Source organism: Spea bombifrons, chromosome 1 (assembly GCF_027358695.1).
Source record: "Spea bombifrons isolate aSpeBom1 chromosome 1, aSpeBom1.2.pri, whole genome shotgun sequence".
Lineage (NCBI taxonomy): Eukaryota > Metazoa > Chordata > Amphibia > Anura > Pelobatidae > Spea > Spea bombifrons.
In genome coordinates this window covers 119,849,842-119,900,675 of record NC_071087.1, presented here as the reverse complement: position 1 = coordinate 119,900,675, position 50,834 = coordinate 119,849,842, and the positions used below count along the sequence as shown (strand labels likewise).

At 39.1% G+C, this 50,834-nt stretch overlaps 1 protein-coding gene across 1 annotated transcript; it reads left to right on the top strand.

Moving 5' to 3' along the window:
- The first annotated feature begins 13,173 nt into the window (after positions 1-13,173).
- Positions 13,174-48,969, top strand: TXNRD2 (thioredoxin reductase 2). The gene is made up of 18 exons (XM_053471162.1): positions 13,174-13,366; positions 14,451-14,519; positions 15,035-15,091; positions 15,745-15,889; positions 16,264-16,338; positions 17,338-17,416; positions 18,595-18,657; positions 19,319-19,389; positions 29,903-29,922; positions 30,419-30,510; positions 30,653-30,827; positions 38,817-38,953; positions 39,673-39,768; positions 41,118-41,210; positions 43,689-43,760; positions 44,334-44,431; positions 46,008-46,152; positions 48,746-48,969. The coding sequence occupies exons 1-17, from the start codon at positions 13,297-13,299 to the stop codon at positions 46,129-46,131; spliced, it is 1,536 nt and encodes a 511-aa protein (XP_053327137.1). The 5' UTR covers positions 13,174-13,296; the 3' UTR covers positions 46,132-46,152; positions 48,746-48,969.
- Positions 48,970-50,834: the final 1,865 nt, after the last annotated feature.

The window sequence follows — 50,834 nt, the reverse complement described above, 5'->3', positions numbered from 1 at the left end:
ACATAGAACCAGTTTTGGTACTGGAGGCCATTCCCTCTAGACTGTAAGCTCGTTTGAGCAGGGCCCTCCTCACCTGTTGTCTCTGTTAGTCAATTTGTTATGTTACATACTACTTGTTATGTCCTGTCCACCCATTGTCCAGTGCTATGGAATTTGATGGCGCTATATAAAACAATAAATGATAATAATAATAAACAGTTCATCACAATAAAGCACACCCACCGTGGGCTTTAGGAAAAAGTAAAATTGTCCTAAAATGCCACACGGGAAGGCAATATTAAACAGATCAAAACATCCAATAAAAAAAAACATGTACCCATGAAAAATCTAATGTAGTGAATCTAAAATTCTTCTGGATATTTTCACATAGCATTTTTGAAAGAAAAGAAAATATACTGTATCAGCATTGACTGATACCATTCCTTTTTACGAGACAGAGCTGTCTTTCACTTAGATAAACACATGGTCGGATGTGAGGCCCCACATTTGTCCTGCATAAGCAGTCTCAACCGCTCACAAATTCCCACCCCTTCTGAAATACTTTCATACCTCATCTGCAAGGTTTCAGCACATAATAGAAGGAGATCTCAAGTTGTATCCTTTATTGAAACTAGAAGCCAGTAACAATTATTTGTCCCTGGATAAAGTTATGGAACCCATAGTATTTCTCCTAATTCTGCCATTTTTTCTATTCTAAAGACGGTTCTATGCCTACACAGGATCAAGAAGGGCAACTTTGCTGCCTCAAATGAGCTTACAATCTAGTTACAGATGGATACTATATTTCATGTTTCACAATTAAATAACAGATGTTTCTCATAAAATGAGATTCACTTTTCTTCAGAGATAAAAAAACATTTCCTGTGTGTTCTAGAGACACAAACTGCTGGAGACCACGTTTTTTTCCTTAGTTTTTGCTTTTCAACTTTGGTATGCTAATCTGTTTTGTCTATGGATGTTTGCTATGGTTAACATAATGATATCCTTTAGCACAGTAAGTTTGAAGATAAGTGTGATGGGAACGACCTGTACCCCGACTGGGTACACCCGCTGGACATTGCTTCCTCCGCCCCATGGCCGGGACACCAGAGATTAACCCCTTCACCGTCAGACAGAACCAGCTTTGCAGAGAGAAGGGTTGCCTTACCACTGTGCCTAGCCGAAGCTGAGCTACAACGTGGGGCTATTGTCCTCAAAAGATCAACAAGTGATCATAGCAGAGGACACAGCTCTTCAGGAACCTCGGCGGCACTGTAGTATACGGAAGTATAGCAATACAGCGCTCTACCGCCCTGATAAGGGCACCACCGAGGCTTACCTCAATAACAAGACAGGACTCGTAGTGAGGTAAAACAGGGACTGTTTATTTGGGAAACACACAGGCTTATATATAGGTTAGGTGAGAAACAAACCATAAATCATGTCCACATCTTCCCGCCCTGCCCAGACAGTCCGATGCCATACTCTGGCCTCCGAGTCCCACAATATCTGTACAACCTTAAATCGTAATTTACGGGGTGATTCTGAAGGAGTGGCGGCGATCTACCGATAGATAGCTCGCAGTCCTGAGGACTCCCTCCCGGATAACCCCACCACACGTGGGGTATCTCCATACAATAGTGCTGTGGTCTGGCCGATGGTGTCCGGGCTACGAGGGGTTAAAGTCCGTGGGCAGGACATGTGGCACATGGACAGGATAACACATGAGGGAAGAACAAAAGCATAACAATAATCACACATATATTGGGACATACCGAATTCAGACAATAACTACCACAGATGGCACCGATTTACCCGGGGTCGTCACAATAAGAATCTTGCTGACTCCTTTGGTTTCTGTTGTACAAAACTGTCCATATACTATCTCCAGTATATATTGCCCAACTGCAAGTAGAATGAGGCATAAAAAACACGTAAAATTCCCCATGACTAAGCACATCGACCAGGTTACTTTTCCCAGAATGTAAACAAGAACAGGTATTTCAACAACCCTATAGTAGCCTTTAGAATTCACGGCCCTTCTTCCAGTTAATAAAATCCAATAACACAGTAAAATCCACTATGTTTAATTTTGTAGGACTACAGTTCCAAGCAGAAACCCACTGTCTTCTTGTGATAAGAAAGAGCTATTATAGTTTTCTATTTCTATCTGCCATGCTTTACAAGGAGCAGGGTAAGCTAATCAGGACCCTCTTCTCCCCCACATTAACATGTGTTAATGTTATTGCAAGTTTTCAATATTTAAAATTTTAATGGGATTTGTTATTTTAAATGCCATAGCGATTTCTTTTACATTTATTGTTACTGATCAACTTTTGTTGGTCTGCAACACATGAAATGTACAGGTGTCTTGGCAAAAATGACTATTCTACATTATCAAGATATGCAACCTTGGCTTTTACCTGCTTTGAGTTAACTCTACTCTCGTGTCCCACGTCTCCCATCTTGCCCTGCTAACCTCTTTTAGAGGGATGCTGGAGCCATCATATGAGGTTTAATGTAGAGTATGTGACAGCTGTGATGACCATTTAAAATTACAGCGTGTCCATATTGCATGTTCATTTGCCCATTCGTATCTGCATATGCGAGTTTGGGGTGGTGGCTTGACATGGCTCATTACCATGCTATGGTTGACAATGTCTGCAAAGGTTTACAATAAACAGACCAGCCAGGTTCAGAAACATTATAAACAACATGTGGAGAATAAGTCAAGACTCCCTGTAAGAGGAAATCTTAACCAATTTGGAACGAATACAGAATGTAACTAGCACTTATGAGACAACAGCTTACTGAACATACATAAGAGAAAATTTATGCTGTTCACAACAGACCACATAAACTGGTACATCTGTGAAGTCCCTGGCATCTCCTTCAAAGAGTGAAGATCATGTTCTGGCAGCCAAGGAATGTTATACTTTCACGGAACATTGTCCCTTTTTGACAGGGCTCAGTAATTAATGCTGACCTCTGTTCTTGCCAATGGCATTCTAGACGGCTATTAAAATGGACAAAATATATTTTATACAAAAAATACATTTCTTAATGATTTGGTTTCAGAGTCTGCACACACTTACTGACAGTGCTACTTTAAATGCACTTGATTTGGTATCTACAGGAGGAGCCAGCTTTAGAATACAATGTTAGCAGTGTGTGGAGACTGTACCGTGACACACATTCTAGCATCTGCTTGGATGGAAGCCAGTATAAACACGGAGCGGACAAAAATAAATACCCGTAAAAACACATTTTCACATAGTAATTTTGGGGCACAGAAGGGGCTTGGTTTCAATGACCCACCAAGTGGTGAATTTACCTTCAGAGGTCCCCCAGCCATCCCCTCCAACATTGTGGTAGTAGATACTAAACTGTGGACACAAGCAGTGAGTGTGCCTGCATTTCTCTCCCAAAAGGTTTGCTAAGAAGACAAAGGTCTGTGCCTTGATTTGTTTTGTTTTTGCTGGCAGCGGATAAGCCACCCAACTATCGTCAGTGGAACCTGTTAGCGCAAAGATTTTCTTTTGTTTTCTTTATTTAAATTGTTTTATTTGCCAGACCTACTAATAAGTGATGAGATTTCATCAGAAATACGAACATGTGGTGTTTCAAACATAAGATTGTGTGGTTATATGGTCCCATGTCACAAAATGTACAACTCACAAACATTTTGGGTCTATCCACTAAATTGTCGAATGATCAGTCGAGATAACCGCTTTCTCGACAGACCAGACTGCTGTCCAAATACACCTCCTCACCCCTTCAGAGGGGCATCCTTGCCCCTACCTCATGCTGACCGGGGTGAGTGGGTTTAACCTGTAAAGAATTTGGAGAGGCATAGAACCCATCATCGTACATGCTTGCTAAACTTCTACAAGTTATCATTAGTTTTTGGGATTTTTCCCCTTAGAGTTGAATTACCCACTTAACTTTCATCAAGAATGGATCATGGAATTACTTCAAAAGAATACCTAGTAAGGTATCGCTTAATTGCTTTGCAAAAGTATAACAGAGCGACCAAAGAATATATGCAGATTAGAATGGATTGTCCTGCATGGTGCTTGGCCATACTCAGGCTTTCACATCAATATGAAGGTCCTAGATGTAATGAAAATTCTCGTGGCCTAAAGTCTCTAATTTCTTTTTTATTATTATTTATTTGATTTTCATATTACAATATATAATTTAAACACAATAAACAAATTTACAGATCATAGTCGTCCTGTTTATAACTTATAACACTATTTCAACGATCTGTAATAAGATAATTTCAATAACAATAAAATATAAAATACATCCATACTAACATTCTGGAAAAATATAACTTTTGAAACAAAAAAATTTTTTTTTTTTTAAATGATTCTATAGATAGGTGTGTAAATGGCTATAGCAATACTCTTTGCCACAAATTCATCTTTGTGAACACAAAAAACTGTGTAATGTATCACATGTTCCCATGGAATTATGCTGTCTTTCATTAATATATGTCAGATTACTTTTACCAGGTAATACTTAGATCCAGAACCATAACCCATCACCTTTTACCTGCATAAATTACAAACACTTCCCAGAAAAACTACCACATTACCTGACCAGAAGGCTCAGCCCATCTCCATGCCGCCTATAACCTTTGGTCAACATACAGAAATGTTCTTATGTGTAACAGTGTCAGAGGAAAACTACGTTATATGGATTTTCTTATCCATCTTGGAATAATATTCCAGGTTATTCCTGTAAAACACCTTCTAAATTAACTCAGTTTATTATTTCTACTTAATTTGATCTCATCCTTTTTCTGTGTTGGCCATATGATTTTGATATGACATGTTCTAAGTTTGCATTTAAAGTTTTTAAGCAAGCAAAGTTAGTTTGAAACATGCTATTTATTTATTGTCAGTGGATAAACAGCTAGAAAATGTATCAAGGAATATGGAACACAGGATATTTATCCTTATATCATGTAATGAAATTCTGTGTTCCCCAGGATATAGGGATGTGATAAAAGTGATATTGCTTTGATTTTATCTTTGCTGAATTCTGCTTATGCACTGCTGTCAGCTTTTAAACAGGAAAACGTGCAGAGACAGCCGACATGAAAAATGGTTTTAGGCTTAGCAAGTGAACTGTGAATTAATAATTTTGTAGATTCAATCCAAGGAAGGCCCTGAGCATTATGGTCTGCAAGGACTGCCAAAAGCTGGCGCTAGCAAGTCTTAGAGTTATTGGAAAAAAAACATACAGTACACTGATTTTGCTACATATTTAGAGTATGCTCTATTTGGAGAAAGGAAGATATTTCACCATGTAACTGATTCACATCAACAATGTCCCAACTTGTCCATCTAGAGCACACATTGCACCATGTTCGAGCAGTGATTCGTGATAACATTGGATCTGGGGAGTAGATGGCATAGCTTCATCTTGGAGGAATGTCAGCCTAAGTAGATACCTCAGCACAAGGGCAGAACTATAGTTGTGTGAGCAACCCAACACCTGGTATGAATCCCTCCCCTTTGTACTCTGACCTTCTTGAGCATCTGTATGGATTTTTGTCTTACAGACATGCCCCTTCTGCTTCTCTGAATGGAGCCGCAGCGTTTAAGTAAAAGTGCAAGGCTATCTAACAGAACAAATGGCATACTTCTGCCAGTGAAGGCATGAGAAGGCTTCTGATGAGTTTAGAAATGTTTTTTCCACGTTTAATTTTAGTGATCACAGAGAGTCTACCCAATAGTGCCACCATGTATTGGATAAGTGGTTGGATTCTGAGGTCTACTTTGCCAACCACCTCTTCATTTTTGACATTTGCCATTGGTTCTGCTGCTGACCCCATACAATATATTTACATGCACGCAGACATCTGCTTTCTAGGTTCCATGGGTTACTCAGTGATGGGTATCAATAGCGTAGAGTATGTAACTGAGGAGAATATCACAATAAAATGCTTCCATTTTCCAAGACATGTATAACTGGGTAAATGATTACATTCTGTGAGTTTTTACATACCACATATCCCAGGATATTACTTTATATGTGCTGGCCAGCACCACATGAAATCTATATTACGTCTGTCACGAACGCACCCTACTCCATGCGTACACGTCACTTGGTTCTGGTGGTAAAAGGGTTAAAATTCACTATCTGCCCTAGACCGAAAATAGTGATAAAATTAAAAATACCCACCCTTAATACCACCCACAATTAACTATAATGACATAACTAATATCATAACGCTGCCACCAGACAATTTATAAATGGGATGCCTTGGTCCCGCAAGTGAATTAGACTAAACCCCACACAATATACTTTAAACAATAATTATGTGATTTCAAATTACCAATAAATTGGTCTAATCAGGTAACGTGAGTCTCTACCAGACAAAGGCAGAACTAAAGGAATATTTATTACGAACAAAAAATAGTCACAGTGCATACAAAAAAACAGATTTACACCAAACAGATCAAAATAAAAAGGAGAAATTACAGAAAACCTAACTACTCACTTGAATGGTAAAGTAACAATTTTTACTTGCTCCGGCAAGGAAAGATGGCGACTTACTCAAAATTAGATCTTGGCCCCTAGTAAGCACCATGACCAATTTCCTCTCATTAACTTTATACCTTTTCCAGTTCATCTCGGGTTTCCAAGCCGGCCCAGAGGTGGTATAAGCGGAGGGAAGGTGTACCAAAAGTGACCTCCCCCTTGTGTTGTAGAAACATTTCAGTCAAAATAACTTAATTTATTTTAATTTCTTCCAAACAGCTTAAGTTGCACTAGCCATATTTGTATTCTTTTTGTAGGGTGCGCTTCCCCGTTGATGATTATGAATCTATGGGTTATCTATGGGTTATCTATGGGTTATTATTGATGTATGTGTTGGATATGACCTGGATTTGAAATGGTTTTCCTGACTGCTAATGGTCACTTAGCATATCAAAAAAAAATCATAATCTATGAGGGGATACAGGCATATGGTTGATTACTCGGTCCGTTTACACTTGAACCTAGACATAGCGGCACCTCCTCTGTAACATTTCACACCTTGCAGATGGCTCTGGTTGGAGTCCCAGCATCAAAAGACAAATTTATCTTATAAGACCTTTTGGCACCACATGCCTATACAATCGAATGAACCCCTCTCATGCTGAAATTGGCCATACCATCTCTACTGGGTAGGAAGTCCGTGTATACACTACACAAGTTGGCGTGACAATGTCCTGGACAAAAAGGTTGATGTGGCAACTCTTCCTGTGGGCAAGGGTCAGTTAATATTTTGTTAAAAAAAGTGGGTAGACAGTAAATTCACACCAAACAGATTTCTCCATGACCAAGGTTTATACAATTATACTATCCACGATGGTATATTAATTATGAATATAAGCATAGCACCTAAATATTTGACTAAGAAGCACTTTTATTTATGCCCAGCCTACAACCAGGATTTGTTTTACTAACTAGGCAGTCATCCAAATGTTTTAGTTGATTCAATGAGTCTATTGTTTCACAAGGTAAAAGGGAATCAATAGCAGTGTTATATTATAATTAATTAATGTATATATTTGCATTCAGGGAAAAACAAACAAGCATTTAACAGAATCTATGGATTAACCTTTTTTCTCAATCCCAAACTATTTGCCTTGCATGAGATGATTTCCATACATGCACATATGTGAGATACCAGTTGGCAGCAATGCTGGAGTTCCAGTAGCACTAAAGAGACCCCCAGCACGCATGTACAGAAAGCACTCCTATTTCTTTGGGAGTCCATTCCTGACAGTGACTGGCGGCTTCAAGTAGTCAAAACTGGCATCAAACACAGACCGTGGAGGGGATGGTATGCAGCAGTTGGTAAGTATTTTGGTTCTCCTCCCATGTTAAAGAATGCATACTAAAGAGCACACAATTTACTGCTATATGCCTCCATCGGCGGAAGGGCAATAAACTACTTTTAATAAAATTACCCATAGCTGTTTTTTATTCGTCAGTTTAGTTGTTTTTGGACAATATATATATATATATATATATATATATATATATATATACTACAGTATTACAAAGCACTTACAGATTACAAAACCACCCCACAGAAGTATGTTTCTGAAAGCAGATAACCTAAGCTATTTCGCAAGATTTATTCAACTACTTTTCAAACCTCCATCTCTCCACCAACCTCTTCTAAAATATGCGGCATGTTTTGGCAGAGATTTACATTTCTACATTATTTCTACAGGGATTGGTATGTGTTCACAATTTTTTTTGCTATTTCTTATACCCCATATACACATTCACATGGGAAGCAAAACTGTTAAGCCACCATGTCACGAACAGACGACTGTAAAGAGCCAGAGAGCCCAATGATGGAATTTTAGGAGTCACCGTGCAAGAGCGGAGACACAGGAACAGATGCAGGGCAACCAAGTATTGGGCCATCAGGATTGTGTGCCCACATACCAGGAGGCTGAAATAGCATTGGGAAGTATCCGGTACAGATAACAGGATATAGAGATATCTGTAGCCAAGGACAGAAAAGGCAGGACAGAGCCAAAGTAGAAACAGGTTGCAGAATCAGGAATACAGGTTACAGGGACAGGCTACACATAAGATCTGACATAAATAGGACAGGACACCCCTCTGCCGGGGCACAGGACAGGACGACAGTAGAGGGCTGACAAGACCAGGTTACACATGACAAGACTACACAGAAATAACAGGACTGAACAGGATAGACTAGACAAGGACATGAATAGAACCCCTTTCTAAGATAACAAGATTGGAGATTCCATCACATATTATGGCCATAGCATGCCTTAGCCCACAACTACGCCGAAGTACTCCAATATATCGGTGGGTCCTAACACTAAATCCATCCTCCCGAATTACTAATAAGCTGGAACTAAACAATGAATCTAAACACACAACCAATAAGGCAGACTGAGACAAACATAACAAATGGGTGGGGCACACCTTATAATAAACTATATTATAAGTTATATTATCATAAGCTGAAGCTAAGAGTGGGACAGGAATCAACGAATAAGAAGTTCAGGACAGAGCATAAGGGAATAGTGAAGAATATGAATTTATAATATGAATAATAAAAGATTACCGATTTTTACACAAATTGTGATTTTTAAGTTCCTCTGTAAAACCTGAATCAGTTTATGAATTTGGAAGGTCAATCAGTAGCATATTTCACAGTGCTATATGTGTATTGTATCATCCAGCCACATACTATAGCAGGAGTTGCCCAAGTAACCTCATAGTATCCATTCCTGAAATTGATCACCAGTAAAAATAAAAAATACACAGTTATTAAAGTTTAAGTGATGCCCATTAGCCCTCCTCATCCCTGCAAAATGTTTCTAGAGGAAACAAACTGAGCCTAAGCCCCATCTCCTTCCGCTTCATGATCCTTTATAGCGTCATGTTGCTGGATGGCCAGCAGTATTTTTGATTGGAGATTAACCACTGTTTTGGGAGACCACATCGGCCATGATTTCCCGGCATGTATACATTTCACCTGTCGCCAACAACCACAAATAGTGCTGCCATTTGGTATATGAGAGTAATTCCCATTTATACGTTTGGACATCCTACAGGGAACCACTTGTGCTGGCCAGCAATACACGGAAATCATATGTCCTGGAAAACATGGTAGTTCCAGAAGCAAGCAATGAGACCAAAACAAGCGTTATACTAATTCCCATCACTCCAATATGCAATAATCTGCTGGCATGTCAATGTTAAATAATAAATAAATTGGGTCGCCGACACCCAAAAACATCTTTTATTAAGGGACAGTACCATCAAAAATTACAGTTCATTATTTGTTTAATTTGTAATTATTTTGATGCATTCAGTCTAATCTGATAAAACACATCATATATTCATACCTGGGAACTTCTCGGCTCCGGCTACCCAGAGCCTTCCCTTGCGGGATGCGGCCAGATGGCCAGATGTTGGTGGGTGGACCCGCTGACATTGGCTGACGTCGAGGGAGTTCCCACTGATGGTAGCGGGAAACACCCCCATTTCAAGGAAAAAATGGGTGGGGAGCGGGGTGTGTCAAACCCGGAGAGTTCCCAGGTATGCATATATTCAGGGGGATAACTGCTCCCTAACATGACAACATTTCCAATGCATTGTGGGTGAGGGAATTACACAGATCTTGCAGGCCTGAAAATGCACAAAACTATTTCACAACCATTATTTTAGAATACAACGGGCATTCCAAACCCTACATCTGTTGATAAAAACTAGCCATATAAAGGTGCGCATCTTGTATATAAATATTGCAAAAAAACAAACAAAAAACACTTAACTGCCACATCTGAAATGGCAATATAGCATCAGCAATACCTATAAAGGTTTTTTTTTTAATACCATTTATAGATGTTATTTTTGGCACTGTCCCTTCCACTTGAGAAACTTTTTTGCAGCACCCCCAAGTTTATACAACAAGGCTCAACAGGTCTCTTGATTTTAATGAGTGAGTCAGAGAACTGGTAACTATGGGCAGCTGTTGCTATGGCCAAAACAGAAAGGAGAAGCGAAATAAGGGATTTCACATACACTATACAAAGAAAAATACTGCGACACTTGACCATTACATCAACAGGGACTTTGATGACATCATATTCTACATAACTACTATACATAACGACATAAGTGGGCGCCGGCCAACTCTTCGCGTTCGTCCTCGAGGGGGAAAAAATCTTTGTATTCCGCTAACATTTGCCCGTTCCTGTGTTCGGTTCGGGCAACTATTCGTGTACATTGTTTGTGTTTGTTTTTTTCTTTGTTTTTGAAGAAGGGGTTAATACGGGGTTAACGCGGTATGGACTACGCAGCAGCTTTGGCTCCAGGATTTTAAATGTACAAGCAACTCTATTGGTTGCCTGCAGGGGCCTCCTCTGCCATCAACCAATGAAGTACACCTCTACTTCATTGGTTGATGCCAGACGAGCCCCCTGCTGGCGACCAATAGAGTTGCTTGTACAGACTTTTAAAATCCTGGTGCAGCAACTTTGCCGGCAGAAACCACTGGTCTCCCTGCTCCAACAGTTAAATGTCCGTACCAGCGACTTTATTGGTCGTTCGTACAGACTTTTAACTGTTGGAGCAGGGAGACCAGTGGTCTCTGCCGGCCAAGTTGCACCGTAAGGAGTTAAAGGGCCGTGCGAGTGAGCCTATTGGTTGCTTGCACGGCCCTTTAACCCCTGACGGCTACGGATTTCCGCCGCCATGTTCGGTATTCGGGCTGAACAACGAAAACGCACACTTAGTGTTCGTTTTCATGTTCGCCCAAATCAAATGCACATGTCTAATAACTACATAAACAGTTATATGTAGCTGGCCCCCACTTTGCAGCTATATCAGCTTCCACTCTTCTGGAAATGCTTTCCTTCATGTGGTCTTCCAGTTCACGGCTGGGTTGCTGCTGTTCCTAAACACTTCCCCCATGGAATATCTAGCAAGGATGTAATTTCCCGAAATGACTTATTGCAAAGGTGGCATCCTATTACAGTACGAACTTGAATTCACCAAGCTCTTCAGAACAATCCATTATTTCCATAAATGTTTGTAGACTGCTTGATTTTATATACCTGTGGCTATGTGGCTGATTGAAACACCTGAATTCAATAATTAAGAGGTGTGTCCCAATACTTTTGCCCATATAGAGTATTAGAAAGTTAGCTACATACTACAAAAGTACCGGGGAACCAGCAGCCAAAGTCAGCATATAGCAAGATGCCAGACAAGGTGTGAGGTTGTCTTATCTCATCATCATACCTGGGAACTCTCCGGGTTTGTCCCAGACATTGCCGGGTGAAGCACCTCTTCTCTGGTTCTCCAGGTCAAGACCCTAATCCTGCGACCTACCACTGATATCACAGGACCGCCCCCTGACATCAGTGTGCAGTCCTGGCCACGTCCCGCAAGGGAAGGCTCTGGGTAGTTGGAGCCCAGAAGTTCCCAGGTATGCACATCATGCTATAGACTCTGCCCATATGATAATTTATGGCGCTATGGAATCTGCTGGTACTATATAAAAATGTAACAACCACAAGGGTAAAGGATATGGTGTTTTAAGACGATCATATCATAACATGATTACTAACAATGAAGTTAGTTCCTTGGTAATAATGGCTGACCATACCGGATTGGCAATAATAGCAGATCACATGTCCAATGGAAAACTACAAAAGTGCACCTTGTGGTCGGTATGGGGCATTTCCATAGCACCTCCCATATGACCAGGTGTTATCTGATTGGTTTAGACAGGTATACCCCATGAGTCTATAAAAAGATAGAAGTAACTATGGCTAAGGAGACTTCAGTCATGGGTTGACCATTGAAGCGGAATGAAAATGTGTCTCGAACTCTTGTAGATACCCAGGGCAAAGATGGCAGCAGAGTCAAGTATATGAAGAATATGAAAATTGTGAATGAGGTGTTTTGAGAATGAAAATATGCTATATAATTACACCGTGAGGTGTTTTGTGAACGATAAACATTTTGGGTTTATTTTTTTTATATATATATATTTAATTTTATATAATATATGTTGTGCTATAAGGATGCATAAGGATCTGTTGGTTCTTATATGTTTGTCCCCTAAAGTTTGGCCACCTGGTGAACCACATACTGAGAATATCTCCAAATCTGGTAAAATAAAAAAAGAAATAAATAACATTTTGGGTCTGCTCTATAAGTAGAAATAAGTGTAAATTTGTACTTTACATTTTCAGGGCTCCTTTCTACTCGCGTGAGGCAGGCAAATTATAAAGGAAAAAGACACACAACTTTTTATACCCAGTCTAGTAGGGATAGAAATCACACATCATGCGACGCTACAGCACCACACCTATGATGCTAACGAGACCCTCCCTTAAGAGATGATGCTTGTTATACTAGAGAAAAAAGGAACATGTGACATCACGATCACAGCCCCCCCATCCATATTGAACGTATATAATGCTGATATATACCGGTATATATTGTAAAAGCGTAATCGTACTCACTCCATAGCGACAGCTGGATGAGAGGCGTGGCTACAAGTGACACATGGGCGTTCTTGTAAATTATACATGGGCGTGGCTATGTGCGCCACAAAATAGTGCGTGTATCGTGTCACCCCTCGTATACAATATGTGTGTAGTCCGTGGGAAAGCATTGCAGTAAACAACGAGGGGGGTGTGCTGGGTCATGCGCTAGTAACAAAGACACTTTTACGGGGGTTGTGTAACTTGACTTTTTGTGACAGGCGTATTATGGGCAGCCCGCGGGGTCCTTGATCTCATGGCGGCCCGGTGTCTGTGTCCTGGCAGGAGTGCTGTCCCCCTGGTAAAGGGTACACGGGGACTGTCAGGTATGTGGGGGTTAGACAGAGGAGGGCAGACGTTAATTCGTGGGATACAGAGTATGTGCGATGCCTGCAATGTGTGCGGGTGGATGGAGAGATAGCGTTAATCTTACTGGTGTGCAGAGAAAGGGCAGACTGTGTCCCGCTTTTAGTTATGTAGGCACAGGACATATACACCTGACTCGTAAAGTTTAGAACAAGAGGTTAAAATCTTAAACTAGAGGGTCAGTGGTTAGATATAACGTAAGAAAGTTTTACTTTACTGAGAGGTGGTGAAGGCTAATACAGTGAGAGGATTTAAGCATACATTAGATAGAGCTTCACGCCTCCTGAACCAAGGGCTGTCAGACGCTATGATTCTCTTCCAGCTGTTGACCAGCCAGTCCTGCCTAGCAGTATGTAGGACGTATAGCTAAGTCATTATGTTCTGCCAGTTCATACTTGACACGCAAGATAATGTATACTGGACTGATAAAAATGGCTGACATGGTTGAGTCAGGATTGGAGAAGTGTTCTATTGTCAGGATACCAGAGCAATAAGTATGTTTGAGGTACATAGATTTCTCTGAACAGGCTCGGGTAACGTGAATTTGTATAAATAAAGAGAAGTCGCCTGCTTTGTAATGTAGGGTGTTTTATTGGTTAGTCAAGCCTATTTACCTAGGTAATTCATGTGGGAAAAGAATAATGTACTTTATTTAAGCTATTGAATTTTGAATATATTTCCAGGTTTTCTTTTTTGGGGGTATATTATTGTCCGTAAAGGCTTTAGAACAGGGGCGTCTAACCTGCGGCCCTCCAGCTGCTGCAGGACTACATCTCCCATCTTCCTAAGCCAGCACCTTAGCTGAAAGAGCATTATGGGAGATGTAGTCCTGCAGCAGCTGGAGGGCCGCAGGTTGGACGCCCCTGCTTTGGAATATGGTAGTTCTGAGATCACAGAAATATATTGTTTACAGAACATTGATATTTAGCCCCAACCAAGGGCTGTCCCTCCTAAACATATACAGTGGTATGCTATGTGGCATTATGGATGGACTTCGATACACCCCATCCCTCTTTTTACATAGTCTGTTGTTTCTGTTTACAGGTATTCGTTATGACTATGATTTGTTGGTCATTGGCGGTGGATCTGGAGGTCTGGCGTGTGCCAAAGAAGGTAGGACCAATTGCTTTGCAACATTAAAATAATGGAAAAGATATTTTGAAGATTATTTATTAGAAAACATGTCAGAAGTGTAAATGATCATTGAGACGGCGCTTGCTATAATTACATTAATATTAGTATATGTTTCACTATGTACTTTCGTGGTCTTGATTATGGTAGTTTACATGTGTATATATCCTTAAAATAGACAAATCGGGTGAAATGAAGATATACCGGTGGCTCTTGTATCCATTTGCAATAGGATTACTGGGGCTCATGTCGAGATGTAATTGTTGAATGCTCTAATGTGGTCTTGGTACACCAGCTGACCAATCTAAAGGCCCAATGCTGGCTTTACTGGATTCTATCACAAACCCAGCAGGTAGGGGGTAAAGGGTAAAGCACTGAGAGTATTTGATATTAATAGTATGTGGTAGTTTTATGTTCTCGAACAGTTTGCGCATGTGTGTTGACCCCCCCCCATAATGTCATTTTTTTTTTCATAATTTTTTGTTTTTTTAAAACAGCTTCACAATTTGGAAAGAAGGTTGCCGTCTTTGATTATGTTGATCCATCCCCAAGAGGTAATGGAGAAACCAGTTTTACCCACGGGTCACTAGTTATAAGAAACATCAATTACCCACCAATAAAGGGGATATCTCTCTGATGGTGGGTAATAGATTTTGTGTGGAGGTGTGGGTTAAAGCACTGTTTAATTTTTTTACTTGTTTTTATGGTTTATGCTAGTTGGTGCAGTATACATGCATTCCTTTGTTTTTATTTTACATTAATCATAAGGCCAGTCTTAATGGACAAGTGGATAGCTCATATATTCAAGTGATCTTTTATTGATAACACACACATGATGACCGGTCTCAACAATATTGTTTAATTACTTACATGAAAGTTATACCAAAGCCTGGACCAATTCATGTCTGAAAGCCATTGCTTATGAATATTTCCCTCTTGGAAGTATGCAATACAGAAATTTCTTTTTATTGAAAAGCAATACTAAATTATTAAGAAACGGTAAAAACTATTATGGAAGCGTTCATTTAAAGGGGCAGTCTGGAGTTCCACACAACCCAACCAATGAACGGTGCATATTAAAGTATTGAATACATCATGGCATGGTATTATGTCATGTGTTGTACGCCTCCATGAGGTTAAACTGCAGTTCTATATTCTTGTGACACTTCTTCAAATGTGTGTTGTTGTTGTTTTTTCTTTCTGCTAGGCACCAAATGGGGTATTGGAGGTACATGTGTCAACGTTGGCTGCATTCCCAAAAAGCTAATGCATCAAGCAGCACTCCTGGGCAGTGCCCTGAAAGATGCCCCTCACTACGGCTGGCATGTACAACAGCCAACATCACATGACTGGTAGGTAATGTGGCACACTTCAGTCTATATGCCTCTGATTGGGCGAGTGACACCCTTATGGGGCTGTCAGTGGAAAAGTTTAGCACCCCATAGCACATTTTTACCTACCTTGCTATGACATAAACATATTTCTTATGCAACCTTTTTAATGTGTAGCCTCAAACTTTCATGGGATTTTCCAATTTACGGAACTTAAAAAGGAACACGGGTGCTTTTGAGACAAATAAACCTGCCTATGTATAGTGTGGTGCAACAGCGCCCCCTTGTGTATTTTTCACAAGAACCCTATTTATACAATATTTGGGTCACCCTTCTGCATTTATAAAAAACCATTAAAACTTTAATTTTCAAAAACAAATCTCTTCATGCTCCAGGTCCAAAATGTCTCAAGCTGTCCAGAATTATGTGAAATCGTTGAATTGGGGACATCGAGTACAACTACAGGACAAGTAAATGCCATTCTTTTAAACGCTTATGGGTCTATTAACACTGTGTTTTATGAAGTTTCTTTTCAAGAAATAGGGGAACCGTAACAAAAGGGTATAGTACACATTTCTTTAAATGTTCCCAGTGTAAAAAAGTTTTATTATTAATATATAATTTATAATAATACTATTATTATTTTGTTATTGCTATTATTATTAACGATAGTGTTATTATTTAATTGCCACTGATTTTGGAGGAGTAACTTGTGAAATACGATTAGTGTGACATCTTGTGCAAATCATTTATGAATAGTTTCTGCACATTTTCTGACTGCAAAATAATAGTTAATAGCTGAAATGTTAGTTAAAAAAGAAACATATGCTTAAATGTGCTGCTTAGTAACGTGATCTTATTCCGTTAGTTTCTGTCGTTTTATCTTATATGTTTATCCAAAATGAAACCTAAAACACCCTTTTTTGTATATACTGTAGTAACTTTTATTAACCCGTTCAGTCCAGGGGGGTTTTCATAACCAAAGGACAAAATATTTTTGATGTTTTTGCCATATGTTTGTTATAATTGTGATTTCCCTTTTCTGTATTTGTTGAACCCACACAAATTATACACAATTTCATTCAGGAGAAATTGGGCCATCTTTTAAAACAGAAATACATACAACATAATTTATTATTAGTGATAATGTACTAAAATAGGAAAGAAATTATATTTCATATTTGGATTAAAAGTGTACAATTGTCACAAAAAACCCAATGGTTTAATTATCTAATCAAAGAATAAGTTCCGCAAGAGGAGTTTGAATGTTTTGACGAGTACCCCCAAAATTTTGGGTTTTAGCTATTTTAGGTTAAAATGTCAGTAAGTCATAACTATAATAACCTTGTTTTACTGCTTGAAATATGTGATATGTATAGGAACACTTGGTGTCAAACAAGAAAGGTTTTCTTTACTGTTAACTGTTCCATGACAACTTGTGGCATTTATTTGGTCTTTTGTTACAATAGGAAAGTGAAGTATTATAACATGAAGGCCAACTTCTTAGACGAGCACAGTGTTCGTGGACAAACAAAAGCCGGGAAAGAGGTGAGTGGCTGTACAAATGTATGGTGTTCTAAGTGAGCAGTGTCAATGCTAAGATCTATGGCACCCTGCATCTTAAAATATATACATGGACCCACTTGACCCTATCTCTACACTCCTCTTGTTCGTGTGGTCCATTTTCCACCCCAAAAAATAAAACAAAACAAGAATGTTCATAGCGTAAGCCCATGTTCATTGACACTGCTAGATAAGGCATAACAAATATAATGCTTACAAAGCATTGTACTTGACTTAAATTGGGGCACTGAATATTTCGGGGCATTTTAATATCTCTAATGTGCATCAAACAGTATCTGGTTTGGGCAATCGTTCCATTAAACCGTTAGCTGTTAAAAGGTCTGGGGTGTCAGGACTTTCACCTTTCATGCTAGGAAAGACCTAAGTAGAGGAGCAGTAATCCTGCTGGGACCTCTTATCACTCCAACTGGCTGGCTGATCATGTAATGTTGCACTCACAAACGAAGATCAGAGTAAGAAAAGGGACGGGGACGGGGGGGACCACAGTGATTTAATTATGACCTCAAAAAAATGTTTTTAAATAATAATGAAAGCACAAAAAGTCTAAATAAAAAAGCCTCCTGTACCCTAAACCTAAAAGTATATATATATTTTTAGTGTGTAAGGTAGCCAAACTTAAACACACATGACCTATAAGCTGCAGTCTGTTGCTGTAGTTGCCCTCCTTCTCTGTGGTCTGACATTTCTTGCCACTGATTGGCTGCTTAGGACTGGAAAATTTATTCTACTCGTGTTATCTGTGAATAGTTTAGCTTGTCATATATATAATCTGAGGTGGAAAACAGTTTACTAGTGATGATGTGAGGAGCACATGCTTACATGTCAAGAAAAGGGCCATATGATAGCTGGAGTGTCCCTTTAAAATCCATTGGCTCCATCTAGCAGTAGTAGCTTTAGTTGTGTAAGATTGGTCTGTTCTTTGTAAGCATACACATTTGACCTCTATGGTCTTGCAGGATCATTTATGTCGGTAGGAGTGATATTTGAATAACATGAAGTGCCAAAGTGAGGCAAATGCTGTTTTGGGACATCACCTATGGTTTGAACTTTTTTTTTATAATACAGTAAATGATATTACGGTTAATTTGTAAAATCCGTAACGTTTGCTGCAGTGGTCACTGATACTAATTATTATTTTACAGACCGTTGTCACCGCACAAAACATAGTAATAGCTACAGGAGGAAGGCCAAAGTATCCTACACATGTAAGTGACATTTTCGCTCCTAAACATTTCATTGCTGAACCCGTCTATAATTTCACAACCAGCAAGCTACTTTCTTGTGTATTATATAATATATATAGTGTAGGAAGATCTTTTTGTATATATGGAATAGTCGGTGACATTTCTTAAAAAAGTAAGGGATTTCAATATGTATAGCCTGGTGGAAAGAAGAGAGCGTAGACGTAATAGAAACCTTTAAACACATAAAGGCATTTAACAAAGTACATAAGGGAAATTTGTATTAAAGGAGGAGAAATGTTAGAACGAGGTGATAATTTAAAACTGTGCTTCGGAGGCTTAGACTTCTGTAAGGAGGTAGCGGCAGTCCCTGCAGGAAGGGCGGGACATACCGGTACGTCCATTGGGCATTCTTGGGATGCATTTTTTGGATGTACTGGTAGGTCCATAGGGGACTGAAGGGGTTAACTCCTAAACAATATTTGATCCGTGTGCTTTGTTACATTCAGAACATCCTTACACCTCTCTAGTGCAAGCTCAGGGAAGCTACAATAAAATGTAAACATTAAGTATTCATTTTTTTTTTTGCTTTTTGGAGAGAGTTTCTACAAATAATAATACAATTATGGAATTCCATGTGACAAAAGATTAGATTGGGTTAATCCTATATATTGCATGTTTTCAGATTCCTGGTGCAGTGGAACATGGTATTACGAGCGATGACCTCTTCTGGCTAAAAGAATCTCCTGGAAAAACGTAAATAATTTTGATTTAAGTAGTCTTTTCTCTACCTGACAGAGTAGTTATGTTTTTTATTGCATACACTATTTTACATTTTGATTTAATCCTATAAATGTTTGTGCAATGTTGGAAGAAGAGTGATTAGCACAAGGTCATGCTCAGGACTTTTTGGAGATAGGCATTCTCACTGAGCCTGGTCATCTATACAGTATGCATTTATTTATTTGTTTTCTCGCGCATTCTCTTGAAAAAATAATGCTTATTACTTTAATATGGGTTCTTTAAACCTGCAAATGCATCAGTAACTAAGCCACTTACCTTAAGAAGAAGCTGCAGTGAAGTGCCTCCATTCGTTGGCTGCTTGAAGCAGGTAGTCAGTGGCAGGAAATTGCTCCCATCGAAATAAGTGGGACCACTCTCTAAGCATGTACACAGAGGGTTACTTGATGGACCCCCTTCCCTTAGAAACGTTTGCCGAGCCAGCACTATAGCTGAGAATATCACTTATCAGGGTATATGTTTGGCCGAACAAATCTCCTGCACACCAAATAGCTGGGAAAGGAGCAAATGTAAAGGCGCAGCTAGCTAATGCTGTAAGGTATATAAAGAAATGGAGCAGCTACCCAGTTGTGCCACATTTTGTTGATGTTGAAGTAACCTAATGCTTTACACACACCATTTCACTTTTCATGTTCTCTGGTTTGCAAATGCATGGGGGTAATTAAGCACCAAAATAAATGAAAATACCAGGCATTTGAGGTGTTTCTAAAACAGGACAAATACCAATTGTCCCCATTCCCCTCTTTGCACTGACTTTCTTAATTCTTAACAGTCTTAACTTAATTAACAGTCTTCATATTAAATGATAGATATATAGATAGAAATAATCATAATCAATTGATTTCAAGAAAAAGCCCTACAGCTTCATATGCATTATGATGGCACTAGTGTCCATTTACATAAAACACAGACGGTGCTATTTATATGTAACACCAGCAGAGGGTAGCAGATACTGGGGTATATTTGTCTAGCTTAAGGCTGAAATTTTGGTATGTGCTTTTGTTCAACTGCTGGCAAACTAACGCAACCACAGGAACAATCTTAAGCACATATATAAATGTATGTGTGTATATATGTATGTTGTTAAAATGATTTTGAATGTATGTAGCGCTTACAATCTACAGGTGTGTATGTATGAACAGGTGCATAAGCTCAAGCACATAGGCAGCCATAGACAAACATTGAAGTACAATGGTTTGTACTGAAGAGCTGTGTGACTTTAAACATCACAATTCCACCTTTGTCACAAGTCAGTTTGTGAAATTTCTTCCTTGCTAGATCTGCTCACTTTAAGTGCTATTATTGTGAAGTGGAAGCTGCTAGGTTCTGAAGTGTGTAGTGCATAACAATTGCCTGTCCTCTGTAGCATCGCTTTAGCAACATTTATGAAAAGGGGTTCTATGGCCGAGCAACCTCACACAAGCCAAAGAGCATTGTGTGGGATGCCAAATGTCTGATGGAGTAGTGTAAAACATCACCACAACTGAACTATGGAGAAGTGGAAACATGCTCTTTGGAGTCATGAATAATTATGTGGAAGGCTGGCCAAATCTGGGTTTTTCAGATACCGGCAGAATGCTATATACTGGAATGCATAGTACCCACTGTAAAGTTTGGTGGAAGGATAATGTTCTGGGGCTGTTTTTCCGAGTTTGAGTTAGGCCCCTTACTACCAGTGAAGGGTAATTTTAATGCTACAGCATGCAAAGACATTTTAGACACTTGTATGCATCCAACTTTGCAGCAGCAGTTTGGAGAAGGCCATTTCCTGTTCCAGCTTGACTGCCCCTGTGCACAAAGCAAGGCCCCTAAAAAACATGATTTGATTAGCTTGGTGTGGAGGAACTCAAGTGGACTGCATGAATTGGAATGTTGATTGGAAGCCAGAGCTTCTCATCCAACATCAGTGTCTGACCTTTAGAAATGTTCTTTTGAATAGACACACTTCAAAATCTTGTGGCAAGAGGAATGGAGGCTGTTATAACCGGAAAGGGGGGGGTGCTAACTCCGTAATTCATGCCAATAGTTTTGGGATGTCAAACAAGGTCATATGGGTGTGTTGGTCAAGTATCCACATACTTTTGGTCATATGGTGCTTGTATATATGTGTATATGTGTATCGGAAGATGTCCAGCAGTCCCATCAGCTCAGCGTTGAAAACAATGGGGCCCTGGTACACCCATCTACTGTCAGGAGAGGTCTGGTCAGAAGTGGTCTTTATAGAAGACTTTTGGCTAAAAAGCCATACCGCCGATGGAAACAAGGCCACGCGACTCAACTATTCGCAAACATGGGTGCAGAAAAATGGCAGCAGGTTCTCTGCACTTAAATATTATTCGGCTGAAGCAGAAAGCAGTTTGTCCACTGAAGGGTTGGAGAGCGTTGCAAGAATGAGTGTTTGCAGGCAACAAGCATGGTGGAGGTTCATTGCAAGGTTGGGGCAGCTTTTCTGCAAATAGAGTTGAGGATTTGTTCAGAATTAATGTTCTCAATGCTGAGAAGTATGGGCAGATACTTAACCGTCAAGCAATACCATCAGGGAGGCATCTAATTGCCAAATTTATTATATGGCCTATGACATTGACCACAAACATACAGCAACATTCCTTAGGCGCTATCTTTAGCATAAATATCAACAAAGAGTCCTGGAAGTGATGGTTTGGCCCCCAAAGAGCCATGATCTCAACATCATTGATTTTGTCTGTGATTACATGAAGAGAGAGCAGCAACTGAGCCTGCCTAAATTCACAGAAGGACTTAGGTCGTTCCAAACATCTTGGTGAACTAACCAATCTGCCGAGTTCCCTATACTATGCGCTAGCATACCAAAAAGAATTGGTGCTGTTATGAAGTTAAGGGTGGTTACACCAATTATTGATTTAGTTTAGATTTTTCTTCTCGTCAATACTATGGAAAATTACTTTATACACTATTTAATACTGAAAATAATGCTAATATACAATAAATATAGCTCACATGGCACCCTTACCTTTGCTGCCTAGAGACTAAAATTGTGTATCATCTCTGAAACCCTCAAAAACATTTCTACAGATTTTCTGTGTATCTGAGAGATTTAAATGTTCTAAATCCAGGCCTTTGCACGTAAGCTGAGCCTTTGCCATTCGTTTTTTTTATTTATTTTTGTGTGCAAGAAGTATTGAGCTGATCCTGTATAATGCTTTTTTGCTTTGAGTTGAACTTTTTTGCAAACTGTCCCCACATTAAACATGCATTAATGTGAGCAGCTGCCGCCTCACATTCTCTATGTATAGCGTAGTGATTAGCTGTCCTATATCAGTCTATTTTCCCAAATGTTACTTTACATTTCAATGCACTAAATAAATATGTAATTATTTATAGACCCTTGTGTCTATACCATGAGTGCAGTCATCTTGACATCCTTATATCAGGATCAGGGTACTTTTTGCCCCACAGTCCAGCTTCCTATAACCCAGTGGTTCTCAACTCGTGGGTCGCGACCCAAAAGTGGGTCGCGATCATGTCTTCAGTGGGTCGCGGAGGGTCAGGGCCGGACTGGAGGCATACCGGGAAAATTTAACTTTCCTGGGGCTGCCTTACACATTCTAGCGGCAATCCGCGAGCAGCAGGCTGTCAGGACCGCGGCTGCAACAATCAGGGCCATCAGGCAGCCTCCGGTCCGCCATGTACTTTAGTATTACTCCCCGACCGCAAAGCAAGTTGCTTGATTGGTTTGCTGTTCCTAGTGGGAGCTGAATAAAGTTTTTCTCTGATGGCTCCTCCCCTCTTCCTGCTGCAGCCCGCAGACAGCCTTTCCACTCCCTCATCTTTTCTGAGGTTATTTTTGGGTCGCGACTTAATGACCAAAGACAAATTTGGGTCCTGAGGATACACGGGTTGAGAACCACTGCTATAACCAATCCTTTACAAAAATCTCTACAAAAAATATCTCTCTAAAAAAGTAAATTCTATAGGAAGTTTAAGTAGAAAATGTAGCTATAAGAAACATGTTAGTGTCAGTTACCTTATACAATCTAAATGAACCTAGTGTAGAATTGGGGTATGTTCTGTGATGTTCAACTGCATATTCTGTGGTTGGCTATATACACTCACTGGTCACTTTATTAGGTATACCTGTTCAATTGCTTGTTAACACAAATAGCTAATCAGCCAATCGCATGTCAGCAACTCAATGCATTTAGGCATGTAGACGTGGTCAAGGCAACTTGCCGAAGTTCAAACCGAGCATCAGAATGGGGAAGAAAGGGGATTTAAATGACTTTGAACGTGGCATGGTTGTTGGTGCCAGACCGGCTGTGTAATGGTGCGGGGGACATTTTGTTGGCACACTTTGGGCTCCTTAGTACCAATTGAGCGTTTTTTAACCCCTTCATGACAAACCCTGTACAGGTACGGGGTCACGATGCAATGCATTGGTGACAAAGCCCCTACATGTACGGGCTGCTGTTTATACCTGCATTGGCGGCTTTGCAGCATCCAGACCCTCCTGAGATGGTCAATGGAGCCCAGTTCACTAATCACAAAGTGATTAGTAAAATAATAGAAAAATAATAAAATAAAAAAAATTTGGTAACATCCAAAAATAATCCCCCACTGTCACAAAAAAGTCCAAATATATATATATATAACTGTTTTTATGAGCAAGTCCGACAATTAGCGGTATTTCTTCACAAAACTTGTCGCATGGAAAGAGTTAAAATATTGGCATTTTAAATGCCCATGGGGTGCCTAGTTAACAAAAAAAAAAAGTGATTTGAGGGGGTAAATTGGCCAGCTTCAAAGATGTCCCAAATACCACATGAGGCAGAATGACCATATTTCAGGAAAAATGGTTTTGAAATAGCAAAACACTACTAATTTTTGCCCAATAACGTGCAGAAAAAAGCAAAAAAACATAAAAACATTGGGTATTTCTAAACTCAGAACAAATAGTAGAATCTATTTAACAGGTTTTTATTAGTTTTTGCAGATGAGTAAAAGATTTTTCCAAATAAAAGTGAGAACATCAATATATATATATATATATATATATATTGATTTTCTCACTTTTTTTATATATATATATATATATATTTTTTTTTTTTATTTTTTTATAGTAAATTAGATGATGTGATAGAAATAATGATATCTAAAGAAAGCCCTGCTTGTCCTGGAAAAAAACAACATATAATCTGTGCGGGTACACAAAAAGATAGAGAAGAAAAATACAGCTAAACAACACTGAAAAATGTTAAGAGCCTTTGTCCCAAAGTGTACTACGAGTAAGAAACAGTCTTGTCATTAAGGGGTCAAACGCGACCGTCTAACAGAGTATTGTTGCTGACCACGGCCATCCCTTTATGAACACAGTGTCCATATGGACCAAAATCTGAGGAATGTTTCCAGCACCTTGTGGAAAGTATGCCACGAGGAATGAAGGCAAAAGGGGGTCCAACACAGTACTAGCAAGGTGTACCAAATAGTGGCCAGTGAGTGTATATTATATATGCTGCCATTCGAACTTTTGGGGTCATTTTGAAATGTTTTTGAAAGAAAATCAAATCTTTTCCATTAAAATAACATGACATAGATCACTAATACAGTGTAGACATTGCTAGTGTTGTAGATCGCTATTGTAGCTGGAAATGGCTTATTTTAATGGAATATCTTGAGGCGTGCAGAGGTCTTCTGTAAGCAACCATCAATTCTGTATTCCAATGGCGCATTGTGCTCGCTAATCCAAGTTTAACAGGCTAATTGGAAAAACCCTTTTGCTATTATGTTATCACAGCTAAAAAGTTTGTTTTCCATGAAAATAGCCAAGTGACACCAAACGTTTAAATGGTAGTGTGTGTGTATATATATAGATTATAAAATAATGTGTTTTATACCAAAGCTGATAAACCATATTGCTGAAAACGGCAATTAGCAGAAACGTGTAATTATTTTTCAGAGCTCAGTACGTATCTCATCACCCATATTCTATATAATCAATCAGTTGTATACCTGTTGCGTCTCAAGGCTAAAATGTTTACTGTAGCGCAGCAGCCTGTTGCTGTTTCTCCAGGCTCTAAATGCGACGTTTGTCCTACAGGCCACATATTATGTATTTTTCGTGTTTACAAAATGTCAGACTCCTTAGAAATTCTCTTGGTATGATTAATGTGAGGAAGCTGCTTAAAAAAACCGTATCCTTCTAATACATATCAACCAAAAGGCTGCTTTTGTCCACTTACTGTTAATGCAAGTTGTAACAGTGTAATATAGGAGGCTAATGTTTACATGTTGCATTCCAGAGCCTTAGTCAAAATAAGCCTTGAGGGCTACTGTAGCATTTCTGTACATTATCAGCCTCTATTTCAACAGCTGGAAGAGAGCTGCTCAGATGGAGTAGGTCTGAAACCTGACTCACTGATTTCAGAAATAGATACACGTGTGTGTTCCTTGGCTTTATTTAAATGTACCCTGGTCTCCGCTCACAAATGTACCATGGTACTTCAGAAATAGATATATGCTCTTCTCTTTCAACCAGAGCTGCAAGATTTTCATCCATGTTAGTCTTCTTCTAGTTTTTAGTCTCTGAAAATTGCTGTTTAATATCTGCATGTAGCTTAATTAAATATTTTTTTCCATTTTTGATTAACTTTTCTTTTTTATGCATATGACATCACAGCCGTCTATAGCACACCTATTGAATACTTACCCACTTTCTTGAAAGGGCCAAAATGTGCCTTGCGGCTTTACATACGGGTAGTGTTGTGACGTCACGTTGTATCTGTGCATAAAGTATGCAGAACTTTTTGTCTGTAATGTTTTTTCCTGCTGCAACGACCATAATCAGTTGTTGTTCTTGTCTTAGATTCAGGAAAGCCGTGTATCTACCCCATGAATGTTTGGTTCTCACTTTATTAGGCTTTAGAATTTTTGGTTGGAGAGTGTTGTGCATCTCTACCACTCTCTCACATTACATCTTTCTTACATTACATCTAAGCCTCTAGTTTTAGATTATGACCTCTTGTTCGCAACTGCCCCCCCTGCACTTTGTTGTATCCCTGTATGTATTTGAATGGCTTTATCATATCTCCCCTTTAGGCTATATGCACATTTCCAAACTCACATCTTGAGCTGCAATTTTGGGAGATTTGTCTTATTATCATGCAATTAAATGGTGGATGTTATGGGTAGTCCTAAAATCATAATCATCGTATGTCCCTTCAGAACAAGAATTAGACTCCCTTTCCAAACTTTTATAAGTGTCCCTTTGGCATTGGAACTGGTATTTGAGGCATAATCAATGAAAACCTTGTTATAATTAAGAAAAATTCCTTGGTCCTAGGGAGCTTGCCAGCCAGATGCTTCCTACAAAGGCACTTGTGATGTTGTTGTATTGGTTTATCTCTTAACGTTGCAATTTCGCATTTGCAGAGGTAAAAGGATCTGCTGTTGAAACTTCCCCGTCCACCTGCTTAGTATTGCATTTTATTTTGTTAACCTCTGCCAGATGACTAAGAAATTCTCCATACAGAATACCAGCAGGGTTTTTTTTTAATGTATAATCTTTACATTTAGCGTGTTTAAAACAGCATGTGTCCAATATTTTTAGATTTATGCGCAGCCTTCAATTCGTAAATCAATACATGTATTATTGCTAAGTGTGCTTGCTCCTGGAAGCATGGCGGTAATGGTTTGCAAAGCAAGCTATTACTATATGTCAGGACACACAGCAGTGGACAAGGGAACAGGGAGCCAGCTGGGGTTTAAGAAGTCCAGCTACTGTTTACATTTCTCTAGTTAATTACAAATCAAGAATGGAGAAAATCACCACTTATAACTGGGACCGCATTACTCCAGAACAGAGCTTAACCCTATTTATTACATTTGGTGTTTTTTTTTTTTTTTTTATCTTGTTCCTTGTTAGTCATGGGTATATGTATTTTTTGGGAAGTTGCAAACAGTACAACTTCTCAAAAAAGTGAGCAATGATTAGGGTTTTTTAATTTGTTTTATCATAAATTGAATACTTCTGTCATGAAGAATCAACTAATGCAAATGGGGCAGGTAAGGCAGACCGTTGCATTGAATGTGTCTGGTAGCCTCGAGCTTGTTGGAAACGACAATTGTTTGAACAAGGGTATTTCAAGATGTAGGAAAATGTTTTTTCTCTGGTTCACGTATGTTGCACAAGAAACTTGTAGCTTCACCACCATAATTGAATAACAATAAAATCAGGCCAACTGTAATATGTCTATAGTTAAGCTGCTCCTGTTCAAATGCCCTTTGTTCCCTTTAAAAAACAAAAAGTGTGTGTATATATGTATATATATGTATATATATGTATATATATGTATATATATATATATATATGTGTATATATGTATATATATATATATATATATATGTGTATATATGTATATATATATATATATATATATATATATGTATATATATATATATATATATATATATATATATATATTATATATAGTGTGTGTATATTATTACTTCTAAGCAAAAATGTTTATTAGGGGGTTTATAGATAAGTTAATTTGATAACAGAATGACATGATTACATTTTTTCTACTGTTCATTAAAAGTGCGATGGTTACAATAAAGGTTGTAATACAGAGAGCACTTTACCCTTATGCTCATGAACCAAGTACATTGCCATTGTTCTGAACTGGTTAATGAGATTTCCAGCCCACAAGTGCCCCAGTCCCACAGTTTAATGGTGGATAAAACAAGTCTCTGACTGCATATTTCTCACTTATATATATGAGATATGCAAATCCAAGTCTGATCCCCTGAGCCATACTGGGATACAAAGTAAACCTTACCATACAATAGCAGAGCGGCTGTAAATCTGGAGCTTTCTGCATGAGCTTCGCTTGTACTTCAGACAATTACCCCAGGCACATTCCTGTCACCTGCAACTCACATGGAATCCGCCAACTAACCACTGGCCCCGGCAGCTTCCTCAAACTCATTTACAGAGGTCTTAATACTTGTTTTGTTAAACAGGAATTATATTATTAGCAGCAACAAGGATTACCAGTGACGTTGGAATCAAACATTCGAGCGCCGTTCTGATGCTTCCCAAAAGCACAGGGAGGCCACCCACATCTCATGCCCTTGGTGGCTGATACAGCCTTAATACTTGTCACACAAAAAACAGTAACCATGCACAATACACATGAGGGAATGTTTGAAGAGTGAAAGCTCCTTACAACCCTTAAACTCAAACTTTTAACAGCTGGGAGGGGTAGGTTTATGGCTGTGCAAACATGTTGGTTAGAGTCAAACATGTGTTCTGAGGTTTTGGAAAGTAGGCATTTTATGTGAGAGCGGTAATTAAAATGATAGGCGGTTAACACTTCATGCCTCTCATGTTAAATAGAAGTGCGCACCTTTGTCAGAAACTTGGAAGATATTTTCCCCAGTGTCATCTATTTGGACAAATCCTCTGCTCATCTAATTCCATTCCACTGTTTGCACACAATTGTCGATATTTTACCTCTATATTTATTCACAAAAAGGGACATTAGAACAAATAGGTTCAGATGAACTGTTCAAAGACTTATTCCGCCAAAAAAAGGTCTTACCCTTTAACTGCATGAGCTGGTGCCCACTCTTCAAGTCACTCCCAATGGGGTCTATGCATTAGGAAGCTTCAACCCCAGTGGAATTCTATTGCAGGTAGCGCTTGGCTAGCCCTGTATAATGCATGGTTAAAACTGTGATTTCTTCAACGTGTCCTCACCCATTGAGTTATGAATTATACTGGGCTATTTTATTAGTCTGTCTGTACAGAGTATTACATTTCATGAAGGTCAGATCAAATTTATTGGCCAATAAATGCAGAAATCCATTTTTAAAGGGTTCACATACTTTAGTTTGTACATTTGCTCACAGTGAACAGGTTTGAAAACCAGCTTGGAAATACTTATAATGCACAATGAATGCAAACTATAAAATGGCAGTACTTGGAGGACCACAACTACAGAAGTACTGATAGAACTGGATCCAAAAGAGCTGATGGAGTTGGGGACAAAAATGGCTTGCTGTCTTTCTCATCATCGCTGCAGGGAAATTAGCCCACGTGATTAGGTTTTTGAGAGTTGTGTATAAAATTGATTCTGGTGCTGTGATCAAGGAATCATGTCTCCACATTATGACGGGCCATTCCATGGCCACTTCTCACACTTTGCATCTAAAGTACATACAAGAGAGATCCTGTACCTTGCTCTGCTCTGGAATGTATGCAGAATTTTCCATTGAATTTTCCCAGAACATTTTACTATAGATCCCAGCGCCGTGGAGGATTCTTGTATACTAGGCTCTGATTTTATGAGCTTGGTAGGCGTTCTGTTTACCGTTTGCTCTGAATGATGAGCAGATTACACTTCTAATCTTGTAATTAGGATATTACCGAGGTGTGGTGTTTATGTGACAGCATGCAGTAATGAGCATTTTCTGTTTACTGTCTTGACAGATTGGTGGTTGGAGCCAGCTGTATCCTTTTTACACCAGACTTGCTCATTCTCTCTTGCCTCCTGCCAGTTTATGTACATTTTTTTATTTTTTTTACACACCAAATGCTTTGTACCATACCTGTTATGTTAATCTGTCCTCTAATGTTTCAGCTATAAATAATCTAGGAATTTATATTAAACTTAATAATGCACAACTACCTGCCTGTAAACATATGTTAGTGACATAACAGGCATCTGTACTCGTGCAGGAGTTGTGAAACATGGAATATATACAAAAGTAGGTTGCAAAACGCATGTTGGTTAGATGATACTGAGAGCAGAGTCTGATCTAGCAGGCATTTCAGGGCAGATTATTGGGTTATTAGCATATGTACATTTTAGACCCAAAATATGTGTTTGTTATGGGCTTTCACTAGCATGTATATAATTGTAGTTAAATTGGTTAAAAGAATATTTGAAACGGTTTGTTTTTGATACTGCTCTGGTTTGTGTTCTCCATAACTGCCTTTCTATAGATGTTTCTTTGGAGTGTGCCGGGTTTTTAACTGGTATTGGCCTGGACACTACAGCTATGGTACGCAGTATACCTCTCCGAGGATTTGATCAGGTATGTGTAAAAGTCCTTGTTCAAGGTGAAATATTAACACGGGGAAATAGTTCTCCTGTAGGCTATTCATAATTATGTAATAAAACTTTTTTTTCCCCTTCCAAGCATTGTTTTAACAGCCTTCCATTTCTCGCCCCTATAGCAAATGGCTGCCCTAGTTACAGATTATATGGAGTTTTACGGAACAAAATTTCTGTGGAAAAGCACACCTTTGAGGGTAGAGAAGTTGCAGGATGGAAAACTTCAGGTTACTTGGGAGGACACAAGTATGGGCAAAGAGGGAAAGGATGTATTTGACACAGTCATGTGGGCTGTAGGTAAGATGAATCTTACTTTTTATCTCCTATAAGAAGGTTCAAACAATAAAAAAAATCCAAATTATGTTAGACACGCAAACTGTTAAATCTGGCTAATTGCCGTGCAGTTGGGTATGATTCATTGTTTTTTCTTTTCTCTGTATCAGCACACCCACACCAGGTGTCTGAGATAATGCACTGGGAACTAGAATACTGTTTAGGATTTCCTGCCTACAGATGTGCCACTTACTCTGCTGATTGAGAACAAAACCATATAATTAGTGGGATACAGCTTGCATGCCTAGTATATCAATGTAAAAGATATGGATAGATCTTTATTCCAGAGACTAAACTATTTGTTTTATAGATAAACTTAACTATTCAAGTCTTTCTGGTATAGCATTGTCAATGAATACACACACACACACACACACACACACACACAATGTTTTATCTAAATTGTGGTGATGATCAACACATTTATCAAGGTCATACATCTAAATACCGAACACTCCACAGTAATACTTTAGCTTTGTCTTCTGATCATCCACGTAACAAAAAAAAAAAGGTTGTTGAAAACCTCCAGAAATAATTTAAAATTCTTACTGACCTAAACATATCTGCACATCTGTTCATTTTGGTCCAAGGCTGGACCACAGCTTTAGTAACAGTTTGCTGTAAACTTTATCGCCTCATTAATTAAACAGGAAAGCAGAGACTCGATCTAAAAGCTGCGCTTTGATAAGTCCCACATGCTGCAGGATCCATTGGTACTCCCACGGGGATAAACATTCTGAGTGTTTTATCTGGAGAGCTCTTAACCCTTAGACCAGAGAAGGCACTCATGATCATTGGGCTAGTAAGGAGACCGCTCATTGTAAGCTTTTATATATCTTTTTATTGCCAATGATGTCATTTCTTGTACAATAACAATACATTGGAAAACATTGTTTCAAAAATTTAGAGTAAATCGCATACCAATTCTCCGTTGGTATTCCTGTTGGGTTATTGACAGTCACAGGAAATTATTATGCAGCCCCTCCCCATGGAGAGACATAGCCCATAGAGAGTATTTAGTGAGTTGCAGTAGCGTTTAACAGTTCAACTCCCTGTTATCACAATTAATTTTATAAAGGGCCGGGCATGGAGAGCCTCTCCTGTATAAAGGGGTGAGCTGGCCATGTATAATACATAGTGATATGAGAGAGTTGAACACTCTCCCCATTCCTCCAGTTGCTCTTAGGCTTTGCCATGTTGCGAAAGTATTACACCAGGCCAGAATAATGCACACAGAGTCGCAGCTTCTCTCTCAATTGAGGCAGAAGTTGTGTGCAGAGTCCCTGGCATTTTTTGCAAAACCGCTTCTAGAGGCCAGGTTAATGAAGTGGATAGAGAGGAAAAGCAGACCAAGAAAGACAGAAGAACAAGAAGAGGCAAGACAAAAAGAAGAGTTGCCGAAATGGAAGACTGGAACACAGAAGCGTTTGGGGGAGAAGGTTGGAAGACGTTGAGAGGATGTGCAAGACTGAGTAATAGGGAGGGTGAGTGATGGTGAACAACCCAACGAAATGCAAACAAAAATTTACAGCTGTCTTCTGTAGAATACTCTGGTGTAAATGTACTGCCTGATTAAATTATTCAGCAGCAGGGTTTTCATAGGGCCTTTAACAGTTCACAGGTGGAAGCTAACGGGTAAGGTAATTGTACCTTCATTACGCTAGTCTCATCTGTATAAATTGCTGATCAGAGGCTAAATACATATATATATATATATATATATATATATATATATATATATATATATATTTATTTTTGAAATAACGCTTTGCAAAAGTAAATCCAGTGTTACCTTACAATAATTGATTTTGAGTTTATATCATACAGAATGACATTTCAAAGTACCATTTGTAATTCAGTAATATGAGAGAATTGTTGAGGTGTGTACCAAAGTAAGGTTGCTGAAGGCAGTTTAATGTCAAAAGTGTGTGAACACGGCAACAAGACATGCTGCATCAGCAAGAGCTCTTCCAGGCAGAAATTTCAAGGTAGATAGGGGTTTTCAACAGTGGGACCGCCATCTACACCCATCTGCTATCCGACATGGAAACAAGGCCAAGTGACTCAACTATTCACAAAAACACACCGAAGGGATGGAGAGTGGTACAAGAATGAGTGTTTGCAGACAACAGTGAAGCATGGTGGAGGCTACTTGCTGCATTTCTGTAAATGGAGTTGGGATTTGGTTAGCGTTAATGGTCTCCTCAATGCAGAGAAGCACAGGCAGATATTTATCCATCATGCGATACCGTCAGGGAGGTATCTGATTGGCCCCAAACATACAGCCAAAGTCATTAAGAACTATCTTCAGCGTAAAGACCAACGAGGAGTCCTGGAAGTGATGGTATGGCCACCACAGAGCCCTGATCTCAACACCATCGAGTCTGTCTGGGATTACTTGAAAAGAGACAAGCAATTTACGCTGCTTAAATCCACAGAACTGTGGTTAATTCTCAAAGATGTTTGGAACAACCTACTTGCCGACTTCTTTAAAGCTGTGTGCAAGTGTACCTAGAAGAATTGATACTATTTTGAAGGCAGTCACACCAAATGTTGATTTGATTTAGATTTTCCTTCAATCCTCTGACTTTGCATGTTGTAAAAGGATTAAAATTAAACTATTAACATCCATATAATATGGTGTAAATGTCACCAACCTGAACACTTCACATAACCTGCTCACTGCCCTTAAGTAATCCATATGTAGTCACACTGTTCTAATTGAGTTAATTACATTTTAAAACATCTAAAAAACAGCTTTATCAAAATTCACAATGAAACCCACACAAAGAAAATTTCAATTTACATTGGTTTCTTCACAGTGCCCAGCCAGCAATTTGAAAGCAACTCTAGTCTAGAAGAACCTATTCTAGAACACCTTTATTACTAATTGCATCATTCCTAGTACTGATGAACATCCAGACGCTTCCCAGAAATAATTTGTACCTAAAATCTTTGCCAGGAACACTTTTAGGTTATCATAGCAACTGAAGCGTATTCTGCAGAATCCCCCAAATGCATTTGCCCTTTTTCTCTGCCCCCAGCTATTTACGTCAGAAGACATGTTCGAGCCAAATACATCTCCTACCTGATATACCTAACTCTAGCCCGCTCCAGTCATTTTTATTATTTTCTCTTATTTGGTTAACATACTAGAACAAATAATGTGGAAGAGCTTTTATTCAAATGCTTTTCTGGGATGCTGTCGGCAAGCATAGATTTGATGGATGCCACCTAGTGGTGAGCGCAGGTATCCTTGCTTTTTATGGACATATTTTATTTTCTCTTTTATGAAATTGTTAAACAATATTATATTTCGTGTGACTAAAAACCGAAGATATATACATTTTCTTTTCACAGTCTGCGGGTGCAACTTTAAAGTTATAAATGATATAGTGATTAAAAGCATCTGTGCTGATTCCCCCCCCAAGTGATTCTGATGTTTTTTAAAAAATTGGTTCCATATTTCAATAAATTGAAATGGCACTGGAGAGGTTTAAACATATACACACTACCATTCAAAAGTTTGGGCAAATTTTGGCCGTTAAAATATCAGATGGATCAAAAATAGTGTACGTTAATGTTCTAAATGAGTATTGTAGCTGGAAACAGCTGATTTTTAATGAAATATTGTAATAGGCGTACAGCAACTATTACTCCTGTGTTCCAATGACACGTTATGTTACCTAGTCCTATTTTATAATTTTTGTAGTGTGTGTGTGTGTGTGTATGTATATATGTATGTGTGTGTATATATATACATATATATACCCGTATTGGCTCGAATATAGGCCGCACTTTTTTCCCCCACTTTAAGTTTTTAAAGTGGGGGTGCGGCCTATATTCGGGGTCTAGCGCCCGACGCCCGGGACATGCAGTCCCGGGCGCCGGGCAGGCAGCGGGGTTAAGATACAGATCCCCCGCAGCGGTGCAGGGGACCTGCATCCTTCTCCCCGATACGCTCAGACAGCCTCCCCTGCCAGCACTTCCCACGGGGGGGGGGGTGCCGGCACGGGAGGTTATCTAAGCGTTTTACCTCTGCCCCCCCCTCCTCGACTTACCGGAGCAGACTCCCGGGTGTCTTGCGGGGCCGGCGGGAGACATTTACGCAATACGCAAATGCAACTTCCGGTAACGGTACCGGAAGTTGCATACGCGTATTGCGTAGATGTCCCTCGCCGGCCCTGAAGACACCCGGGAGTCTGCTCCGGTAAGTCGAGGAGGGGGGGCAGAGGAGGACAGCGGCAGCGGATCGCGGGGAGGGAGGACAGCGGCAGCGGATCTCGGGGAGGGAGGGCAGCGGATCTCGGGGAGGGAGGGCAGCGGATCTCGGGGAGGGAGGGCAGCGGATCTCGGGGAGGGAGGGCAGCGGATCTCGGGGAGGGAGGGCAGCGGATCTCGTGGAGGGAGGGCAGCGGATCGCGGGGAGGGAGGGCAGCGGATCGCGGGGAGGGAGGGCAGCGGATCGCGGGGAGGGAGGGCAGCGGATCGCGGGGAGGGAGGACAGCGGCAGCGTATCGCGGGGAGGGAGGACAGCGGCAGTGGATCTCGGGGGGAGGAGGACAGTGGCAGCATATCTCGGGGGGAGGAGGACAGTGGCAGCGTATCGCGGGGAGGGAGGACAGCGGCAGCGTATCTCGGGGAGGGAGGACAGTGGCAGCATATCTCGGGGGGGGGGACAGAGTGGCAGCATGTTTTTTTTGGTGCTTTTTTAAAGAAAAAAAACTTTTTCTTTAAAAAAGCACCAAACTTTTAGGGTGCGGCCTATATACGGGGGCGGCCTATATCCGAGCCAATACGGTATATATATATATATATATATATATATATATATCTTTTAAACATGTCTAAGAAACCTAGTGGTTTTCGGATGTCGGCTCCACAAATTTATAAAAGCTTGGAACTCTCGATCTTGGGGGAAAATTGATTTACGTGGGGTGGGGGGAAAAAAAGCCAGACCAAGGAGTCAGGGGATTAGAGTTGCATGTGAAAATGCTGGAGCATTTTAAAACCTTAACTACTTGAGTAATGGCTTTGGAGTCTCATTTACCAAACACTAACAAATCTGATACAAAATCCAAATGCCAAATGTAATCCTATCTGAAGAACATGAGCTTGCGTGGCTGACTGCCAGATAAAGTCCAGAACTGGGGCATTGATCTTGATGGGTTAAAAAAAAAAAAGGCAGACAATACCACTATAGAGTGTTAGTGTGTGTGTGTATACACATATGTGTGTATATCGATAGATGGATATATAATTAGGGGATTCTATCTAAAGGTGGATACCTTAAATTGGGAACTGAACTGCGTTTTGATAAGCTCAGCTGTTGTTTTTGTCAGGGAAAGCTGGGTTTGGTCGTTAAGCAGAAAATGGAGTTCATCCCTGCCCTTGCGTGCTAAGCTGGCTTTTGGCTCTATACAGACAGGAAAAGAGGGAAACTGGGATACCCCATTAGATATCCATTTGCAGAACGTACAGACCTTAACTCTCAATGCACAAAGAGCTACAACAGTAGGAAGTTGTTTCACATCCGAGCCAAGATAAGGTCCTGTAGGTTTATTATTTTTGTTGCTTGATAGCATCAGCCGGCAGAACAGCGGGCAGAGAGGGGAACAGCAGATCTCCTTCCCAAGAGGATGACAGGAGGAAAGACAGACAGATAGCCAAGTGCCGACAACTTGAGTCACGGCTCCCAGAGGAAGCATTGGCTTCAGCAGATGAAATGTATATGCAGGATCCCTTACCAAGGTATGCAGAGGTGGCATTGTTATTTTCAGTGGGAAGGAGGAAGGTGTGAGAGTCTCTGCATTCCTGGGCCATTTCTGTTATTGGTGTGTTTCGGTCGGCATTGACAAACGTTTTTCCACTTGTTTGCTCCAGTTTGGCCTGGCCTCTACATCAAAGGGCTTGATCCACTGCCAAGTAAATATCGTTTTTGTTTTTTTTTTAAATTTTATTTCTTGTGTTTGAATGTATATCCGGAGTATGTGAAGTATCCAGGTGAAGCTGTTTTAAGTTGCTTGGAAGGTAAAAAGCACAAGAGTAAAATGAGTAACAATAACTTTTTTTCTGTTACTTGGCCAGCTAGATCAATTTTTTTTCTTTGTTTTTGTTTTTAAATTTAATATCCTCTGGGCACATCGTTGTGGTTTTTCCCATTATGCTTGCAAAGTATTCCAGGCCCTATTGTACTTGAAGAACAAACAGGTCCCATCAGGATAATTGACTTAATCCAGTACAAACACTTCACCTCCTTGGTTATACATCTTTAAAGTATTAAAGCCTTTATGAAGTTAACAAAATAGACCTATAGCATATTCAGCAGTATGTACTGAGACATCTGTACCCTGTATTTGGAACATCTTTTACTGAAATAACTATTATGCTTAAATGAACCACTTCAAATAAAGTTGACAAGTACTTGCATGGTAGCATAAGCTACTATGGGTTCAGTATTTTTCTTAGGAGTTTAATGATTGACCCCAGGTAAGCAGACAACCACATTGATGTATATTTTTGAGATTTTCAGCATGTAAAAATCAAGATAATCAGTGAAAATTTAAATGGGAAGAATTTAAAAACCAGTCCTAAAAACAGTGGTCATAAAAAAAAAAAAAATGATTCCTGGTATGCTTTGGTGGGCAGAAAATGTGAATATGGTCTAATTCTAGGTGCACTTGCACAAAGTCAGGGATTTTGTAGGCATATAGTTAGGTGGATGATTAAATAATTATACCAGGTGCTAATGATCATCAATTGAATATGTAGGTTGGAACACAATCATTAACTGAAACAAACAGCTGTGTAGGAGGAATAAAACTGGGGGAGCAACAGCCAAACTTGCTAACAAAGCAAGGTTCCTGAGCGCATTTTAATGCCGGAAGTCCTACACCATGGCAAGACAGCACAGCAACAAGATGTAAGGTAGTTTTACTGGATCCACATTCTCTGCCAGGCAGAAATTTCAAGGTAGTTTGGGGTTTCCAGATGTTCTTCTGAAGAAGCACAAAGAAATGGACTATGTTGAGGACTGTAGACGCACTGGTCGGCCAAGGAAATTGAGTGCAGTATTTGGCTGAAGCAGAAGGCATGGAGAGCTGTATCAAAATGAGTGTTTGCAGGCAACTGTGAAGCATGGTGGAGGTTCCGTGGAAGTTTGGGGCTGCGTTCCTGCAAATGGATTTGGTAATTTGGTAAGAATTAACGGTCTCCTCAATGATTAGAAGTACAGGCAGATATTTATCCGTCATGCAATACCTTCAGGGAGGGATCTGATTGGCCCCAAAATAATTATGCGGCGTGCCAATCACCCTAAACTCATTGAGAACTATTTTCAGCATAAAGAACAAGGAGTCCTGGAAGTGATGTATGGCCCCCACAGCGCCCTGATCTCAATTACATGGGATTACATGAAGAGAGAAAAGAGAGATTACATGAAGAGATGTTTGGAAAAACCTACCTGCCGAGTTTGTTTAAAAACTGTGTGCAAATGTACCTAGATGAATTGGTGCTGTTTTAAAGGCAGTGGGTGGTCCCACCAAATATTAATTTGTTTTAGATTTTCCTTCTATTCACTCAGTTTGCATTGTGTTAAATGATAAAAAAATAAACTTTATCAACATGAATTTTCACTTTACTGCATTTTTTCCCATAACTGCTTAAAACTTTTTTGCTCAGTACTATGTGTGTGTTTATGGATGTATGTGTGTATATATATATATATATATATAAAATATATAATGTATAATAAAACCAGTGACTTATTTGCTGGAAAACCAATACACTGCAGTATTCAGCCTTCTCAACAATATTATGTCTCTCAAAAAACACCAGAAAATCAGATGGGAAAATGCATATAGAACATTCAAAAAAATAATCACAAGGATGTTATTTTATAAGAAAAGGCAGCGTAAAATATTTATCTTTTTTGATAAATGTGTCCGTCTTCAGGTCGCGCCCCTGAAACCAAATTACTGAACTTGGAGAAGGTGGGAGTGAATATTAAGCCGGATACTGGAAAGATTATTGTAGACGTTGCCGAAGCCACATCAGTACCAAATATATTTGCCATTGGAGACATAACAGAGGTATGATTTTGCATTGCAATGATATTGGAAGCTAGATATTTGTTGCGGTATTCTCTTGAATGGCATTTGAGCGGACCAAAAGAAATTAGCCCATCGTAAAATCTTACCTTCAGTGACATAACTAAATACCATTGAATTATTCTAATGTTAGTTGTCAAGGATAAAAAACAAATCGCGTTGAAGGGAGACTAATTCACACTCTACCTGATGACTGTATTTGGGGCAGGTCCCAGTCCAATTAGTTGCCAATATTATAGCTTGTGTGTGATCGGGAGAAAACAATCATCTGTTGTTTAGCAGGTTTAAAAATAGACAGCACCAAGAGTTTGGGATTTCTTTATGAAAAGACTTAACCTTAAATTTTCTGTACCTTAAAAATGGCATTAATCTTCTTTGTGTTAGAAGACTATGTACCGCTATGAAGTATGGGCTGAGGGGCCAAACGCTATTTAATTAAACAAGTAATGAAATAGAACAGATGGGTTTTCCGAACTTGCTTATGGTTACATAAATCAAACCCAGAGCTCTGCCAGTTGGACAACGCCTTAATATAGACCATAGATGTATGGGATTTGTGGTGCTTGAATAACAATAAGAGATTTCATCATCATGCATACAGAACTGATGACAAATGTTTGGAAACTGAATCTAACGTCAATGCTGTTTGTCTTTCTGGTTGAACAACAATTGGAAAAATGTTCCAATATTCTTTGTTTCAGGGTCGTCCAGAGCTGACACCGACAGCTATTGCTGCCGGGAAGCTTTTGGCTCAACGTTTATTTAACAACTCAACCAAGCTGATGGACTATGACAGTGTGAGTAACGTGCAGGGAATCATCCCTTTCTTCCTGACAAAAATATGATATCTTTTGGGAATTAAAGTTGAAATCTTTCTTCGCTGTATAGACCGTATGTGCTGGTGCTGTTTCCCAGTTTACGGAATTCCACAGCGCTATAGTAGTTGTTTTAAAGCCTGCCTTGGTTTCAAATAAGACTTTCTTAATAGTGTAAACGATAACCCTTTGTGATACTGATCACCTTGTGTGTTAAAATGCACAACTAATTTATCATTTTACTAATTTCTTAGACATTATTGAATTATCTTTATCATACTTTGAAACATACAATTTGACGGGACCTAAAAATAATTGGGCCCATCTAGGTCTGCCCATTTTTTCCTGCTGTAAAACTTTGTTTGGTCCTTGGTCCTGTATTATATTCAGGATAGCCTTATCCTGTCCTATACATGCTTAAATTCTCGCATTATTAACATCTACCACTTTTCTTGTAATGCTGTCTATCTACCACCCTCTCAGTGAAGTAAAATTTCCTATAACATTACATTTAGCCCCCGGACCCTCTAGTTTTAGGCTATGGGCTCTTGTCCTAATATTTTAAAATTTACTTCTGTCTTGAACTTTAATGAATCCCTTTATGTATTTAAAGGGACACCCCAGTCATCATATACACTCTTATGCATGTCTGCTTAATTTCCTCGCTCTTTTCGGTCTTCCTGTCGGTAGACTAACATGACCAAGTTTGCCTTCATGCATGCTTTTGTCTTTAGTTCTACAAAATCCATGTGTATTTTTCTATATGTAAATTCCATTTTTATTTAGTATTAGAATATTTGTTTTATTTGATGAACTTGTTGCTGCATGAATTTAAATGACCATTAACATTTTTGTTACTAGTTAAAAAAAAATATTGTGCTTTAGCAAGCACACATTTCTTTGTTTTTTTTTTTGCGGTTTAGTTTTTGTACAGCTTCATATTAGTCATCTTCTGTGTTCTAGCTCTTTTACTAGACACCCCCCTTAAACATTTTATACTACTTCATGGTAAACAATAGAATGGTTCAGTCTTAATCATCCAGACAATGACTCTCTGACTAATCCAAGTCTGTGGCGGAATGGAGCAAGCAGGTCTCCATAAGCGTTGCCATATAGGTTCAGCTTAGTGTAGTGTTAGAGCAGGTTAGAGTAACCAAAAACAATGGCAGCTTCCAGGTTTATAGAAAAGGAACAAAATGAAATAAAACCCAGATTTTCTTAAATCCTAACGTACATTAGTGTGTACAACACTGTATCAGTCCTCAATGAAAACATTATTTCTGTATTTTTTCTACAACTGAGTCATTTTACCGCATTATATATTTTCTCAGGTTCCTACTACTGTCTTCACACCGCTAGAATATGGCTGTGTAGGGGTGTCAGAAGAAGAAGCATTGGAACGCTATGGAGAGGACGCCATCGAGGTACTTATGTTTCTTTCCCTATTTTCTCTCCACGTTCCAATTGCTAGTACAAACATTAACAACCCACCCTCCTACTGTTTGCCAGTGCAGGGCCCTCTTCTCCTTTTGTACCAGTGTGTTGTTGATTGTGGTTTTAAATGTATCCTACCGACTTTAGGGAATCTGCTGGCGCTATATAAATGTAATGTAACCCACTACAGGAACATTGAAAGATGGCGGCTCTGTTGGTGTGGCTGAGACCCATGTAGCCAAACAACTGAAAATCCCAACACTAAATAAAAAAATCGCTTTGGCTCGTATCAGTAGTGGCATCCTCCTACGGCACAGTTCTACTGGCAGCTGTCTAGTTCGCCTGTATGACAGGGCTGGACCTGGTACACTGTTTTTCACTGTTTCTTAAAATTTCTCTGACCATGATCGTTTGCCTTTAAGAGACCTAGAGTACTGTGTTTGTGGTGTGATGCATGATGTTTAGGGCAGAAAACAAAATAATACATTCCAAGAAAAATCCAAAGATGAAATTCAGATGATTTAAGGTTGAACAGAAAAAAACAATATACTTGGTTATACAGGAAAAGAGCTCAGTAGCTGATTAAATGCCACTAGCACTTGGCTCACACAGATAAGTAATGATTCACAGTGTTCATTTATAACAGTGTTTTAAACAGTGGGTTAAACATTCCAAAAATTAGCAACCGGCTCCAAGTAAATAGTAAAATACAGCGTTTGCAGCTATTATCATTTTAACCCCCCACTTGTGTTATGAATTGTCCATTAATCTTTAAGTGTGTTAACACCACCTGCAAAGCTACACATGACAAAAATGTCATCTATCCTGCCTCCCCCACTTACGCATGATTGACACATGGATACAGCCTGTGACGGAGCCATGGCTGAAGGGGATCTGTGATGTTTCCCTGAAACAGATAGGAGACTAACCAGGACTGCTAAGAACCCTCAGGCTAAGTGTTGAGGACACCAGTACAAAATGTTGAGTCGAAGGTTGGTGAAGAATTATGCTGCCTTCAGCTGCACTGCGCTCCTAGCTATCCGCAGGTTAATTCCTGCAGTGTCTTATTTTCTCAATGAACCTGAAATTGCCTGTGCGCATTTGAGTTGGCTTCAAAGAACATCTAATGTGGTTTTCATATTCCAAAAAAAAACCTAGTTAAGTGAGGAGTGATTGACTCCTTACTGTCCCAGTCAAAGTCCATGGTGCAGCTCTTAAATATTGTCTTTCAGCTCTTCTTTTAGGAATGCAATTGTAGTTGCTCTTCAGAGATGGAACGGTCCACAAAAAGGATAATAAAATGAGAAATGTTTCTTATGCTATTAGGGTCTGACTTTCATGTATGATCTACATTCTTAGCTGACTAGATAATTCAGATCTAAAACACCTTACATTTTTCACTAATTATTGATACGTCATGTGTCCCATAGTGTATCCTGCTCAAAATATTGTCTGTGTCTGCACCTTTTTTTTTTTTAGTAATGTCTGTTTGATTTATGTTTTACATCACAGGGAGCATAACAAAAATGTAAAGTATATAAGTATCCACTTGTTCCGAAAAACCTATATATCATTTACCCAATAACATACAGTTCTCACGTTACAGGCCAAGATATGCAGTATTGGCATGCAGATCCTTTTTAACAGGAATGGCCCGGGGCATTTATCTGCTGCATATACAGCAGTCTTTGTGGCTGGGTGCTTTGGATAAGGGTACCCCATAAGATATCCTGGCACCTATGATGGACTCAACAATAACCTTGCCGTGGTGTTGGATCTAAACTTAAATATCCTGTATGTCTATATAAAACATTTTTGAGGCAGTCGGCATGTGTCACTTATTTTGCACAAGAGAGTGCTTGCTCATGGGCCCATAATTAAGGGTCCTCTTCCATGTAATGTGTAAGAACCATTGTACCCAGCCAACTGCAGTATATTGTTATGTGGCTTGGATTTCTGTCTGGTTTTCTTCATTATTGATGAATGGGGATGCAGGACCCTATGGAGGTGGAAGCATGTTCTGAGTAGCATAAATTCTGTAAGCTCCACTTTGTTGTCCATTAGTGTTAGATCTACATGTGTTTGGGTTATTTTGGCACTTGAGCCATGTGCATCTTGAATTGTGCAGAAGTAAAAGAGAATTGCATGAGAACTGTAATGACTTTAAGTAACTTTTACACATGAAATGACAAATGACTTATCAGCGGAAAGATACTTCCTGCCACATTGTCCTAATGCGCAATTGGAGGGGGGTGTCATTCTAGATTTCCATAAAAGATTTTCATATCCTAACTCTTAATGTTGGTTTGTGATTCAGGTGGATAGCAGTTAATAATGTTGCAATATGTGATTGTGGATCAGCCAAAAGGAAGCATTTTCTGTCTCTTAGTAATGTTTGGGCTTCTTTTGATAATAAAACATACAGTCCACTAATATATACACCAATCTCTACTAATTCTCATCCCTAGGTCTTTCATGCTTTCTATAAACCTCTGGAGTTTACAGTGGCTGAAAGAGGTTCCTCGCAGTGTTATATTAAGGTGAGTACCTTTTTAAAAGTATAATATTTTTTAAATACCTTTTCAATATTCATGTTTTAATGACATCAATAAACCGCATTACTGTGCAGAAAACTACTGGTTAATGAAATACTTAAAGGATAAGGCACAAGCATTACTAATCTGTGAAAATAAAAAATATTTTCCACAATGTATAGAGATTCACTTACTCTCTATACAATTGGGTAGCCCTCCGATTGCTGTTTCCAGCCCCTTGACAGGTCTGTCATAGGGCCTGCAGGATACCCGCGCGCGCACACAATACTGCAGCACAGGGATTCCCCTGCAACTTCAGAGATGTCACCGGAAGCAAATGAGTAAACCTCTGGGACAAGTTTTGGCCCCAGCTGTCAAAGTGGAGTCCTTTTGACAGCCTGATCTCCCCATTCACCTCCAGAACTTTAACCCTTCTGGTGCCAAAAATAAGGGATACGTCCTTGGTCCTCCAGAACTAGTTTTTTGTGTATCCCCAATGCCCAAGGTCCTGGAGGGTTTTATTTGAGTGCAGCAATTCATTCATTTTACAGTTATGCATTATTTTCTGCTTCCTCACAGATGATATGTCTCCGGAAACAAGGTCTGAGAATTGTGGGCCTGCACTTCACAGGGCCAAATGCTGGAGAAGTTATACAAGGATTTGCTCTTGGAATCAAGTATGTTGAAAAAAATATTATAGTTTGCAAATTGAAGATTGAGTTTAAAAGCGCCATAGTTTTATATAATTCAAAGAAATAAAATGGCCTAAGCATTTAGATTGTGTGAATGAAATTATTAGAAAATTAAATTTAGTCTTTCAATTACCATAAAAACAGCATTTAGATAAAGAAATAAAATCAATATTGTTTGAGTTTTTAGTTTAAACTGAATAAACTATATATATATATATATATATATATATATATATTAAATATAAGAGAGAGACAAATTTGTGATCTAAAGTGAATGAAAGAAAGTCAGAGTAAACTGCATTTATTGACTCTATTCATTTAATTACTATGCATTATACAAGACCAATAACTTATTTTTAGATTACAACAAAATGATTTTGTTGCATAGAAACACAAAGTATATGTACCATCATATTTTCATGTTAATTAAATACTTTAGAAATTGTACAGCAAGGCTCCTTTCCAAGGCACTAAGCAAAGCCTTCTGGAGCCAAATCCTGACATGAAGTGACAGGCGGGTTGAGTATAGGAGTAAGGGACACAGAAAGGGGTAATTGCTGGTAGTATGAGGCTAGACGGATCAGATGTTCAGAACATGGTGTCATTTTACTTCTGTCTGATCAGCCTCCAGCTATAAACCGACATAACGGAGTAATCAATCACTAGTTAAAGCCAATACAACCGTAATCGAGCTTCCATATACTGCTAGGCCACTTTGTTCCTCTGTGTGTTAAAATGAAGGACTGTGTGCATGAAATAAATGACACGTTGTGGCAGGATATTTTAAAAAGTGAATATACCAGATCCCACCTGGACAACAAATGGCTTTGGATTGGGATCTTGACTAGCCTCTCATAAATATTTATTTTCAGTGTTCTCACAGAAACTACCAACTTCAGCCGATAATACCTTTGGTCCAGAATTTCTGCTCATGCTTGTAGCATTGTACTCTTTCCCACTAAAACCTCTAAGTTTTTGTTCAAGTCCTAAAATATTACCTTAACCTGAAACTGTGGCATTTCGGGTAATTTCTTTGTGCTGTGCAACAAGCTAATTTAATTTTGTGACTAATGGCTTCCTAGACCAAAGGTTAGGCTGGGTGCTTTAACAGTAGATTTATTGTTTTTTTGTCAGATGCTCTCGTGACATTGAGGTTTGTGCTTTGTAGGGATTCATATTTAAACGTATATTTATAATGAGACTGCTGGAACGTTTAGTAAAATAGGAGTGGGCATTCGAGTTCATACTACAGCTGCAGTTTCTGACTTCGCTATACACTATGAAGTGCCCTTCCTAGTAAGATTCTCCAGCAAGAAGAATTTTACTGGCCTGATATAATACAGAATAAAATCAGTGAGATTTCTCTGAAGTTGCCTGACTGATTTAACTATATGCTATCCAGGGCCAGTTCAGCAGGAGGAACTTTGAGAGATGGATATTCATAATTCAGCATTAATGAGTTGAAACCACAACAAAATCCTACCTTGGTGAATAATCAAACTGATTTTATATATGTCTTCTATGGTCCTATCATTATTAACCTCTGTGATTCTCATGCCAGATGTGGAGCTACCTATCCTCAGCTGATGAGCACGGTGGGCATACACCCTACATGCGCAGAAGAAGTAACCAAACTGCACATCACCAAACGTTCTGGCCTGGACCCCACTGTCACCGGCTGCTGAGGTTAATTGCCATCCCTGAATGTAAGGTTATGCCATCCGTCTGTCTTCCACAAAAGGGGAGAGAGACACACTGCCATGTATAACAGCCGTCTGATTTCTAATCCATTTTAAAACGCTTCTGCCAGCAGTAAATTACATGTGAAATGCAGAGCACATTTCAAACCAAATTCAAAGCATTCGTGACATGTCTGAGGTTAAATCAGGTGGAAAGGAGTTGATAAGACAGAACATTAGTTTGCCAAACTCATATACTACAAACATCCAGGAGGTGGAAGTGCAGGCAAGCAGATGTGAAAGCAGCAGGTACTCCAAGTAAATTTCTTCAGGTTTCCATCAACTACAATGCCCAGGGGATAAACATTAGAGGAGCACCAAATTACAGTGAACATAATTTATCACTACGAGGCAAAAGCACCAAATTAAAATATATCGTCTTTGGAACCATCAGTTGACGAGTGCATGCTGCTTTCTCAATGCCAGTCATTTGATGTGTCATGTCATGCAAACCCTCTCATCTCTCCGTGTCTATATATTTGCTATCTTCTGATCTCTCTTTAAGAATTTTGAGATGTTTTTCTGTTTGTTTTCCTAAAGTGCAGAAATATTTGATCTTTTATCTTCAGCTGCCAATGTACTTTTCATCTACTTACCCCTACTTTGGGATCAACTTCTAAGTTTTAATGGGTGAGGTTTTATCTGACGTGACAACTTAACAATGTTCCTTATCCCTTAACTAGTCCAGCCTTTGGCCCGAAACATAAAATCTGGATTCATAATATAATACAGGTGATCGAGATTCTTTGGTTATGTAATACATTTAATTATCACCTGCCAAGCTTTCATATAAAATCTCTGCATTTATTTTCCCAGAAATTAAGTGCTATTTGTACCGTTCCATATAATGTATACCATATATAATATGCAGAGATATCCGCATTGATTTTGTTATTTTTTGTACTCGTCTAAAGGTTTTCATTTAAATTGTTCTGGAAACTCCAAAATGAAATGGATTGTAGAGCACGTACAATGCAAGGTCACTAAGGACAGAACCTCACGTGTCCCTGTAACAGAGGCTACCTCTTTTCCTGTTCTGAAGCAGTAGTTATATTCGGGGCTCCAGCTGCTTTGAAGATTTAGGGTTAAAAATAGGTTTACGATGAACCAGAAAACAGCAGTCCTGTTTCCTATTGGGTTTGTGACTTACATCAAATTAAACATCCCTTGTGGAGCATGAATTTTCCTTTAAGTAAGAACACTCTAGTTGGCAATGAACCCAATCTTCTAGGCATAGAAAGCTGTGAGAACACCTTTCCAATATAATCTCAAATGAGCCTATAGTATTATGAAGCACAGATGTTTGGACCGCATGTCTCAGTGCTGGATAAGTGTATGGATGTATATTAATGCAAGGTTTGGAGAGATTTTATTAAAGGCTTGATAAATTTAGTCCAGAATATCTGCTTTTAATATCCCATTGTTGATATTAGCTTTGAGATTTAAAACCAATTTATCTATTTCTACGCAATCTGATTATTTTACAGCACAGCGTAGAAGAGTCCACCTCGCTATATTTCTACATAATCATTAGAATTATTCTGAACCTGGCATACAGTCCTTAATACTGTCTGTACGAGACTAATAATTTTATTTCACGTGAAACCTTCTAATGGAATAAGATCATCTGTGTTAAAATTTACTATGGTATATAAGTGTCGCAGGTTAGCCATCTCTATGACTACAGAATCCATATGATTGGAGACTCTGGACACAATTAAAAGTAATATCGTGCAGCCAGATTATTTTCTGACATTCTCCAGATTAATATCCATGTCTGCAGCTCAAGAGAGAGGTTCGCATCGCTGGAATTACTTTACTGGAGGAAGCAGGCTGGGAACAAAAATACTTTTGGATCCGTGCCTGTAATTTGCGGCTATTCTCCCAAATATTCCTGAAAACCACATCACGCTCCAAGCCTCCATCAAAGGCTTACTGCCTCTTTTAATACAATAAAAAATAACAGAGGACATCCTGAGGAAACGGTGTCCTAATATCGCTAGCCTGGCATGTCTTCTCCACAAGGAGATCTGAAAAATTGAATCTGACACCAACGTTCCATGAGGCCAAGGAACATGTACAACGCTTTTTACAGTGCGCTGATTATGGGAGCTGAGGATCTGTGCGTGTGAATCCCAGGTGGGCTTTCAGACTGCCAGCCGCTTGCTGTTATTGAAATGAAACAAAAGCTTGCTGTTTGCAGCATGTGCTATTTAAAGCTAAGCGTTAAGACAATACAGCCATGTATATTAAGTACCACAAATTGCTGTGAGCACTCATTCTGACATCCTAAAGAACTATATATGGGCCAAAGTCTATGCGTTCTTTTGCCAGCCTGGCCACAGCTATAATATCCCATAGGTCTCTGCAGTCTTAGAAAGCTACAATAAAAGTGTGTTCCAAGCTAGCGCGTTGAAGAAAATCACTAAATAATTGTTATTGCGCATTATACTTCTTTAGTAAATAGTGTACCAATTACTTGATGATTTCCACTGTGGCCTCATGACAGGTCCATGTGGTCATTTCAGGGGCAAGTTACTGGGACAGTGTACCGAGCTAGAAGACAGACTGATGGCAGACCTCTTTAGGGATGGTGACTATGCTCAGGTGGATGTTGAAACTGAATGCATTCACACATTGGGTGTACACATTTGGTGCCGACCAATGATGGCTTGTATGTAAACCCACGCCGTGGGCAGGACAAGCCTGAATATTACTGGTTTCCTTCTAATTTGTGACACTGTGTTATGTGAAATAAAATAAATGTTTACTTTTTTACCTGAATTAATCTGGTTTTGTGATTCTTTCCTGTGTAAACATTTGTATTATCTAAACATGAGAATAGTGTATTCGATAAGCAGGTAATGCAACAAAGTGTAAGAAAAACCAAGCAGTGTACTGGGTTTTATCACTAGAGACGTTAGCAGCTAAAATAGGGAGCCCTAAACCTGTCTCTGATCGGACCTCACCTGTATTGGGGATAGTTGAAGAACTGTTTCTAGAAGGAAAATCTGGAGAGTTCAGCCGAGGTCTACTAAAATGGTGAATGGTTTGCAGAATAAAAATTACGGGGAAAGACTAAAGGATCTCAATATTTATAGCCTTGAGGTGAAGAGTGGGTGGATGTGCTAGATACAAGAGTTTGAACAAAGTACATGTAGGAAATTTATTTCAAAGGAGGAAAAATATAACAAAAGGTCATAACCTAAAAGGAGAGGGTCAGTGGCTTAGATGTAATGAGGTTTTATTTTACAGAGAGGGTGGTAGATAAGAACAACAGCCTGCCAGCAGAAGTGGTACAGGTAATACAGGGATGGAATTTAAACATGGGATAAGCATATGGCTGTCATGAATCTAACACAAGAGCAAGGACTGGAAAAATGGGAAGGCTAGATGGGCTGAATGGTTTTTATCTGCCGTCAAATACTATGTTTCTATTTGCTCCTACAGAAGTTACACGTGCTGGATAATTTATATGGTAAGGTTTTTAATTTGTCAGGCACCAGTTGGCTACCCTACCTACTGTGCTTTGTCATTTTAGTACCTCTGAACAAAAGTAGCCGTCTTCTTTTACTACTTGTAACCTCAACAAAATGTTAACAATTTAAGAGATGTTTGTCTCTGGGCGCTTTAACGTTTATTTTTTTGGCCTGGTAAATTTCAGTATTATATTACTTACTCTCTCCACCGAATGTATCGATTTGTCATAGTCTGTCAATTCTTGTCTTGTCATATCCCATGAATTTATGTATTGTATTAAGCGCTGCGTAAACTGTTGGCGCTATATAAATAAAAGATAATGATAATATTGCTGTTATAATTTAGATTGCTCTCTACTACAGGCCTTGTAGTAGCTGCAGAAGATGGTATTACCATTCTTTTCTCTAATAATGAAGAATAATCAAAATAATAATTAATGAAAACCCCAGTACCCCATATTTTGTCTGTTTTGTTCTTTTATGCTTTTACCATTAATACTTGTGATGCACATGAGAAATAGTGGTATGTTTTGAGAAATATGTAGCTGCGGATATTTTTTTGAAACGCATTGTGTGATTCTGGTGAAAGGGTTAAAGTGGTCTTATTGCCATATGGAACCAATGTAACCAATGTAACATTCCTGATGAGTGGATTTTTTGTGACTTTAGTCCCAATTAAACAAGGTGTGGAAAATATATTATAATTATTATTGTGCTTATCCTAACCTGACTCAACGAGTCTCTCGATAATCAGCAGTATAAGAGGTGGTAATTATTAACCATGTAACAGGAAGCAATTTGACAACATTTGGGAGACTGAATATAATTCAGTTTCACTCCCCTTAGGCTTTTGTCATAATTTTTCTAGCTACTGGAAAGCTGAATATAAAGCAGATAGTTTTCCCAGTTTGTGCATATGTTAACCTCAAGAATGCTGGATAGATTAAGATGACGCAACAAAAACCACGTGGTTTCGGCAAACAGGAACCAATGGGCAGTTGAACTGATGACCTGGATTCTCACACCACGTCTTAGAGCTGAGTGGGTGGATTTCCATATTGTAGTAATGCTGGTTTTAATGCTACCACATTCCATGATTTAAAAGAAATATGTTAATTAACTGAACAGAAGACAATCCAAATTCTAACCCCCCCCTCAAATTGAGCAGAA

Excerpts from the sequence above, each read along its gene's own strand:
- TXNRD2 (XM_053471162.1), top strand. The coding sequence starts at position 13,297 with ATGGCGGCCCGGTGTCTGTGTCCTGGCAGGAGTGCTGTCCCCCTGGTA. Across the intron at positions 18,658-19,318 it reads GGCCAAAGTATCCTACACAT|ATTCCTGGTGCAGTGGAACA; the intron begins GTAAGTGACATT and ends GCATGTTTTCAG. Across the intron at positions 30,828-38,816 it reads CACAGTCATGTGGGCTGTAG|GTCGCGCCCCTGAAACCAAA; the intron begins GTAAGATGAATC and ends GTCCGTCTTCAG.